Raw genomic sequence first — 71,478 nt, 5'->3', positions numbered from 1 at the left:
TGCTAGGCATAATCTTGAAATCTCACCATTTTTAATTTTTTTATTTAAGTGTAGTTGGTATATAATATTATATTGGTTGTTATGTTAGTTTCAGGTGTACAGCATAGCAATTTGGCATTTTTATACCTTACTATGTGATCACCCCACTAATTCTAGTAATCATCTGTCACCATGCAAACTAATCACAATATTATTGACTATACTCCCCTTCTCCTTTTTACCCATCTCCCACCTCTCCTTCTGACAACCATCCCTTTGGTCTCTGTTTCTATGAGTCTGTTTTTGCATGGGCAAATAATCTTGAGATTTTCAGAAATTCTCTTGTGATTGAAAAGTCCTACCCCTAGATGGCACATTCCTAGTATCTTACCCATGATCCTATCTCAAACTCTTCTAAAGATCTGGAGACTTCCCAGGATACCATTCCCCTTATAAGCAGGATTATCTCTGGAAAGATCTACAGCAATGAGCCTCATGTTAATGACTTTTTTCCTAAAACAAAGATCAGCAAATGTTTTCTGCCAAGGCTCAGATAGTAAACATTTCAGCCTACGGAGGCCATAAGGTCTCTATTTCAACTACTCAACTCAACCATTGTAGCAGAAAGCAGCCATAGATAATAGGTAAGTGAATGCGCTTGACTGGGTTCCAATAAAATGTTATTTATGGACACAAATTTGAATTGCAAATAATTTTGACAAGTCATGAAATATTCTTCTTTTGATTTTTCAACCATTTAAAAATGTAAAAACCATTCTTAGCTCATGGACTGTAGAAGAACAGGTGGCAGACCAAATTCAACCTGCCAACACCTTTCCTAGAATTTAAAATCTCATGAGGTTGATGAACATATGGTTATTGTGTCTTCCTATGTTTCTGGATCAAATGTGTGGTAGGGATTTCCAACAAATATGAAATTCCTTAACTACAAGGAGAGCAGCTTTCCTATTTCTCTAATATATGGGAATTCTAATGAGAAGCTCCAATGAGGGCAGGAATTTGACCCAATAACCCAACAGTCACATGGGAGTTCAAATAAATGGAGAAGGATGGAATATTTACAAAATCTTGAGCCAAAAGTCATCAAATGAAGCAAATACTAGAAATCCATGGGGGGAATAACTTCCCAAATATACACTGTATGAAGTCAGATACATAATTTGCAGGGCTCAATACTAAATGAAAATGTAGCATCCTTTGTTCAAAAATTAGGAAAAAGGTGTCATTGAAGACATTAAAATATAAAGTTTTTTTCTTCTGCAGTTATACTCTCAAATAGTTATGGTTCTAATAAAAATTAAAATTTTAAGTTATTAGCATACATTTTACCATTCAGTTTTATATTGCACAATGCCTGTTTTAAATCCAAATATAAGACCATTTAACTTGTATACAGAATCACCAAAATTACACAATTCATATTTTGTAGCTCAAACATGCATATGTAGTTTGTTCTTAGCAAAACAGTGAAAGCGCTGCACCAAACTGTTCTTCTTTTACTTCTTTACATCCTCACATTCTACCAACACTCTCCACTGTTGGTTTACTGGTAAGTAAGAAAAGACAAGAAAAGGAACCATGGGTTGCCCTATCTTTCTATATCATTTTCAGAAGTGGTTGGCTAATACAGGAATGTAACACAGGTAAGTATATGAAGGTGTGACAATTAAATTCACAAACTTGTTGCAGTGATGTTGCTAACTTTTTTTTATATCAGGGGGATTATGCATTATGAATTTGTAGCAACTGGACAAACAACCAAGTTTACTATTTGGAAGTGCTGAAAAGGCTGCATGAAAAAGCTAGACGAAAACGACCTGAACTTTTTGCCCACAATTCATGGCTCTCGCATCACAACAATGCACCAGCTCACACGGCACTGTCTGTGAGGGAGTTTTTAGCTAGTAAACAAATAACTGTATTGGAACACCCTCCCTACTCACCTGATCTGGCCCCCAATTCTTCACCCAAAGATAAAGAAAATATTGAAAGGAAGACATTTTGATGACATTCAGGACATCAAGGGTAATACGACGACAATTCTGATGGCCATTCCAGAAAAAAAATTCCAAAATTGCTTTGAAGGGTGGACTAGGCACTGGCATCGGTGCATAGCTTCCCAAGGGGAGTATTTCAAAGGTGACCATAGTGATATATTCAGCAATGAGGTATGTAGCACTGAGTTCATGAACTAATTGTCTGACCTTGTATGATAAGGTTTCTTAATCATTCATGTTTCTTAGAACACCATTGCCTTCTTTCTGCATTCAAAATAAGTTCTCACTGAACAGAAAGCCTGGCCCTCTTGGGGTTGTCAGAGACCTTGTCAGAGATCAGGTCAGAGACATATTTATTTACCATGTATTCGCTTTGAGGGTCACTGAATGCCTGCACATCACGGGTCCACCAGGATGCTGTGCATATGGGCATTGCATATGTTGCATACACTCAAGCAGTGAGACGACTGCAGACCAATATATTTCACACAGACTCCTCTGCTCACTCACATGCCCCGTTGTACCATTGGACTTCACTTATGAGACACAAGTTTAAAGATAAACTTAGTAAGAATATCAAAATGGCAATAGAAAAGCATTAAACCAAGTGTGAGGACCTTCTGAACATAAAAATTTGAAGGCATCCTTCACTGGGATCATGGCTTCCATGGCTGTTGAGAAATCCAAAGCCATTCTAATATTCCTGTCATTGGATATGTGCTGTTTTTTCTCCTGACACTTCAAGTGTTCTTTTTCTTCTTGTGTCTCTGACATATCCTGTATATGTGACTTGCTGTTTGGGGGGAGAAGGAGGTTCATTTATTGTGCCTGATTCTTGGTGATCTCTTTCGATTTAGAAGCTCAGTCCATCAGTTCTGATTGGCGCTATAGAATATGTTTATAAAATAATTTCATCATTTCTTCCTTTTCTCTTTTTGAAAAATGCACTAAAGGTTGCTCTTCCTGGATCAAATCTCTAATTTTCTAATCTTTTCTTTTATCCATCTTTTTATCCTCTGTTCTGCTGTTGGGGAGATTTTTAAAAGTTTATTTTCCAACCCATCTATTGAAGGTTTATTCTAGAAGTTGATTTTTAATTCTAAGAGGTTTCTTGTGTTCTTCTGTTCAATTTTAATGGTATTCTATTCATCGTTCAAGTATGCAGTACTTTGTTACTTCTAACAGTATTAATTATAGGTGGTTTCTTTTTTAAAGTTTTCTTGAGCTTTCTTTATTGTCTCTGTTTCCCCTGAGTGCTATTTTTTGCTTTTTTCTTTGAGTCTTTGTTTTTCAATATATGGTGATCTTTGAAATTCTGTTTAAGAATAAGGCTTTAGTAGTGCCCTCGGTGGTCCGCCACATCCATCTCTGCCTCACCAGTGTTTGGAGAGAACAGACCCAGGGACGCCCCTTCTTCCAGCCTCCAACCACTCTTCAACCTCTTTTCCATTTGCAACCTATGGAGCCATCTTAGCCATCCTCAGCCTCCGAGACCAGCCAACACCATTTTTTTTTAACTTAACTCCTTATTGCTAAGCAACCATGAGCTCCCAAGTTGGTCAGAATTATCCCACCAAGGTGGAGGCCTCTGTCAACCACCTGGTCAACCTGCACCTGTGGGCTTCCTACATTTACCTCTCTCTGGGCTTCTATTTTGACCATGACGACATGGCTCTGGAGGGTGTGGGCCACTTAGTGTGCGAGTTGGCCAAGGAGAAGCACGAGAGCGCTGAGCGTCTCTTGAAGATGCAAAACCAGCATGGTGGCCACACTCTCTTCCACGACCTGTGGAAGCCTTCCCAAGATGAGTGCGGCCATGGAAGCCACCGTGGTCATAAAGAAGAACCTGAACCAGACCCTTTTGGATCTGCATGTCCTGAGTTCTGCCCACACAGACACCCATCTCTGTGACTTCCTGGAGAGCCACTTCCTAGGCAAGGAGGTGCAGCTCATTAAGAAGATGAGCGACCACCTGACTAACCTCCGCAGGCTGGCCGGCCCCAGGCTGGGCTGGGAGAGTATCTCTTTGAAAGGCTCACCCTCAAGGGTGGAGGCCTTTGGGCTCCAAAGGCCTTTGAGGGGACCCTCTGCATCCCCCGGGTGTTGATCTTGTGCCGGAGCTTCTCCCTGCAACCACTAGGCAGCCTTCTAACCACCCTGGAGCTCTCTCCCATGCTATGGACGAAATTGAAACAATAAAGCTTTTTGCAGGAAAAAACAAAAGTGAGACATTAAATATTGGGTTGTCGGAAAAGTCATGACGTATTTTTTCTATGTTTTTCATTGCAAAATGCGTCATGACTTTTCTGACAACCCAATATTTTTGGAAGTTCTGTGTGTGCATGTATTTCACTCCAGGGTGGTTATGTAGTAAGCTTCCTTTTGTGGGAAACACTCAAATATCTGTATCTAAAGGTCTTTTTATTTTTTTAGGATTCTTCAGCTTCCCTAGAGAAGAACCCAACAACCAGAGCCGCCTACATAATTTGCAGGGCCTAATATATAATGAAAATGCTGGGCCCCTTGTTCAGTAGTAAGGAAAAAGTTCAGTTAGAGGTACTAAAACAAATATTTTTTCTTTAGAAATATTCTATTACTTAGAATATATAATAGTGGTAATATTGATACATATATAATGTTAAGCTTATTAACCTACAAATTGCAAAAAATAGCATTTTTGATGTCATTATTTTATACAATTCAACAAATTAGAACGCTTTACTAATGTGACCTCTTGAATAACCAACAGATTTTTCTGGCTCGATTTTCCTGCAAATTCACTTTTAGGTCACAAAAAATTATATTTTTAGCAACTTCATTTCAATTCATATAATTGAAAGGGATGTCAGTCATTCTTGGCAAAAATTTCAAATAATCTCTAATGGCAAGAACAACATGAACAAAGACCAAGAGGGAATGAAAGGAGACTAATCAAATAAAAGAATGGACAAGTATGTTAGGTAGAACCTACATCAAAAGAGTCTTAAGTGTCAAGAAAAGAGGATTCATCTAGCTTATAGTCGATGTATTTTGAACTAGAGGAGAGAAAGGGAAGAAATACTTACTACTTATTATTAACAATCATAATCACTTTACATATTCAACTACCCTTCAATAGCCTCACAACACAAGTACTAATGTCTCCATCTTGGAAATGAAAACCAAGCCTCAGGGAGAATGAACTTTTCATTGCTCCCACAGCTAGAAAGTGGCAGAACTGGGATATAAACGCTGATATAGCTGATTCAAGAGTCCACATTCTTTCATAAATGGTGTTGTACTTCAGGAATAATACTTTGATACCCACCTGTCTACTGACCATAATGGAAAGAAAAAGGCATGAAACCAGCAATCCAATTAAGGTTCTAATAATTGAGATGAAAGAAAATAATAGTGCCAAGGAAACTAGAAAAGAGAAAAATGCTTCAAGAGACACTGCAGACGTAGATTCAATAGGACCTACTGACTTATTCGATGTGGGCTAGTAGAAAAATGACAGCAGTAATCCTGAGCATGACTCAAGGTAATTCCACTAAGTAATGAAGAAAGATGCAAAAGATCAAATTTTGATGCAAAGGTAACTGCATGTTGAGTTGGAAGTCATGACAGAACATTCAAGTAGAAATGTCTGGAAGGCATAGTAAGGCGTGGGTCTAGAAAGGGGAAGAGGTCAGTGCTAACGATGTATATTTAGAAACCATTCCTATTGAGCCAAAGCCACAAGAAAGGATGAGATCACCAAGGGAAAGTGTGTAGAAAACAAGAGCACCAAGCTCAAAATTGTAAGGAATGGCAAATTCTAGAGCATAGAGGAAGAAAGGAAAGGAGCAGAGATGCAGAAGCATTCTCAGAGAGCAATTGTTTAAAACTCAGTAAAATTGGGCGGGGGGGTCAGTATCAAAAGTGTCCAAGAGGGTGTAGGAGAATAAATATGAGAAATAATGGCTGGATTAGAGATGTGTGGTAACTAGCAATCTTTGAGAGATTATTTGCATAAAGTGGTGGAACCAAAATTCAGGAGTGAGTAGGAAGTGAAAAGTGGAGGAAGTGAACGCAGCAAACTTTTCTAGAAATAATGAAAGGAAGAACTGTAAAAATACAAGAACTCTAGAAATAAAATGGGAACATATAGGCCATAGTTTAGTCCTTTCATTTTACAGGTGAGGAAACTGAGGCCTAGAAAGTTTAACCAATACCTTTACTTAGCCTCGTTAGCAGCAGAGCTTAGACAGTAAACTAGTACAGATAAAATGGTAACTCAGAAGGGATGAAGATCAAGGAAAGACTTCCTGTCTTCAAAGAAGAGCCTATTGAACGCCTCAATTTTCATATAGGGCCTGCTCCTTCTTCTCATACCACAAGCTCATTGTCTTGAAATTATTTTCAATATATCTGAAAGAAAGATCATATTATCCAAAGAAAACCATAACTATGCCTCACTTGCTGGGGGGGAAAAAATGATGGTGGTTTGATCAATGGAAAGAGAAATTTGTCTATCACACTTTTTTTTTCACACTTTTTTATTCTTATAGGAATTTTATAGTCCTGAAGCCTGGAAGACAGGAAGCCTTACTCATATTAAATTTGAAATGCATCACTATAATAATCTTGATAATACTCCTCCCTGTCCCATTTCCGAGATAACAAATAACCCCAAGGTAACTATCCACCTACAGAAATGGACACAGTAGGGTAAAGACATTCATTTAAAAAAAAAAAAGTCACCCAATTATGAATAATTCATGATGAGCTGGCAAACACCATTTTGCTATGGGTAGCAAAGTTCATCAAGAAACACCCTGATAATGAGTATATAAAGACAACCTGGACTGTTGGAGCAGGACATTCGCCATCGGAGCTTTACTCCAGGCACAAGCACTCCAGTCTGGACAGCATGTCTGTGCGCTTTTCTTCGGCATCCAGACGCCTTGGCTCTTGCCAGGGTGTGGGCTCTGTGCGGCTGTCTAGCACGGGAGCCAGTTTGGGGGCTGGAAACACGAGCGGTGTGCCAGGCTTTGGAAGCGGCTTCTCTTGTGCCTTTGGGGGCAGCTCATCTGCAGGAGGCTATGGCGCGGGGCTGGGCGGGGGAAGTGCTTCCTGTGCTGCCTTCATTGGGAGCGAACATGGCCTCCTCTCTGGCAACGAGAAGGTGACTATGCAGAACCTCAATGACCGCTTGGCCTCCTACCTGGAGAATGTGAGAGCACTGGAAGAGGCCAACGCAGACTTGGAGCAAAAGATTAAAGGGTGGTATGAGAAATTTGGGCCTGGTTCTTGCCGCGGTCTTGAGCATGATTACAGCAGATACCTCCCAATAATTGATGACCTTAGGAACCAGGTAAGAAACACAATGCCATAGGGTTACACCCATAAGAGTATTTAGCCACATGCGCGCACACACAAATGTATAAGCTATCACACCCAGCAGGGCTTTGCTCTAGCTTCTAATTTTCAGTAGTTCATTATTAATATTAAAATTCTAATCTTTGAACATGTCTCACCTAGCATCTGGTATGAGGTATGCATATTTATGCTTTTAATAATATTAAAATATCAAAAACTTCCCAATGTCTCCAGCTATATATTTATAAGCTCTTCCATAGAAAGAATTTTTTTATGCGTGGGGTGGGGAATAAAAGAGGCCATTCTTAAATTTCCCATTTTCAAAAGAATCATCTTATTATCCGAGACAGAATGCCAGAAATATTACTATCATTTCATAGGTGACTTTTTTCAAGGAAATTTGAAATTGTAAAATATATTTCCTCACTCTCAACTAACTCTCCGATTATCAGATAATTTCTGCAACTACAAGTAATGCCAGTGTTATCCTGCAAAACGATAATGCAAGACTGACAGCTGATGACTTCAAACTAAAGTAAGTAGAGCTGAAGAGAAACCCAAAAAGTTATCTGAATATTCCACTCCTTTATTTAGGCTATGTGAGGTTGGCTCAATTCTTTGTGTTTATTTGTTTGCTTTACACTAAGTGCATATTAGAACAACTAGCTGAATTATATATTTTACTTTGGAAATTTGGGGGCTGACACGAATGAATGCCAAGAACATATGAAAAGAATTTTGAGTATCCCCATTCTCTTCCTTCAAAGAAATTAATTTACTGCATTATAGGCAATTTAACCGAAGTTTTTCGTTTATTTTAACAGTTTGAGCCTCAAAACTTAGTTGGAGTTTTATGATGACCTTAAAACTGACATGACTAAAGTGATGACACTTTCAAATATTTTCTAAGGTTCGAAAATGAACAGGCCCTTCACCAGAGCGTGGACGCGGATGTCAGCGGTTTGCGCAGGGTCCTAGATGAGCTGACCCTGTGCAGAACCGACCTAGGGATTCAGCTGGAAACTCTGAGCGAGGAGCTGGCTTACCTCAAGAAGAATCACGAGGAGGTAGATGCTCGGTCTCCCCCAATTTCACAATCCGCCTTCCTCTCAAGTTTTGAAAATGAACTTCAGATGGCAACTGTAATGTTTTAAATTACTATTCAAGAAAGAGCTTGTCAGTATCTCCCCATGGCTTAGATTGCTTGAACATGTGTCTATTCATTCCCCCTAAAAGAAATGAACCCTTTTTTTAAAAAGCTTCTAACTATATGGATCATGTCTGTCTGGCTCCTTTAAAAATATTCAGGTCCTAACATAGTTAAACAAATGTCTTCCAGGAAATGAAGGCTCTGCAGTGCGCCGCTGGGGGCAACGTGAACGTGGAGATGAACGCGGCGCCCGGGGTGGACCTCACGGTTCTGCTGAACAACATGCGGACCGAATACGAAGCCCTCGCGGAGCAGAACCGCCAGGATGCCGAGGCCTGGTTCAACGAGAAGGTGAAACCACGCTAGGGCGAGCTTATGTGGCCCTGGTGCTGAAGTAAGTAAGCATCACGCTAACACAACTCCTAACGTTTCAGAGCGCCACGCTGCAGCAACAGATTTCTGACGATGCCGGCGCCACCACCTCAGCTCGGAATGAACTTACTGAGATGAAACGTACTCTTCAAACCCTGGAGATTGAACTTCAGTCTCTCTTAGCAATGGTAAGTAAAAATTACAAAGACAAACAAACAAAAAAACGATTTGCTTTAGGAGTTGAGAAAAAAGTTTAAAGAGCTTTCTTCCACATGATAGTACTTATTTTCATTTTTATCCATTAATTACTAACTATGCTTGAAATAAGACATTTGCATTCTGCACAGTCAAATCCTCTGTGCCTGAAAAGTATACCTAGCTGGTAATAATTGTGAAATATTAGAAATTGGCAAATACAATTTTTTGAGGTACTCGAAAAAGAAAATAGATTTTACCCCAATTCTTCTCTCCCAAGTCAAAAGATCAAAAACCACTGTCCGTGGAGTGCAAAATTATGTTTGCTCCCTCCTACTTTCTTCACCTAGCATTCCTTTTGACCACTTAATTAAGAGCACTTACAAGATCCTTTCAAGTGGCATAAACAAAAAGCAAAGTAGAGGCATGAAGGTTGCCTACAAAGCTAAACATGAATGATAATAATAACCTTTTTTATTAAGGGTTTGCCCAGCACTTTCACCCACATGAGTCCACAATAACCCTGGGGCTTGGGCAGGGCAGACTTTATAATTCATATCATTATTTCCAAAAGAAGAATCTGAGATTCAAAGAAGTGAAGCAGTTGGATATGAAGGAAACAGAACGTCTCTAAATTTTCTAACTCCCAAGTCTATACTTTTTCCACTATTGCTAGTAAACCTCCAGAGTTTATTTACAAAAGAGGCTATGAATATACATAAAATTATAACTTCCTATAAAAATTCTTACAGATGAAAGAGTAAGACACTCCCATCTTTATTCCATGTAAAATTACAGCCAGCATCCCTCTGTGGGATAAACCCTGTATAAACCCACATGGATTCACAAGCCAATGAATCAAACTATTTAATGCCGAAAAAGGTCACTCTTTTCTTTGGGTCATTCTAATTCTGGAAAGTATATGCAGTTTACTACAGGGTTATTTTTTAAAGAAGAGCTATGATCCTCATGAGAAAAGGATGTCACATGATTAGAAATGAGATCACAAAGTGTAGGGGGATTTTTATTCCTGGGGAAAGTGGCAAATTGTGTTAGACTCTGCAAGCACAGGCTATGTAGGTGGGCGGAAGGGAGGAGGGTCTTTTGACTGTGCCCTGTAAGGAAACAACCTCATCTTTGCTAACACTCGTGGGTATACGAGTAACATTCACCACCAACTGTGTTATTCTCAAATAGAAAATTAATATGACATCTAACAAAGGCAATAATTAATATCGAACAAGTGGAATCTTTCAGGTAAGTATGGTTATTTGTATTATGTAAGGATAACTTTCCTAAGTATCTCTTAAGTGCTTTCCCTTATCTTGAGACACTCCTGTGACATTATTTTATACTAAACTATGTGTTACTGATCCACAGAAACAATCCCTGGAGTGCTCCTTGACAGAGACCGAAGGCAACTACTGCGTGCAGCTGGCCCAGATCCAGGCTCAGATCGGGGCCCTGGAGGAGCAGCTGCACCAGGTCAGAACCGAGACCGAGGGCCAGAAACTGGAGTACGAGCAGCTCCTGGACATCAAGGTCCACCTGGAAAAAGAAATCGAGACCTACTGCCACCTGATAGATGGAGAGGATGGGTAAGTACTGCTTCCATTGAGAAAACAATTTATTTTAAGGTTATTGAAGATTTTTTTGAAATTAAATACAAAGTATCTATGATCTACATCATGTATACATAAACCCTTCTAGTGTTATTTAAGAATCCAATGATCCTCTGTCTTAAATCATTATGTTTAGTATCCTCAGCAAAACACAGAATGAAATCATGAATACAAGCTCTCTATATTTTTACAGCTCTTGTGTGAAAGCAAAAGGCTACAAAGGACCAGGAAATCAGATTAAAGGTAAACAAAAGCTGTGTTGAGCATTCAGTGTTTATTTGTATATGTTTCAAATGATGAGTTACTTAGTTCCCCTTTATGAATTTAATAAATCCTAACAATTCATATGTGTCATTTTAGATTCATCGAAAACCACCATGGTTAAAACAGTTGTTGAAGAACTAGATCCTCATGGTAAAGTTCTCTCATCCAGAGTTCACACCATGGAAGAGAAATCCACCAAAGTCAACAACATGAAGAGTGAACAGAGGGTGCCTTCCTGAACCCCAAAAAAGGGTCCCGAAATTAAAATACCAAGTTGAAGCTAGATTTCTAAATAAGGGACCTCTTATTTTGCTGCTTTTCTTCCAATAAATTAAGACACACTATTTTTAGAGTAGTAACATTTCTTTGGCTTTCTCTGTGGTGGTGTTTCAATAAAAGTTCTTCCTGTTGCAAATCGTCTTCACTAGTTCTGGTCAGTCTTTGCATTTTAAACATAACCCCCAATTGGAGCTGAATGTTGTTTTTAATTTCTTCTGTTTAATTCAATGGTCTTCGTAAGTTAGGAGTAAGTTTAACAGGCAAACTAGTTGGAGTCTTTTTCACATTTTTGTAAAATTTTAAATTTTCCTTTCTTCCTCCTATAAATACTTATTAAGCGCACATTAAGTGCTAGTAATGAGAATAAAATAGTAAAAACAAAAAAATCTAATCCCTGAGTCCAATATGCTCAGAGAAGTGGAAATAAGGAATTGAAGAATCAGAAACATCCTAAAAATAAAGGAAAAAACTATAGATGTGCTATTTGAAGGGAAAAGAGAGATGTGGGGAATTCCACAATGTTAGGCCACAAAACAAATCTTAATAAATGTAAGAAGGTTGATATCATATCAAGTATCTTTTTTAACTACAACAGTATGAAACTAGAAATCAATAACAGGATGAAAATTGAAAAATTCAAAAATATGTAGAATTAAATAATACACTCCTGAGCAAACCAATAAGTCAAAGAAGAAATAAAAATGAAAATAAAAAAATATTTTGAGACAAATGAAAATACAATATATTACAACTTACAGGATGCAGCAAGAGCAGTTCTAAGAGGGAACATTATAGTGATAACCGCCTACATTAAGAAAGAAGAAAGACTGCAAATTAACGTCACACATCAAGGAACTAAAAGAAGAACAAACTTAGCCCAAGGTTAGCAGAAGGAAGGAAATAATAAAGACTAGAGCAGAAATAAATGAAATAAAGACTAGAAAAATGATAGAAAAGATCAACAAAACTGAGTTGGTTTTCTGAAAAGATAAAATTGACAAATCTTTAAACTACCAAGAAAAAAAGAGAAGACTCAAATAAATAAAACTATAAATGAAAGAGGAGACATTAAAACTGATGTCAAAAATACAAAGGATCGGGCCGAGTGGCTCAGTTGGTTAAGAGCTCGCTCAAGAGTTTGAGCTCTGAGCAACAGCTGTTCGATTCCCGGCCCGAGCTGAGCTGCCAACAGGTGGCAGGATGGCTCAGCTTAAAAAAAAAAAATACAAAGGATCATAAGAGAGGACTAGAACATTTATATGCCAACGAATTGCAAAATCTAGAAGAAATAAAAATTCCTAGAAACATGCAACTTACCAAGACTAAATCAGGAAGAAATAGAAAATCTGAACAGACCAATAATAAGTGATGAGATTAAATAAGATAAAAAATCTCTTAACGTGCAAAAGGCCAGGACCAGGTGGTCTCACTGGTTAATTCTACCACTCAAATAAGAATTAGTATCAATTCTTCTTGAATTCTTCCAAAAAATTGAAGACAAGGGATCATTTCCAAACTCATTGTACAAGGCCAGTATTACTCTGATACCGAAGCCAGGCCAAGACACTATAAGAAAAAGAAAATTACAGCCAAATATTCTTTATGAACATAGATGCAAAAATCCTCAACAAAATTCTAGCAAACCAACTTAAATAGCATATTAAAAGGATCATACACCATGATCAAGTGAGATTTATCTCTGGGATGCCAGAGTAGTTCAACATGTATAAATAAAAAATGTGATATACCATATAAACAAAAGGAAAGATAAAAATCATATGAACATTTCAACAGATCCAGAAAAAGTATTTGACAAAATTCAACACCGTTTCATGATAAAAATGATTAACAAATTAGGTATAAAAGAAATGTACCTCAACATAATAAAGGCCATATATTACAATCCCACAGCTAATATCACACTAAATGATAAAAAACTGAAAGCTTTTCCTCTATATCAGGAACAAGACAAGGATATCCGCTCCTGTCACTTTCATTCAATACAGCCCTGGATGAAAAGAGCTATTAGGCAAGAAAAAGAAAGAAAAAGCACCTAAATTAGAAAGGAAGATGTAAAATTATCTCTGTTTGCAAATGAGATGCTCTTATATACAGAAAACCCTAAAGACTTCACCAAGAAAACTGTTAGAACTAATAAACAAATTCAGCAAAGTTCAGGACACAAAATCAACATTAAAATATCAGTTACATTTCTATACACTTACAACAAATTACCCAAAAAGAAAATTAAGAAAGAAAGCCCATTTACAATAGCATCAAAAAAATAAAATGCTTAAGAATAAATTTAACCAAGGAGGTGAGAGGCTTGTACACTGAAAACTATAAAACATTGATGAAAGAAATTAAAGCAGACACAAAGAAATGGAAAGATATCTCATGTTCATGGATTGAAAGAATTAATATTGTTAAAATGTCCATACCACCAAAGCAATCTATAGATTCAATGCAACCCTTATCAAAATCCCAATGGCACTTGGAAATAGAGAAAAACATTTCTAAACTTCAAATGGAAAAACAAAAGACCCTGGATAGCCAAAGCAATTTTGAGAAAGAACAAATCACACTTCCTGGTTTCAAAATATATTATAAAGCTATAGTAATTAAAACAATATGGAAGATATACAAATGGCCAATAAGCACATGAAAAAATGCTCAACACCACTAATCACTATGGAAATGCAAATCAAAACCACAATGAGATACCATCTTATGCTCATTAGGATGGCCACAATGAAAACAATAGAAAATAACAAGTGTTGGTGAGGATGTGGAGAAACTAGAACCCTTGTGCACTGTTCATGGGAATGTAAAATGGTATTGCTGCTGCAGAAAACAGTATGGCAGTTCCTCAACAAAGAGAGAGAAAGTAGAATGGTGGTTGCCAGGGCCTGCGGGGAGGAAGGAATGGGGAGTTAGTGTTTAATGGGTTTAGAGCTTCAGTTTTGCAAGATGAAAAGAGTCATGGAGATGGACAGTGGTTGCACATTATTAATGCATTTAATACAACTGAATTGTACACTTAAAAATGGTTTAAGGGCCGGCTGAGTGGCTCAGTTGGTTAAGAGCTCGCTCAAGAGTTTGAGCTCTGAGCAACAATGGTTCAATTCCTGGTCCAAGCTGAGCAGCCACTGAGCTGCCAACTGCTGGCAGGATGGCTCAGCTTAAAAAAAAATAAATTAATAATAATAATAATAATGGTTTAAGGTGGTAATTTTATGTTCTGTGTATTTTACCACAATAAAAAAAATTAGGGGGGAAAAAATCCAGCATGGTACTGGCATAAAGACATAGTCCAATGGAACAGAATAGAGAGCCCAGAAATAAACCCATGCATATAATGGTCAACTGATCTTCAGCAAAGGGGCCAAGAACACATAATGGGGATAGGGTAGTCTCTTCAACAAATAGTCTTGGGAAAACGATATCAACATGTAAAAAGAATGAAATTGGATTCTTATCATATACTATATACAAAAATCGACTCAAAATGAATTAAAAACCTAAACATAAAACCTGAAACTGTAAAACTCCTCAAAGAAAACCTAGGGGAACACTTCTTGATATTGATCTTGGCAATGGTTTCTTAGATTTGACACTAAAAGCAACAGGCAAGAAAACCAAAAAATATATTAAGGACTTTTTAATATAGTTTCCAGGAAAGAATCAATAATAATGATACCCAGCATTTTCCATGTGTTAGCTTCTATTCTAAGCTAATTGAATCCTCACAACAACACTCTGAGGTAGGTACTATTATCATCCTTTTTTTACAGATAAGGAAACGGAGGCACAGAGTGGTTGAGTAATTTGCCCAAGGTCACACAGCTAATAGCTGGAGCTGCTCAAATGCTAATCCAGGTAGTCTGGTTCAGAGCCTGTGCACAAAACCACAATGTAATATTAATACCATGCCAGTGAGACCCTCATTCCACCTTCCTTCTAGCAAGAGAAGGGATAAAAACAACTAAGTACATTCTAACTCCAATCAGTCTGAAATTAAGCTAAATCATCACAGTCTCCTTCCCAAACAAACCAGGGGTGCCATTTTGTGGGAGGAATTAGCATACCAGAATCTGAGTCTCAGAAAAAAAGAAAAACTAGGAATCTAGTGACAAACAGACTTCATTCATGTTCAAAAACAATGCATTTCTAAACCTGGCTAACAGAAATGTAGAATGTGAATTTTAAGCAATGGCAAAAGATATTGCAGCATGTTTGAAACAAAACAACAAATTTATCAGGGGAGAATTAGTGTATGATCATTAGAATAAGATAATATAATGAAAAACTTCATCCTGAGATAAGCAGACCTTAACACTATATACCTTAAAATTTTAATTCAATTGTTTTTGAGTACCTAAATATGCACATTATATAGTAAATATTCTAATACCTAATTGATTCCAAAGAAATGATAGTTATGTGGCTGAATACCTGTTTCTTACCATGAATAGAATAATCATTCTCAGGGGAGAAATATATAGATAGAAATGGCCTAGAGAATGTAAGTCTATTCCTCACTTCCAGAAAAGACTACAGCAGACCTAAACTTTTGTAGTAACCATTAACTTACAGGAAATCTATGATTAAGAATATTCTAGAGGGCCGGCCGAGTGGCACGATGGTTAAGAACTGGCTTGGGATGCCAGAGGGCCCCGGTTCGGATCCCACATATGAGGGCCAGTGACACTGCCCTCCACAGCTAAGATGCTGAACAACAGCTCAACCTGGAGCTGGGCTACCATAAGGCGCTGGCAACGGCGTAGGCTGCAGCCCCTGTGGCAGTGGGTTGCCATGGGCTACTGTATGTAGCCAGCAGCCAGCGTGCTGGCGACTGATCTGCCTCGCCCGGGAAGAGTGCAATGATAGCGCCAACTTGGGCCAGTGAAGCAACATCCTCCACAACTAGACTGAAGAACAAAAAAAAGACAGCAACTTGTCTGTTCTCCTTCCCCCAATTCCCCAGCTCTGTTCCCATCCCCCCAATTTCCCAATAAAAAAAATAAAAAATAAAAAATAATTCTAGAGATTTACCCTTATGAGCAAACAGATGACAACATTTTGAGGAGTTCAGCATTATATATTCCAGCCCTGCTTTTGACATAAACATGATTTGTGATCTGTGTTGCCACTTAGCTTCAGAGCCACCTCATCTCCAAAATGCTTCTAATAATATATGCTTAACTTATTTTACAAAAGATTACAAGTTAATTACTATTTATGAAATATCTAGAGATCAGTAGATTTATGTTAATAATACTTTGTAGTCTCATAATACCTCTTATCCAAGAAACTCAAGACTTATAAACTATTATACTGACAATATACTCTGTTTTTCTTGTTCTGTTCTTGGGAAACATGGGCAAATGATTAAAATTTTGACCAGGTCACAACAAAATCAGTAACAAGTCTCTGAATACGAGCTGCATCTCTTAACTTCTCACACGTTGTTCTAAACATGTGCCAATGGTCTGAATGACAGTTTTATATTAATTATCTGAAAATATTTTGGTCAAAAAAATCCATGCATCCTGATCCACCAAATATTCCATATCTTTTAGGGACAATAATGTTGCATGTTTTTCCATGTATTCAACAGCCATAACACTGAAAAACCTCACACAGAAAAAAATGACTGTTTCAAAACTGTCCAAACCCATAATCAGTTAACCAATCAATTTGTACCTTTATAAGTGATAGAGACCTGACCCTGTCTGACATAGCCACTTTATTATAATAATTTAAGTAATTAACACTTACACAATGTTTGTGCCCTTCAGACTGTTTTATAGTCATTTATTATTGGAACTGCTCAACATTCATTTCAGACTGTTCAATGTTATTATTTTCATTTGTCCATTAAGGAAAGGAAGCACAACTAGACAGGACAACTTCCCACGGGCATCAAGGCAAGAGAAGGAAAAGCCTGCTTGCTTACGACAACAAATCTTCTATCTAGATTACCAAATAATTGGCTTTTTAGGTAGTAATAAAAAAAACCCTCTCCATACATTTTACTCCCCACTCATCAATATGAAGGTCACTTCTCAAAATAATTCATAATGCTTGAAATACATAAATTTAAACTAAAAGGCAGTGAACAATATTTTTGAAGTAGAGAAATTAACAATTTGGAGACTCAGAAATTACATGAAGGGACATTCTATTCCTGGACTTAGCCAAGAAATCACAATACAAATAATTTTGTCAAGGGTACATGTTCATTCATTTTAGTTAAATGGATAAGCAAAGTACTGCATGCAGTACTTCTATTATTCCAGCTTTCAATTTTCAAAAAATCAATTCAAGAACTCCCACCACCTAAGGATCATTATATATTGAGAGTCTCTGATTTAAACAAGAAAACACTCAATAAAGCAGGATTAATAGAGATACTCCACAAGCATCTGCAGGACAAAAGCAGTAGACATTTCTCACTTGACTGATTAAGTCTTTGTTATATAGGGGGCAAAAAACTGGCATCTCTTCCAGAGGTCAAAAAGGTGTACAATTACTCATATTTAATTTTGACCTTTGAAAACTATGATTCAATGTTACTCCACCTGGCATCTTTTCATATACAAAGATATCCTTGGGCACCTTTCCACCTACAGACTGGACAGTATTGAAAATTATGAAACGTAACAATTAGGGTGCAGGTAATATTTTATTATAAATCGGCATGCTTAAGACTGACATGACCTACTGAATCTTATAAAAAGCCAGTGGAACTACTGTGGATGGTGTACTTTGACTTTGCTCCTCTCTTAGAAAGGGTCCCTCAGCTGTGCTGTCGCCATGTCCTTTCGGCTTTCTAGTGGATCCAGGCAGGTCTGCTCACGAGCTGGCTCTGGTCGGCTGCCTGGTGGAGGAGCAGGCTTTGGGGCTGGGAATGTGTGTGGGGGGTTGGGGGCAGGAAGCAGCTTTTCTTGTCCTCTTGGGAGCGTTTCTTCTGCAGGGGGTTTCTATAATGGTGGTGGAGGGTTGGGAAGTGGCATCTGTGCTGGTTTTCCTGGAAATGAGCATGGCCTCCTCTCTGGGAATGAGAAGTTGACCATGCAGAACCTCAATGACCGCCTGGCATCCTACCTGGACCATGTGCATGCCCTGGAGGAGGCCAACGCAGACCTTGAGCAGAAAATCAAGGTCTGGTATGAGAAATATGGGCCTGGTTCTTGCCGGGGACTCAATCATGACTATAATAGCTATTTCTCAGTCATTGAAGATCTTAAAAGGGAGGTAAGAAATACGAATTTGCATACTTTTACTACTTTGCATGTGCATGACCTAAAAAGGACAAAATATTAAATGTGTTTAGCAAATGTATGTGTTGCAGAATTTGCCCACTCTATATTCCTAGTGCTTAGGGCACTGCCTGGCGATAAAAATTTGTGGAATTAATTAATGAAAGAGAAAGTTTCCAAATAGATATAGTCACAACAACATGGATGGACCTAAAGAATATTATGCTCAGTGAAATAAGTCAGACCGAGAAAGACAAATACCATATGATCTCACTTATATGTGGAATCTAAGGAACAGAATAAACAAGCAAACAAAATGGAAGCAGGCTCAAAGATATAAAAAAAAAACTGATAGTTGATAGATAGGAGGGGGGTGGGGATGGGCGAGAAGGTGAAGGGATTAGACGGTACAAATTGGTTGTCACAATGTAGTCATGGGGATGTGAAATACAGTAGGGGGAATATAATCAACAATGTTGTAAAATGTAGCATGTCAGACAGGCATTGGACTTATAAGGGGAATCACTTCATAGACTGTGTAGATGCCTGACCACTGTGCTACACACCTGAAGCTGAAGTAGAATAATATTGAATGTCAACTATAATTAAATATATATAGTATATGCGTATATGGTCACAGGATGTAAAGTACAGCATAGGGAATATAATCAATAATCAACAGCTATATACGATGCTGAGGGTTAGTAGATTGGGAGGGTTATCACTTTGTGAGGGGTGTAAATGTCTAACTATTACGCTTTGTATACCTGAAACTAATAAACAAATGGATATAATCACTTTGTTGATCTTATATTTAGTTTATCTTTTTTAATCAAAAGTAATAAAACTATCCATTATTGCAAAAGCTTATACTTTGTCTCTTAAGCTCTGGACATTGGTTATCTGAAGAAAATTCAGATTCCCTTACTGGTAGCAAAAATGATACTAAAATAGATGCTTGATAGGTTAAGAAGAATCACACTTAACTCTGGAGTCTCCCTTGACTTTTGGAATTTAACATTTTGCACAATCTACCTTATTTAGATTACTTCTGTGACCACCTGTAATGCCAGCATTGTTCTACAAAATGACAATGCCAAACTGACTGCAGATGACTTCAGGCTGAAGTAAGTAAAAGCAATTAATTATAATACTACATAATAGGTAAAAATACTACATTTGGAGTAAAGAACATATCTTTTGCTTTGAAAACCAGTATGTTTTTATAAAGTCAGCCTAGATCACTGAAGAAATTAAATTAAATTTGTCCTTATAAAAAGAGCTATCATAAATTTCAAACAATATTTTTATCCACCTGTTAAGCACATTGAATGACAAAATTCAACTCTGAAGAAACAGCTCCTCCAAAATAATATTCATAAATCAGGAGGTATTATAGAGTGTTTCACCACTATGCCATCGCAATGAGCTTCAGAAGTGCGAACAGACATATCTTTCAGTCTATGAAATGTCTGGAAAAGTTACTCTCTGCACCTGCCTACGATTACAGTTCTCAAGCTTTTTAATCACCTTTCAGGTATGAAAATGAGTTTGCCCTATACCAGAATGCTGAGGCAGACATCAATAGTCTGCACAGAGTGATGGATGAGCTGACCCTTTGTACAACCGACCTGGAGATACAGCGTGAAACACTCAGTGAGGAACTGGCATACCTCAAAAAAAATCACAAGGAGGTAAGGAACCTGTAGGGTGGCTTCGTATAGTATAAGGTTTCCTTCCTCGGGTCCACTGATCATTTCACCACAGAGCGCGACTCTCAATCAAAACTCTACCTTGAGTTTTAATACTGATCCCTTTGTCTAGGAAATGGCGGTCCTACAGTGTACAGCAGGGGGGAATGTGAACGTGGAGATGAATGCAGCCCCGGGAGTGGACCTAACTGTGCTGTTGAACAATATGAGGGCCGAATACGAGGACTTGGCCGAGCAGAACCGCAAAGACGCTGAGACCTGGTTTCACCAGAAGGTATATATGGGGCAAATCCCACACCCAGGGCTCGCGTGTTCAGTGGGCCACCAAGTCGGTCACTAACCTTTCTGACAATTATGCTTCAGAGCGCTTCGCTGCAACAACAGATTTCTGATGATGAGGGAGCAGCCTCAGTAGCCAGAAATGAGCTGATGGAACTGAAGCGCAATCTGCAAATCCTGGAAATAGAGCTTCAGTCCCTCGTGGCCACGGTTCGTAGGAATCACCACTGATGTGAATGAGTGAGTGTGTGTGTGTGTGTGTGTGTGTGTGTGTGTGTAAGTACTAAATATATAACTAAGTGTATATAACTAAAAATATAAAATATATTAAATATCAAGAATTTTGTCCATAAACATTACTTCTGACTCACCGATCCCAAAAGAGTTTTTTAAAAGACAAACTCTTTTCAATGGAAGGAAAAACTTTTTTTTAACTTTGCTCATACTGATCTTCATGGGAAAGATTTAGACCTCGTACAAATATTTCTTTCTACCTTGAGAATGTTTACAATAGGAACATGTCATTTATCAGTTCCACAGGCGAGCCTAGCTTTGTTCTCCTTTCAGAAACATTCCTACGAATGCTCCTTGGCCGAGACCGAGGGCTACTACCTCCTTCAGCTCCAGCAAATCCAGGATCACATCGGGGCAATGGAGGAAGAACTGCAACAGATCCGAACGGAAACAGAAGGCCAGAAGCTGGAGTACGACCAGCTTCTAGATATCAAAATATTCTTAGAAAAAGAAATTGAAACTTATTGCATATTAATAGACGGAGGAGAAGGGTAAATATTAACAAGTGAAACAAATTAATCTGATAATTAAAAAGTTAACCTCACATCAACTAGGTTTTCTCAGTATACGTGTATACCAATATTGTATCCTAGAATGTCCTACTCTAAAGATCATACTCATATATGGCCTCAGGCATTTATTATTGCATCCAAGTGACATGAAAACAGGCAGCAAAATCAAATTTCTCAGTATGTAAAGTATTTGTAGCTATAATAATATAGAGAACATCTAAACATAGAATGTTCAACAATTCCTGTACTCCCATCCAGGGCGGAAAGTTGCTTTCTGTGACTTAGCGTTGGCTCACATTTCTTATAATAACACACTCTATGTTATTATTACTTCACTAGTTATCATACGTGCACCCTGTATTAAGTGGGTTATTACATTTTCATTTGAAAGATGAGCAATGAAGATACAAGAAGATTTCATTGGAGAAGGCCCCAGTAGCTTGATAGCCAAGAACAACAGCTCTAAAAAATGGCACACCTGGGTGCAGATGACACCATCGGGTGAATCTGAGCACACTGCTTAAGCTCTTTAAACCCCCGTTTCCTTATTGGTAAAACAGTGATCACACCAAAATCATACTTTTAATGACTTTTAACAATTGTGACTCACTATGTAGGTAAATGCTCATGACAGTGGCTTGCACACAAAAGGCACTCGGTAATCAGTGGCTATGACTAAATGTTTGCCCATGGTCACACCATGAGTCAGTAACATCTTAGGCATCTCCCAAGGCCAGTGTCAGCCCTCTACAGCATATTGTCATAAGAACCCAGTGGTGATTTCTCCTTCCTTCAAACAAAGTGCTCTTCACACAATTAATTGTTCACTGTTCTTACAGCACCTTCCATGCCATGTTATAGATAACTTTTTACATGGCATACATGTATTTCCTTTCATTTTCAACAGTGTAAACTGCTTGTATCTTGGCTCTATATTTTCTTCACGCTTAGCCTAGCACCTTCTGTATAGCAGGCACACCAAACATGTTCATTGGCCAGGTGATTGAAAAGTCAGAATGAGAACTTGGGAGTCCCTATATGACTAGAAAGAAAGAGATAATACCTGGATACAAGAAAATTTCTGATCATCAACATCCATTTAATCTCTTCTTTCAATATATTGAAGTCATGAAAAACTACTATCTCTTAAACATAAAAAGAATTTGAATCTTATTGAAACTATAACTCCAAAACTTTTATTCCCAATTCATAGTTATTTATGAGCTCCCTAAAAAAGAAAAAAAAATGCAATAATTTACTCTTCTCTTCACAGAAAAAGCAAGTCCACATGTTGCAAATCAAAATGGCGTGGGCCTGTAAATTCCGAAAATCAAGTCAAAGGTATAAAAGGTTTTTTACTTGCTAAAACTTTTTTAAACTCCAGCAATTGTATTAAGTAAGTCAATTATTTTTTAACTAAATAAGATTGTTTCTAAGTTTACTTCTAAAGAATGAAGGGATAAAGGTAAGTCATTATGACAGCGCTTAATATTTGTATTTCATATTCCTGTAGAACAGATGTGGTCAAATTATGAAATCACTGAAATGGGGAACCAATCTCCCAATATCTTTCTTACTTAGAACCTATTATTTTCAATGCTTTGATAGAAGAGCAACTTTATTTTAAACCACAAAAAAGAGGGCAAATTAATCTTTAAAAGAAAACATTACTTGTTCCGGGCCTGTACTTACTGGGCACTTATGTGTTTTAATCCATGTTTCATTTATGCTTGCAAACACCCACTGCTCTAAAAACAGTGGTAAATGCAAGGGAGAGAGTCTGAGCCTTGCTGAGCACAGGCTTCAAACACAAATGGAGACTTATATCTCCATTTACTGCAAATTTGCAAACTCCAGTTTTAAAAAATGTACTAGTCATGACTAAATGCCTTTCAACCCATTAAGAATGAGCACTAAACTTTCATTTGTTTCATTTTAGACTCAGAAGAAGAAACTGTTGTCGAAACAGTGGGTGAGGAGCTAGATCAACTGGACAATGTCTTTTCACTGAGTGTCTACTCGGTTGAAGAAAAATCCTCTAAAATAAGCAATATTACAATGGAGCAATGTCTACCTTCTAAAGTACCATAATGAAGGAAAAAGGGGTTATTATTATTTTTTTCAATCTGCCTTTGCAAAATGGCATTGGTTAGATAACCCAAGGAAATCATTCCTTTCGGTTCTTAAAAATAAAAAGGCTGGAATTTGTTTTTCTTCTCTTCTTTTTCTCATGTTATTTGCATGTAACCCTTCTCAGGGGGTACATACTGTATGATTTCATTTATACAATATTCTGGAATAGGCAAAATTATAGACAGAAAACTGATTAGGGTTTGTCTGGAGCTGGGGGTGTGGGGAGAGGTTGACTGCAAAGGGAAACGGAATTTGGGGGGAGGAAATAACAGAACTGTTGCATACCTTGACTATGTGGTGGGGGTTACATGACTATGCATTTATCAAAACTCATAGAACTGTATGTTTAAGATGAATTTTACTATACATATATTAAAATCTCAATAAATCCAACTAAAAAGAACTGAAAAAAATTGAAGGAATCTATCCTTTAAAAAAGCATTATTAATAATAGCAAAAAGTTGGAAATAATTGAAAGTCCCTTAATAAAACAGGGGTTAAACAAATTACTTAATATTAGGTTTGGCCCTGAGTAAAATAACAAAATAACAGGACTTTACACAGATAGAAGTTTATTTCTCTCACACACAAAAATCCAGAGGTAGGCTATTCAAGGCTGGGATGGTCGCTTTGCAGCAGGGCAGCCTCAGAGACCCAGGTTCCTTTCCACTTTCAATTCTGCCATTCCCCAGATGTGGCCCCGGCTCATAGTCCACTATGAAGCTCCAGCCATCCCACCCATTTCAGCAGAGTGGAGGGAAAAGGGAGGAGATGGGACAAAGACTTGTGTCAGCTCCTCATAGATAAAGTTTCTAGAACACACCACATATACTTCTGCTTACACCATATTGACTAGCTTAATCACCCAACCACTTAGCTGCAAAGAACGCTGGAAAAAGTAGTCTTTATGGTGGGCAGCTATTGCCTAGTGATAAATTGGGGATCAACCAACAATTTCTACCACAGTAGGGACCTATTCATGTTCTAAGGCACATGATATAAAGTGAACAAAACAAGTTACAGAACAATGCATACAACACAGATGATTCACATGTGGCAGATGTGTGTTTACCTGCTATGTATATATGCAAATGCATAACAAACCACCTGGAAGTGTGCAAACATCTAGAAGGGTAAATTATAGTAACTTGACAAAGTAAGGAGGATAGAAGAGAGAGAAAGGTGAGGAAGGACTTTAACGCTTTATTCTATGCTCTTAGATATTGCTTGATTTGTTTACATCAAGAATGTTTTCGTTCAGAGCATAGAATGGTGGCTGTCACGTTTATATCAACGTTATTCACAATAACCAAAAGGTGGCTGCAACCCAAGTGTCCACCTACTGATGAATGGATAAACAAAATATGGTACATACATGCAATGGAACATTATTCTGCCTTTTAAAAAAAGGACATTCTAGGGCTGGCCGAGTGGCACGATGGTTAAGAACTGGCTTGGGACACCAGAGGGCCCCGGTTCGGATCCCACATATGAGGGCCAGTGACACTGCCCTCCACAGCTAAGATGCTGAACAACAGCTCAACCTGGAGCTGGGCTGCCGTCAGTCGCTGGTGACAGCGTAGGCTGCAGCCCCTGCTACAGTGGGTTGCCATGGGCTACCGTGTGTAGCCAGCAGCCGCAGTGAGCAGCCGTCCAGAAGCCGGCGATTGATCTGCCTCGCCTGGGAAGAGCGCAATGATGGTGCCAACTTGGGCCAGTGAAGCAACGTCCTCCACAACTAGACTGAAGAACAAAACAACAGCAACTTGTCTGTTCCCCTTCCCCCAATTCCCCAGCGCTGTTCCCATCCCCCCAATTCCCCAATAAAAATCTTTTAAAAAAGTACATTCTAACACATGCTACAACACAGATAAATTTTGATGACATTATACTAAGTGAAATAAGCCAGACACAAAAAGAGAAATCATGTATGATTCCGCTTATCCCAAGTGCCCAGAACAGTGACTGGCACATAGTAGGTGTTTTGTAAATATTTGTTAAATAAATATGAATGATTGAATCCATATGTTCACAACAGCCTCACATAATAAATATTCATGGAAATTTTGTCCATAAGCCAATTTCCAGATTTTCCAAAAATTTCCGTTAACAGTTAGGGTTTTCAATAAATATATGGGAATCCACAACCAGTAAATAATTAGCTTCCTGGTGACTTTCACCTAAGCTAAACCACAATGAAGGAAAAACAGATGAAATATTTCCTTCTGGGTTTGCTTCAAATTTTGCTGGGTCAGGAAACACGTTAATGTCCTTCTAAACTCCCACAACCCAGAATAGCAATTAGGGGTGTGTTCTTAATTACCAAAATGGGTAAGAGAAGGCAGCTATCCCTAGACATAAGTGAGTGTCAACAAAATATGATGCATGTCAGCCAAAATGGAAGTTACTTCCCATCAGAAACAGTGGCAAGAGGGGTGGGAGTGGGAGATGGAGGTGGGTGGACTCGGGACTCAAGGACCAGATGGGGGAAGATAATGATTCCAGTTCTGTTCTCTACTTATGTGGAAAGAATTGTGAAAAATAAAAGCAGGAAAAGCCTCAAAAGCATCAAAATCTGCCTTGGCATAATAGCCCAAAACCATGACGCCAGATTTTTATGGTGTGGTGGACTGATGGGTTTTATCTTCTAAGGAGGGAAGTGAAGAATGACTCACTCCCAATTTTAAAATGTAATAAGGAACCTGAAATTGCTCCACCCAGACCCATTTCTCAGATAACCACCAACCTGAGGGCAACTGCCCTCCTACAGAAATCAGCCCAGCAAAGTTAGTTACTAATTAGGAAAAATCATCCAATTATGCGAACTTGCTGAGGCTGGCAAGCCACGTTTTACTCTGTGTAGGCAGAATTTCATCCAGAGCACACTTGAGAATTGTCTATAAATAGGCAAAGCAAACAGTGAGCTGAGAAGGCACCCCATGCTGGCTCTCACAAGTACAGTCCTGCGACCCGCTTGTCCTGACACCATGTCTCTACGACTTTCCAGTGGATCCAGGAGGGCCTGTCCCCGTCCCACCACAGGATCGCTCCGGCTCTCAGGTGGAGGCGCCAGCTTTGGGGCTGGAAATGCCAGCAGCATGCCTGGAATTGGAAGTGGCTTCTCATGCGCCTTTGGGGGCAGCGCGTCGGGAGGAAGTGCAGGCGGAAGCAATTCCTGTGCTGGCTTTACTGTAAACGAGGGGGGCCTCCTTTCTGGCAACGAGAAGGTGACCATGCAGAACCTCAACGACCGCCTGGCGTCCTACCTGGACAATGTGCGTGCCCTGGAGGAGGCCAACGCAGACCTAGAGCAGAAGATTAAGGGCTGGTATGAGAAATACGGGCCTGGCTCCTGCCGGGGTCTTGATCACGACTACAGTAGATATTTCCCTATCATCAGTGATCTCAAAAATCAGGTAAGAAATTACGCTTTGCAATCAGTGTTTTGTACTTTTATATCTAAGTGTTCTTTTTCTTTCTTCCCTGAGTACTGAAAACATTTATCGTCTCCACGTTTAAAGTCTTAAGGGGAGTTTCAATTTAGCGTTGGAAATAAGCACTAAGCAGATTCGGTTGGTTAATCTCATGATTTAAAATGTCACTGACTAGCTAGTAACTATATTAATTTTGATTATTTCCATTTCCTAATCTAAAAAAAAAACTACTTTTTTGCTTTTTCAATTAGTTGTGATAAATTGCCTTTAAAAAGCCAAATTTCCCATTTCTAGGTCATTGCTTCCACCACTAGCAATGCTAATGCTGTTCTACAGATTGATAATGCCAGGCTGACAGCTGATGATTTCAGACTCAAGTAAGTAGACTCACAGAGTGAAAAAATTCATGGAGAGTAATGCGAAGCATTAAATTGAATTTATTTTTTGATCCCTCCATTAACTATCACCAACTGTTATTATTCCAACACCATAAAACACTTGGCTTTAAAATAAACATAACATTATTACTTTCTTTATACTTTGGCTATGAAATATATAGTACAAACTGCTATAAAAGTCCTATTTGATACCCTAGTTCTCTGTGTGCCAAAGACATGCTTTAAAATAAAGAAAAATAATGATTATTATACACTGAACTTTGAAAATGTCTCATGTGGCCAAATCTGCCACTTCAAAATTCCAGGACTACTGATTGGTGACTAGGTCTCCAACCATGGAACAAATTGTAAAATCATTAATGCTCTTTCAGGTATGAAAACGAGCTGGCTCTTCACCAGAGCGTAGAGACTGATGTCAACGGGTTACGCAGGGTTCTGGATGAAATAACCCTGTGCAGAACAGACCTCGAGATTCAGTACGAAACCCTGAGTGAGGAGATGACTTACCTCAAAAAGAACCATAAGGAGGTAAGAGTTGAGTGTCTACATTTTGCCATCCCTCTGCAGACACCATCCATCTGACAGGAGATAATGCACTCGGCTTCTTAAAAAAGAAACTGGTTCTAACGATCCATGGTCAGACAGACATGAGGCCAGAGCTGTTTTTAGAAGTCGAGAAGTATTTGTACAGATTCACCCTTGCTCTCTCATCATTTCCCACGGGAAAAAAAAAAAAAGAAAAAAAAAATCATGTTTTCCAGACCCATCAGGGTTACAAGAGCAGTGTTTGCCTAGGTAATTATAGCTAAGTTAAAATGACATACTTCGAAGATTGCATCTAATTAGATAAAATACGTATCTTGAAAGGTAACCTAAATGTAAATATAACAGTGGCAGATGAAAAGCACATAAACATTAACTCCATACACACATTAAGTATATATACTTAATAGTAATACATATTCTTGAAAGGTATGGCTCTAAAAATAATGAGGCTGAAATGAAATTGTTATATCAAAATTTACACTTCCAAATAAATAGTGTTCGTCTAAAGTGGTCACCGTGGGAAACTAGATTCAAAATCAAATCATACAGCCACGACTGCAGGCACATCTTAGGGGCTACTTTCAGAACCACTGTTTCCTGAGAAAAATCTTTATTCTTTGAAAATGAATTTAATATTTTAAACAGCCAGAAGACTTCTACAGTCAAGTCAAATGCTTAAAGCAGAAAATCAAGCTAAGAATGCTGCTTGATTAGTCATGAGACTGTCTTATAAAGACAGCTACTTGAAGAACAACATTTATATGGATATATGGGTTCAAGTGTGGCTCTAGCCCCTGGTAGTTACTCAACAAAGTTTTGATGAATTGAATGCAATTGATTTTTTTTAATGACTCACTGACAAACCCACGTGCATCTTTTTATCTTTTTTTTTTATCTGCTTGAACTGGGAGAGTTTTCCCTAAATCCTCAGAAGTAAAAACCCCACCTGGAGATAGAGAAGGTATAGGGACCACCAGGGAGGAAAGAAAGCCTCATTATTGTCATTAGGGCCAATCCCGGGCCTGAGGTGTGGGTGGGGAGGAGGGTTCCTGCAGCAGAGATAGAAGCTAATCGGTGTGATTTCAGTGTACACAGACTTAGCAGTGATGTCTGCCATCTTAGAACTGACACACTGCATCCCAACAGCACATACCTTAGATGGGATAATATGTAGATTTTGACCGCAAAAATGATTCCTGCCTCTATGATGATGATCATGATCATAATAATTAGCATCTTTTTAGCATGTATATGCCAGGTAGTACTGTTGGTCCTACTACAAATAGTTCTTTCACACCTTTCAACAACCCAGAGAGAAGAATATTTTTTTATCCTCAATTTTCAGATAAGAAAACTGAGACTTAAAGGAGTTAAGCAATGTTCCCAAGTTCACCTTGTCACTCAGGGCAGAACCCAAATTCACAAAGAGATTTGCATGACACCAAAGTCCATCATGACACCATAATTTCCTGTATAAGCTTAATAGCTTAATAGACATCTTTAAACGATGATGTTCTTCCTTTACTAATTATAAATAAATATGTTTATAATTATAAATGAATATAAATATATAAACATTGTTATTTATTTATAATTATTCCAATTGTTCGGAATTATTCAGACTTAGCCCTTTAACCAAGTTCATGCTATATTCAGGGTATAGCTAGCGAAGAATATATCAAAGCTGGTCTCTAAGTGAAATAATGATTGGTCCACAAAGGTGGAGACATTTAAGCTATAAATAAATAGAATAAGAGGTGATGGATAACTCATTTTTTAAATGTTAAGGAATTAAGACTTTTTCTGTGCAGAACTAGAACCAATGAATTGGAGTTATAGGAACTGGAACTGCGTTCACTATAGGAAGTCCTTGAGACAATTAAAACTGTTCAGCAATGAAACAGTCTATTTCCTGAGATAGTGAGCTTACCACCGTTGAAAGTTATGTCAACTGGACAGGAAATATGAAATGCAGAGGGGGCTCATTGCACAGCCTGAGAGATGGGAACCAGATGACTGCTAAGAACCCTTCCAAAGCTAAGCTTCCAGACTTTCTATAAGATCCCTGCATAGCGGAGCTAAACGCTATTCTGCCTCCAGGAAATGCAAGTCCTGCAGTGCGCCGCTGGGGGCAACGTGAACGTGGAGATGAACGCGGCACCCGGGGTGGACCTCACGGTTCTGCTGAACAACATGCGGTCCGAGTACGAAGCCCTCGCGGAGCAGAACCGCCGGGACGCCGAGGCCTGGTTCAATGAGAAGGTGAGCCTTGTCCAGAATTCAAGCTGTCAGCATTTTGGTGATGTTCACACAACTAAGATTTGCTCTGTCTCTTCCACCTTTCAGAGCGCTTCACTGCAGCAGCAGATCTCTGAGGATGTGGGAGCCACGACCTCCGCCCGGAATGAACTGACGGAGATGAAGCGCAATCTCCAAACACTGGAAATTGAACTTCAGTCTCTCTTAGCAACGGTAGGAAAGGACAATTTCTTACCATCTCTCAGGTTATCATTTTAAATATGTGTCAGTTGGTTTTAAAACCCTTAACTGTGTTGAGAATATATCCATATTATTTTATGTAATTAACTTAAACATGAGGAAAGAGTAGGGTTTGGATATACAGATCAGCTAAACCATCAACATCTGTGTCTTCAGGTTTGTCCTACCAAAATGAAAGACTTGCTCATGTTAGGAGTGTCACAGAGCCTCCTTAACTGTGTGTGTGTCAACGTGAAATCTAAAACAATCAGAGGCAAAGTTAACAAGAGGAGTAAGTCATAGGTCAAAGCGAGTTTGTATAGCTGCATATCTGTCTCAGCTTCTTCATTGTTTCCTTCAGAAACAATCCCTGGAGTGCTCCTTGACGGAGACCGAAGGCAACTACTGTGCGCAGCTGGCCCAGATCCAGGCTCAGATCGGGGCCCTGGAGGAGCAGCTGCACCAGGTCAGAACCGAGACCGAGGGTCAGAAACTGGAGTATGAGCAGCTCCTGGACATCAAGGTCCATCTGGAAAAAGAAATCGAGACCTACTGCCTCCTCATAGGCGGCGATGATGGGTAGGTAAAATAGTGTACAGAGAAGATGTAATATACTGAAGTCTGCATAAAACTTAGATCTCTGGAAAGTGAACATAAACTGATATGACCGCATTTATAATCATAGACACTAAATATTAAACACAGTACTCTACTGCCAAGACACAAATTAGTAACATCGTACAAAACCAAAGTGCGACAAGCCCTGTATTTAAAGTATGAAAATTTAAAAATCACTTATTGATGCGAAAGCAGATGTAACCCACTGAAATGTTCTCACCAAACAGCTACAGAAAACCTAATGGTGAATCTAGAATTGGAGGGTTTCTCTCTAAATCGCTCTCTTTTGTGATGTTTTCAACAATATGTGTTCACAGGGCTTGTAAGGCTGGAGGTTACAAGTCTAAAGACTATGGATCTGGAAACATGGGAAATCAACTCAAAGGTAATTAAAATGAAGTTCTGTTTTTATGCTCTACTACTTCAATTTCAATACACAGCTTCGTGTTTTTATATTCCCAGGATATATACAGAGGGTGCCAAAAAATGTATACACATTTTAAGAAAGGAAAACAGTATTAAAATTGTAATACTCAATATATACCAATAACAAAAGATGAATACAAATCATGTTTGACTTCTGCAATCACAAGAGGTGCTCAAAGTGGTTACCATCAGCGTCCAGACACTTCTGATTACGGCAACTACTGCTTGAGCAACGTTGACCAAAGTGTCCACTTGTATACATTTGGGTTTTTTTGCACCCCCAGTGTGTGTGTGTGCCCATTCCCTACTCCTCCCAGCCCCTGGCAATCACGATTCTGCTTTCTGTATGAATTTCCCCACTCTAGGTACCTCATATAAATGGAATCAGAAAGTATTTGTCTTTTTGTGAGTGACTTATTTCACTTAGCATAATACGCTCAAGATTCTTTTATGTTAGAAGAATTCATGTGTTAGAATTTCCTTCCATTTTAAAACTGATTAATATTCCATTGTGTGGATATACCATATTTTGTTTGTCTATGCATCCATTGATGGACATTTGGGTTGTTTCCACATTTTAGCTATGATTATCTTATTTGTCTTTTTTTCAACTCTTAGATCCGGCCAAAGCCATAGTGGTTAAGAAAGTTCTTGAGGAGGTAGACCAACGCAGCAAAATACTTACTACCAGGCTCCACTCCCTGGAAGAGAAATCTCAAAGCAATTAATTTGAAACACAAGAGCCAGCATATGCCAAATACTCTTTGAGAAGAGAAGGCATTATATATCTGTCCTGAAAAATGAGCAAGTTCAAGAAAAATGTCTGTCCTATTGTCTTTCTGTTACTGAAATATAGTCTCTATCTGGCAATGCATAGTTGTATCTCCCCATTCATCTGGAAGAATGCCACATACAAATATGATGACTCATTTGATCATATAGAAAATGCTGCCAATTCTTTGCATTCAATAAACCTACTTCCTTTAGCAAGTTATCACTGGTGGTATTGTCTTACATTTAAAATGTGGGATATAAAACTGAAAGCAACAAAGGAACGAGACAAAGAAACAAAAACTCACAGACACAGACAACAGTTTAGTGGTTACCAGAGGGTTAGTGGGGAGGGGGGTGGTAGATGAGGGTAAATAGGGCCAAATATATGGTGATGGAAGGAGAACTGACTCTGGTGGTGAACACACAATGTGATATATAGATGATGTATTACAGAAGTGTACACTTGAAACCCATGTAACTTCACTAACCATTCTCACCCCAATAAACTTTAATTAAAAAAAAGTCTGTGATACAGATATAGGAACACCTAACAGTTTTTAATTTGTATGATGTTTTAAAAATTAACAGATTTCCCTGTAAATTTTCATGAGGATTCCCCAATAATTCAAAATGAGACAAATTCAGAATGAATAAACATGCTTTCATTTAAATCCCCAATCTTTCATACTTAGACATAATAACAAGCCTATTCCCTTTCATGAGAGCTAAAATGTATACATATCAGGTTCATATGTAAAAATGGGGATAATAATAGTACCTCTCTAATGGTTAAAGATTAAACAAATTCTTATACAGTACACTTACAGAGTAAACACTCAATAAATGCTTATTTTTTAATTCTCAATATAATGATTAATTTTCAAATATCATTTTCCTTTTGAATATATATTTATAAAATATTCCAAATATAAGGGAGGTCAATGCAAAAGCTCTGGTTTAGAATTCAAGCTCTATTAATGGAGCCATTCACTTGTATTACAAAGTACACCCGATGTTTATCACTCTCTTGACTAATGGATCCATCCCTAATAAAGAAGAAAAAAATTAAACGAGCTGAAAACATAATTTCCTCAAATTAAATATTACCCCTAGAGACTCAGTTGACTTTCAATCATCTATGGAGGGATTGTCCATATTGTAATCCATCCATGAAATTTTGATTTCAGGCTCCATCTGAAAATATTAAGCTGAAAAGATGATCGAGTTCTTTAAGGGCATTTTAATTATCCTTGAATTGTTTTTATTGTCTTTTTCTAATGCAATCTAGGCCAGAGGCCACTAGAGTCAAAATGCCTAATTATGTCCACCCCCCCCCATCAGATTATGTAAAACAAAAACATTACCATCTTAGAGGAAATTCATGAGTTCTCAGAAATGCAGCTTTCTCAATAAATGTGAGCATAAAGGACACTTCCCTGCCAAATAGAAAATACTTCCTGATTTTATGCCACTTGGGTTCTGTGCCACTGTTCCCATTCATTTAATAATAATAATAATTTTCTCAGTAATAAGACTCTTATTTAGTAATAATACTACTTCATTTCAAAAGCATTTTTGAAATTGAATGATAATTATGTTACAGAAAGAAGGTAACTTTTGGGGGGACATTTTCAGCTTCGGTTCATATACTGTAGCCAGCGTGTCAACTCTGCTCCCTAATGAAATGCTCGTCTTCCTCTGGCACTGTTGCTGCCATCACCACCTCATTCCTGGTTCACTAGAGAGTTTACTCACAGCAACAATGAGGATTTTCAGGTATTTACATGGATGTCTTACCAAATGAGGTCTTACTTCATGAGGAAACCAAATCTTATCAAATATATCTGTCCTTCCTTAGGCTTAAAGTTATATTCACACAGACCTGCATAAGCAATAAAAATACCCAACAGTGGATCTATATTGTCAACTGAAATACAATATCAACTAGGTGTTTCGTCACCAAAAAGGATTTATTTGGGCAAAGGGTTACAACCCGGTGCATGCAGACATGTCAAGCCACATACACACACTGACTGCCAATATGAAGAAGGAAAAAGGAAGTTAAAGGGAGGGGTAGTTATAACCACAGAGCTTTATCGTAAGCATAGAGCTCTTCCTGTAGGGGTCTTGTGATGACATACAGCGTGAGAACGCCTCCCATAAGCCCTAGCTTCTCCCAGAGACCCACCTGACTGATTATGTTCGTTTAAAGTTCCAGTCCATCTTTATCAATATTCAGTTATAGGAATAATCTAAGAAGAAGGAGGGAGACAGTGTTGAAACTGATATTTGATGGTCTTAACCTTATCTCTGCAAACATCTCTTGATTTGTTCTTTTAAAACACATATCACCATGCCACTGATAGAGTGCTCACTAATATTAACTGAACATTTATAACTGGTGCTTCCATATTTTGTGTGTGAAATAATTCCAATCCAGTCCCATTTTTCTTCTAATTTTTGTAAGGAATGTAGATAGGTTTGTGTGATCAAAGGCAATACTAGTGTCAATTATTCACTAATATGATTTGGTAAATATATATATATATATATATATATATATATATATATATATATATATATATATATATAAATTAAATGCCCACTATAATCCTAGGGACTGAGGATCTATAGGAATCCAGATAAATCTCACTCCTGCTTTCAGGAGCTTATGTGCTAATGGAGGCAGACAAGACATAGGCAAGTGAACAAACAAGAAGACATCAGATGCTGCTAAGTGCTTTAAAGACAATACACAGAGTGGTAGTTTAGGGGCTGTATTAAAAATTATACTCAGGATTTAATTTAGAGGTACGGCTGAGTGATGGCATGGAAAGACCAATGCCATTGAAAGATGATTTTTATTACCTATATTTCTCAAAAGGAGGGGCCATGTCATGACATAACATGGAGAACACCCATGTTGGTCAAGGCAGAAAGGACCAAGGTGAAAGCTGAGGCCAAAGCCTTTATTGGGAGTTCTGTGGGAAAGGAAGGGCAGGGAGAATAAACTGTTTACAACTGGCTAATCTGAATAATTCCTTTGGGCTTTGGGCTGTAGGAGCAGTCTCTCTTTGTTCAGTATGTGGCCCTGGGATGGTTTCGGGCAGGGGGAAATATTGTCTTGATATGTGAGAGTTAGATGAGAAGATGGTTGAGGCTATAGATTCAGTATTGGGTGGTTTGCATATAAAAGATGTGCTTCCGGCAGAGCCCTTTGCTATCTCCAAGAATTGGTTAGCCCTGGGCCAGCAAGCTGTTTAAGATATCAAAACATCATAAAATAAAAAGCATGATTACTACAGGGGCCAGGTGGCTCCCTTAGATGGGCAGTCATTGGAGACTTTTCAAAGGGGATGACATTTGAACTAAAGCCCAAATGAATGAGAAGGAGCCAGTCATGAGAAGCTCTGCAGGCAGCTAATGCAAAGGCCCTAAGGCGGGTAGGAAAAAGGGCTGGCACGTTCCAGAAAGAGATAGGTGCTGTTGCTGGAGCAGAGTAAGCAAAGCAGCGGGGAGGTTCAAAAGAGGCCATGGAGGAAGCTGGACTTTTTTCAAAGTTCAGTTGGAAGCCATGGGCAGCTCCAACCAGAGTGCCATGAATCTAGAGAAATCGCTCTGGTTGCTGTGTGGAGAATGGGTGGTAGGAAGGCAGGAGTGGAAGCAGGGAGCCTCTTGCAGCAACTTATGTGAGACATGGTGGAGGTGTGTCCTGGCCCTGAAAACTCCTACTTACTCTCCTATGGGAAGTCCTCCCATATCGCCCACTCCATAGCACGTAGGTCCATGTCCTCGCTCTGTGCTGTAATTGCCTATTTCCCATCTAGCGCGTGATTTGGTCAACTGTAAGCTCTTCAGAGCAAAGGCTCGTTCTATCATCTCTAAATGTTTAACACCTAGGACAGGACCAGACTCAGCACTGAACCAATGAACGGTGTGACTCAAGCTTGTACCAAACAATTTAAAGCTGTACCTAAGGCCTAAAAGGAATTTTAAAAATTAGTCATTGAAACTTCCAAAAGGCATCTATTAAAATGAATGCAAGAAAATCAGATCATCAGTTTTCGGGGGGAAATTACACAACAGTTTTCCTGCGATGATTTAGGCAAAAATGTTGTCCATAACAATCGTAACAAGACACGATTCTCTAGTAACAAAGCCACACTGCAAAAAACAACGAATGCCTTGGCTATGTCATAAAGCAGTAATCTTCGGCTCTGTCCAATAGATGTTCCTTTTGGGATAAACATCATGCCAGTCCCACCAGAAATGGTGATATGTACTCTCCTCCCCACATCCAGTTGAGAGTTTTATTACAAAAAGTTGCCTGTAAGATATTTGGCAAGTTATGCTCTGCACTAGGGTACCAAGCCCATGCTCCACTCCCCAAGCTGAGTGTCCAAGAGAGAGAATATCTGTGCAAATTTACAGAAAGGACTACAGCACTGCTGGTACATGTCATTAAAATACTACTGCCCAGATTACCCCAGAATGCCCTCAACTATGGCCCCAGGGTTGTGTCCTTGACCCCTTCCTCACCACCAAGTAACGAAATGCACAAAGCACAGCAGGGGCCTCTAGAACCCAACTCCAGACTAGCCAGAATGCTGGTTGTTTGCTCTGATTCATCAGTTCCCATACCATATGGTTTTAAATATTTTGAATATCACACCTAGTTCTATCCATTTTCCTTCTTTTGTTCCATATCTAATTCCTCAGAAAAGCCTTTAGGAACCATTTATATGCTCAGGAATGGTCTAATGTACAGAACTATGTTCCACAATTCTAGATGGTCAGTTTCAAGGTCATGAGAAAGTGACCAGAGCAGGAGCCCACTGACAATTCAGACTGGAGCTGAGTGTTCCTGGCCTCAGCTGGCAGGCCCCGGCACCATGGCTTAGACCTTCTCCTCTAAATCATCTCATTAATGAATCAAACTAACAAAGAGAAGTATATTCTCTGATTCACTTGTTAGAGAAGATAGCATTGAAGTGTGGTTCAGGGATCAGGCTCTGAACTGCCTGAGTTCAAAATAAATTCTCCCTCTTTCTAGCTATAGGTTCTTGGGCAAGTTATGTTCTGTGTCTTGATTTCCTTACTAGTAAAATAGGCATAATAATGATAATATCTACTTCAGGGAGTTGTTAAGAGGATTAAATATCCAATCTATGTACTTGGAAAAGTGCCTGGTTCATATTGAGCCCTCAATAAATGCAGCTAGTATGATGAAGAAATAAAAATGTAAAAATTAAGTTCATGATAACGGAGAACTTTAAAGACATATGAGATCTTAGAGATTGTCAAGTCCAGGCCAAGTTTCCCCACCAGGGGACCGAGGCCCCAGGGATGACGTGATGGACCCAGAGTCATCCTTGGTACTCAGAATGAGAGATATAATCTTATCGGTCCTTTGAAAGTTGAATGATAATTCTCCCTAATTTACCATAAGGCTCAGGCAACAAATTGAATAAATCAGTCACCTAAAGCTTTCAGGAGAGAAATGACCTAATTCCAATGAATGTGTTGCCAAAATGGCAAGTCTACAAAGAAAACGGAGAGCGTCCAGCTCCTGATCCTATTCTTTGTGAGGCTTAGGCCTGCAGGAACTCGGTTGGGAGTATAGCCAAGGTGTTCCTGCTCATGTGAGAGGTATGACCTGGCAAGTGGTTAACGTGCTTCCATTAGTGTCTGAAGCAGGAAGTAGCTTAAAGCTTTCCAGAAAGGGAAGCAGAACAGAACTGCCTTGGTTCAGGATGGCCTTTACCTGCTTGATTTTTAAAAAAGGGGGTATATTTATTCACAGTAGTACTGAGAGAACATGGCTATCATTTTTAAATTATTTAGAGGATTCAGTAACTTTGAAATGTAACCAAAAATACATAGGCATCAGTGAAGTCTTAACGTTTATACACTCATTTAATTTTTATAATTCCTTAATCCCAGCTATAAAGCTGCATACAGAACCTAAAGCAACTGGCCTTTTCCGCTATAATTTGATGCTCTGTGCTAAGCCACTGACACCCATCAGTCTTGTGATGCGACAATGTCTTGGAAGTTGTCACCTGAAAGTGAGAAAGGAAACACACTTCCCTCTCTTCTCTTAGCTCTGCTCTGCAGAAGTGTGTTGGAGAGTCTCAGGCCATCCTCAGATGCCATGACTTACTAGAAGGACTCACAGAACTGAGAAAAGCTGCTATACTCATGGTTATGGTTTATTACAGTGAAAGGATGAAGACTAAAATCACCAAAGGCAAAAGGAGCATAGGGCCAGGTACAGGAACCACCAGGCATAAGCTTCCAGCTCTCCTCTCACATTGGAATCATACAAAATGGCATGCATTTACCCCAGAAATGATGTGATGACACATATGTAGTATTACCAACCAGGGAAGCAAACCATGCCATCTGTGACCCACCTTAGTTTCTCAGTCTCTAGTCCCTTCAGAGGCCAAACCAATACAGTGTAGCCAAGAACCCCTCCATAAATCATATTGTTAGCATAAACTATCTGCATCCACAAAGACACTCTTATCAGGCAGGATGTTCCAAGGCTTAGAGGTTACCTCCCAGAAGCTGGGTAAGGGCCAAGGCTTTCTTTGGAATATGCAGGGTCTGTGCCTGATGAATTAACCATTCACTACACAACGGATCTCACAGCAGGGCCCCAAGACCATGCAGAGTTCCGCTTCAGCACATTCGTCCCCTAAAGCTTACCCCTAAACTACCAGGATGGATGAGCACTCCACACTCAAGACCTCCACAACCCTTGGATGCCCAGGCTCTGTGGTCAAGTGTAGCTTATGGTGGATTCCACCTTTCTTTACAGTGAGTTCTCTCTTAGAGACCTTCTTTAATATTTAGCACCTGTCAGGTCCCTAACTCTCTGCACATGCCAACACCAAAACATGGAGAAGACTTGAGAGCCATTCACAGAATGGCCCCTACATAAAGCAGAAGATGAGAACATAATCCCTGGGTATACCTAAATCTTCACCACTCAGAATCAGGGGGGTTAATAGTATTTGGAAGCTTTGACTATATGAGTGTGTGTGTGTGTGTGTGTGTGTGTGTGTGTGTGTGTGTGTGTGTAGAATAATTGAATCAAGGCAAGCTTAAGAAAAATGTATATTCATTGAAACCATTTTCCAGGTAATTAAAGCAAAGGTGGAAAATTCAATCAATACAAACAGGCATGCTTCAGACGAATTAGAAAATAGTATTTTCAACCTGTTGCTACAACTAAAGTTTCTAGACCTAGCAATGCAAAAAAAAAGAAAATACAAATGGGTACTTTCTTAAGTCTGACATAAAAATTCATCTTCCAGATGTAAAACTCACGCCTCCCTTCCTCCCCACCTTCGATTTTTCTTAATCTGGGAAAGAACTCAAGGAAACAAACATTGGCATCATGATTAATTGAATAGTGATTATACTTTATGTTTATTGGCCACTTTATAATTGTAACATACAGATACATAAACATGTGATCTTCACAAAACCCTGAGAGATAAGTATGATGACCATTTACAGATCAAGATCCAGATTCAGCGATATTATCTGTCCTGTCCTGTTCACCAAGCAATTAAATGACAGTACAGGACTTGGACCCAGTCTCCAAACTGCCAATCCAATATCTTCCCACAACACACTACCCTATAAAATATATTTTCCTACACAATACAGTTATAGAATTCCATAACAGCCTATTTTAACTACCTATAGCTGAGCTGAAATTCTATAGCTCTACCTGTCACAGAGTAAGTGCTCAATAAATGTTTGTTGAATATAACATAGAACGGACACCCCACCTATGACAGTAGCACTCTAGAATGGCTTGGAGTGCCTAGCAGCAGGAATACGGATGCTCTCCTGCATTGGTCCCAACAGCTTGGTGGTGGAAAGGAATTGGGGCAGTTGGCCCTTAAGGAGGTGGCACAAGCCTTTGGAAGCAGATGACAGATGGGGTCTGGGTTTTAGCAGCAGGGCAGCAGCACAAAACTGGGGAGGAAATCTGAGTTCCTATTGCTGGGCAGCAGGACCTGGTTGCAAACCTGTGACAGAAGGTGGTGTGAAGTTCGCAGTGGGATGATGGCAAGGTGAGCCTCTAGGACCAAGCTACATGGAAACTGGGTCTCTAACTAGGGCAGCTAAGTGAGGGAAGGTGATAAACCAGCCCTCGGCAACCAAGAGTCTACAACTAGGTCAAGCATTGGGATAGTAAATAATCTCTATTGGTTCTCATTAGAAAAAAAAAAAGTAAATTATTTTTCAGACACTTTCTCAACATCGTGAAAATTATATAAGAGAAGACTTGCTGTGATCATATAAAATACAACAAAAATTATATGTAAGTTTTTTAACACCAAGGACTGTGACTTGTCAATTTTATTCCCAAAATCTAGCAGAATGTTTTTGTAAGATGCTCAATTAATACTTAATAAAAGTTTACTTAATACTGGTGTGTAAAATATAAACTAATTTCATCATAATAGATGATAAATGTATGATAAACTAGAATAATAAAATAAGATAAAAATAGAATAGTAAATTATAGAATTGTAAGTAGAAAATAGGTAATAGAATAAATTAGTACAATAATTGAGATAAGAATATAATAAATTGAATAACAAATCATAGAATTATAAATGAATAGAATCATAACTGAACAGAGTAATAGGTGAATGGCAAATGAATGAAACAATAGCACCAACTATTAACTACTATGCCCATCATAATGCAGTTAATTAGAAATAATCATATTACCTTGTTATACTCTATATAATACAAGCAATAAAAAATAGGCATCAAATTTATCCTTCCCCCAAATAAATTACTCTACAGCTATTGAAATTCCTATCGCTAATTTTTAAAATCCTATGGTATAGCAGGGAGATGTGATTCAAGTTTATTCAAACAGATATTTGTTCCAACTTCTTTGGATACAACACCAAAATCTACAAAGTAATGTAAGGGAGAATATTCTTTATCTTATCAATGAATAAACCAATAAAAATGCAGGTGTCTTGGAACTTTGCTTAAACAATACCATTAACTACTTTGCGATCTTAAAGAAATCATCACCCTGAGTCTTAAATTTTTAATTTTAAAAGAAATGAATTGGTCTAAATTATTTTAATTTCTTCATCCTTTCTAAGTGGTGGAGAATTAGTCAAAATTTGCCTAGACTTTGGAATAGCAGAAAAATACATAGAATTTAATAGCAAATATTTTAGAAATATCCTTATTTGAACCAATTTTTAACCACTTTCCAAAAGCATTGGTATCAAAATGGGGTTTATCTACAGGAAAAAATGGAGATCAATTGCACAGTTGACGTCTTGAAAACTTTTTTTTTTTTTAAAGATTTTTATTGGGAAATCGGGGGGATGGGAACAGTGCTGGGGAATTGGGGAAAGGGGAACAGACAAGTTGCTGTCGTTTTTTGTTCTTCAATCTAGTTGTGGAGGATGTTGCTTCACTGGCCCAAGTTGGCACCATCATTGCGCTCTTCTCTGGCGAGGCAGATCAGTCGCCGGCTTCTGGACGGCCGCTCACTGCGGCTGCTGGCCGCTCACGCTGGCTGCTGGCCACACACGGTAGCCCATGGCAATCCACTGCCACAGGGACTGCAGCCCACGCCGTCGCCGGCGACTCATGGCAGCCCAGCTCCAGGTTGAGCTGTTGTTCAGCATCTTAGCTGTGGAGGGCAGTGTCACTGGCCCTCATATGTGGGATCTGAACCGGGGCCCTCTGGCATCCCAAGCGAGTTCTTAACCATCGCGCCACTCGGCCGGCCCGACGTCTTGAAAACTTTGACAATGCTGACCTATAAATGAATATGAAAACCAAATTGAAGCAAAAGACTTATCACCAAATAAAATCATGCCCCAATGCTTTTCTACCTCACCTTCAAAATAATCATCTCCTTCAAGGTTCATTTTAACAAAAATAATCAGAGAAGACAGAGGTATAGATTTTTTTTCTGTTTTAATTTAGTTTAATTTTTTTCTATTCCTTGTAAATTAGGCAATGACATGGAGCAATATTCTAGTAGTAGTATAATTAATTACTAAAAGAAATGCTGTCCCAGCTATAGCTCTGTCTCGACATTTGAATGCTGATAAATTTAACATGAAGTTATTGTCAAGTAAAACTATAAGGAAGCCAAAGAACAGTTCAATTATTACAATGGCTAGTGAAATATATACATATATAAATATATACAAATATGCATATATATGTAAATAAAGTGGGAGTATATTTCAGAGCTCTATTATTATTATAGCAATCCTAGTGGATAGTGTTATCTCATTATAGTCCCACACTGACTTAAAATCTATTGTTTTATAGTCTAAAACTGTGCCCAAAAAATGATTATGACATAAAATATTGGATAGGTCTGCAGTTTTCCAGCGTTCTTATGGTGTCAAAAATGCATACATGTTAGTTAAGATGACACTTGCTCTTTAGGAACTTATTCTCTACCTGAAAAGATAACACTAATACGAATGAAAATAAGGAAATCAAGTGTTCTTTAAAAGGAACTATGAGAAATTACTTAAACTTCCATATATCAAAACACTGGTATAGCGGCCACGGCCTAGGGCTCACGCATCCAACCTCTAGCTGCTGGGAGCATGGGCTGCTGGCAGCTTACAGCTGTGCCCCTCACTGGGCATTGCCCTTGGCAGCAGGGACCTCCCTTGCTCAAGACTATGCCCCCTCCCAGGAGAATGCCCATGGGCCAGTAAACTGGCCGATGGGCAGAATACCAAGGCTCAGCCCCTTTGCCTCAAGTTGGGCAATTCTGAAGGTCCAGTCTACCTACTTCAGATTTCAGCCGCACAGTCTCAATCTAGTCCTAGCTGCAGTTTGGCGCCACCTGCTGGCAGCTGTCTTCTCTGCCTAAAATCAAGAGAGGATTCCTGGATCCTGGGACCAGCGACTAAGAAGAAAGAAGCAGTTGCAAGGACCTGCAGCCGGTTTAGTTGGTTTGACTCATCCTCAGCCTCCCGTTTCCCGAACTCCCCTTCCCTATCCACCACCTCCCCACCCTGCCTGTCCACCTGCTATATGTCCCCTTCTCACCCCAGAAAATAGGAACATTAGCCCACCTTCATGGGGACTAGATGCAGAATGAGAGCCAAGAGCCAATCTCTTTAAGTCTAAATTTTCAGCAATGCCACATGGTACCAGGGGTTTTCACTGTGCTTGTCATATATGGCTGTCCATGTTTGACTGGCTTTGGATTGGACAACATTGCCTTGAAAGAATTCCTAGGCAAGCATCCTCTTCCTCAACCCCCTAACTTTATTAGGCTTTTCCTCTGAGTAAACACCTAGAATCCAATTAAGGAGGACCACTAACTCCTAACCTCTATTTTGGCACAATTTCTACCCAATAAGCAGTACTCTCTACCCAGTCCTCAAGCACAAGTGTGAATTTCTGCAGCTTACACTCTAGTCAAGTTCCTTCTACCTCGGCTCAGAAATTTCTAAGTTTCATCAGATTGCCTTCATTTAGCTGTTGTTCCTTTCTTTAAACATTCTTTTAGACAACTACCAGCCTTTATGAAAGTGGAAGGAATCCATTTCGTAATTTTAAAAGGGAAGGAAATCCCAATGATGGTTCCTTCCATCTCCAGCAATCACATATCATTAAATCATTGGCATTTAGAATTCTTTGGTTTCATAGCTTTGGGGAGGAGTGAAGCAAGATGACCAATGGACTGTGATGGTTGGTGCATTTTGTACCTACCTGAGAAGGGTGTAATGAGAATTACACCCAGATTAGTCACTTAAACTTTATAAGACACCTTGTACCCCTTGGAAAGATGGCACTCTGAATGTAAGACTGGTAACACACCATTACTGCAAAAACAACACAGGTAGAACAGGAAAGCTAATACCCTAAAGAGCTGCACAGCAAAGGGAATTATCACCTACTTAATGAGTCCCAATCAAAGGCAACCGAAGGGAAAATTAAAAGAAGGCAAGATGTTGGGGGGAAAAAATGATCGAATATAAAGATTAAAACATGCACATAGTACAGGGATTACCCAGATAAAGAAGAAAGTTTAAAAAAATTTAAAAAGTCAGCTACTTGTGCATAAAGCTAAGAAGGCCAAAAAATATTTTTGAAAGCATCTACGCTTTTTTTTTTTAAGATTTTTATTAGGGAATTGGGGGGATGGGAACAGCAGTGGGGATTTGGGGGAAGAGGAACAGACAAGTTGCTGTCGTTTTGTTCTTCAGTCTAGTTGTGGAGGACGTTGCTTCACTGGCCCAAGTTGGCACCATCATTGCGCTCTTCCCGGGCAAGGCAGATTAGTCGCTGGTTTCTGGATGGCCGCTCACTGCGGCTGCTGGCCGCTCACGCTGGCTGCTTGCTACACACGGTAGCCCATGGCAACCCACTGCCACAGGGGCTGCAGCCTACACCGTTGCCGCTCATGGCAGCCCAGCTCCAGGTTGAGCTGTTGTTCAGCATCTTAGCTGTAGAGGGCAGTGTCACTGGCCCTCATATGTGGGATCCGAACCAGGACCCTGTGGCATCCCAAGCCAGTTCTTAACCATCGCGCCACTCGGCCGGCCCTATGCTTTTCTTAAAAGATGCTTTTTTTGGTAATTGTGGTAAAATGCACATAACATAAAATTTACGATCTTAACCACTTTTAAGTTCAGTAGTGTTAAGTACATTCACGTGGATGTGCAACCAACCTCCAGAACTCTTTTCATCCTGTCAAAACTAAAACTCCGTACCTGTTACACAACTCCCCATTTACTCTTCCCTCAGCCCCGGGCAATCACCATTCTATTTTTTGTCTCTGAATTTGACTACACGAGGTACTTCATATAAGTGGAATCATAGAGTATTTGTCTTAAAAAAAAGCAAACTTAAACTACTAGCGGAGGCGAATGGAAATAATGTCAGGTACAAAGGGAAACAAAAACAGGAAGCAAAAAGTGAACTGGAGACGATTCTAGATTTCGGTATCTATACAATAACCTCAGTCATAATATTAGTTATCAGAGGTGGATACAAATTCTCTTTTCTAAAATCTTTTAAACGAAAACAGAAAAACAAAACATGAGCAGAGAGTAGACTGGGGAAACTCCAGATTTCAGTGTCTGCAAAACAACTCTCCCACTGGTTATCAGAAGCGGATTCAGATCCTCTTCTCCAGATATCTTTAAAACACAGAAGAAATCAACATCTTCTCTTCCGTTCCTTAAGATTTGATTCTAAAGAAGGAATCATTGTATCAGATTCAAATTCAATTAGAAAGATAACAATCTTTGTAGCATCACACCAGTCACAATTCACTCTGATCTGATGGTAAAACAATCTGCCTAAAACCTTTTCCAGTCTTCCTCAGGCATTCTTTGCTTGAATAAACGTGTTGCTGAGATCTAATCATATGTACATGGAATATTATTATTTATTTACGGTTTCCTTATTAACAGTAAAAATATCTAAAATGATCTCAAAATACTAAGAAGGAATAAACTAAAAATCACAAACTTCAACAACCTTAGAAATACGCAGATTGAAATCATCATAGAGAAGGACAATTAAGAAAATCTAAAACTAATGCTTATGCTAAAACTGTCAACTTTAAGAGAACAATACGAACAGAAAGCAACAAGTTTGATGGGAAATTTCCACTCATATCATATTAAGTATTTTCATGATACTTGTTAACTTGGAGATATGCCCTGCAATTGAGAAATCATGAAGCAAATTTCATAGAATTACTCCTTCAGAAAAGAATTATCAGTCGTCCAAACCTCTGAAAGATTAAAACTGTAATTCTGGAGAAAAAAAAAAAAACACTATTTTTGCTTTGCGCCACTTTTTTTTTTTTTTCCTTGATATAGGAAATGCCCCCAAGGCTCTGACCCAGCTTCGGAAAAAGAGCCAGTAGAGTGGGTTCATGGAAAAGAAATTATCCAATTGCGGATTAGCAAAACTGTAACAGGGATTAAGAAGTGACACAGAAAAGAAACACCCTAAAAGTGTGTATATAAGGGCCAGAAAGGCAGCCTGCAAATACGCTCTTCACGGTCACCTCTCCTATTCACTTGGACAAGCTAAACATTTGCAGGAGCGTCATGTCTTGCTCATCTCGGATCTCCTCCTCCCGGCCTGGCGGCAGCAGCTCAGTCAGAGTGTCTGCTGGCAGCAGCAGCTTCAATCATGGAAGCCGATGCCGTCTAGGGGGCAGCTCTGCCCAGGGTTTCCGAGGAGGAGCTGGCAGCGGTGGCCTAAGAGGGGGTGGCTTTGGAGGCAGCTTTGGAGGGGGTTTTGGTAGCTGCTCAGTAGCGGGCAGTTTGGGAGCTTCGGGCTCCTGGTCTGGCTTCGGTGGGGGCTCTGGCTTTGGCGGAGGTTCTGGATTCTGCAGGGGGTCTGGATTCGGTGGCACTGCTAGTGGAGGTGTCTCCAGCTATGGTGGCGGTGTTGGCAATGTGGGGCTTTTGTCTGGAGGTGAAAAGCAAACCATGCAGAACCTCAATGACCGCCTGGCCGATTACCTAGACAAGGTCAGAGCCCTGGAGGAGGCCAATGCTGGTCTGGAGAACAAAATCAAGGAGTGGTATGACAGATATGGGGCTGGGTCAGGAAAGGGTGGACCCGGACGAGATTACAGCCAATACTATCCAATAATTGAAGATCTCAAGAATCAGGTTAGAGGCTACCCATTGCTGAGTTTCTGTTATTTCTGTGTCTTTCACTTTTATTCAAATCATGTATTGTAATGAAGATTTTAAGTCAAAGAATTATTTGGAAACATGTTTGCTTGTTGTATATGTAAAATGGGACGTGGTATATTTTAACTGTGACAGTACTGCATATGACATCCAACCACATTAATTTCCTCTTTGCATTTCAAATTTGAGTATTTCTACAGAAGGCAGGCAGTTAATTAACATGTATGTATAACAGCGATGGCCATGAGTCAATCCTAGCTTAATCTGTTTTCATGATTAATTCTGGCAGGATGACATATTTTAGTGTCTTCTAGATTTCTAGATTTAAATAGTCTTTGCAACTATTTCTATTCCTAGAAGATCTGGTGCAAAGTTATATAAGAATGTGGTGGAATCTAAAATGTCTAGCCACTGTTGTATGGGAAATACATTTTTAAAGACTTTGTGAAATTCATTTTTCACACTATTTTCTGAAAGAGCTCATAGAATAACTGATCTCCCAAAGCAGCAGAAATATGCAGAGGGTTGTATTCTGTCAATCAGGGTTCTGTGCCTATCCCAGTAACTGTGCAAACTGTTACCTTTTTGCTGAAAGACGTAGTTTAAATACACCAGGATTATCAATACAGGTGTCATTCCTAAGCAAGTTTTCAGAGCAATTCAACTTTAAAAGCTAACTCAGGGGACATCTAACCTCACAGGTGGGCATGCAGACACAGGTAAAAAGCACCTATGATTCATTCACTATTTTTGTTTGTCCAGATCATTACTGCCACTGTAGAAAATGCTGGGATTGTGTTGCAGATTGACAATGCCAGACTGGCTGCTGATGACTTCAGACTGAAGTAAGAAAATAAAGACCTGGAAACAAATGTCGTAGGAAAAGTAAAATTCAATCTGCTTGCTTAATTTATTCTAAATTACAAAAAAAAAATCTTTTAGGGGATCAAGACCTAAATTCACAAACGTAATCCCAAGAGTAAACTTTAAAAACCATCATTCTACCAACAGAAAAAGAGGCAAATTAAGAATGAATTGTTATAAAAGAATATTAGCCATCTACAGAATTAACATTAGGCTCATATTTTTCTTTACAGAGAAAACATTCCTAAGAGAAAACTTAATAGTCTTAAGTGTTTATCGAGTAGCTCGGAGGAGAACACTTGTTCTTGAATATGTAAGAATCGATGTACTCTTCTAAGTGTACTGTACTGTCTTACTGCTGCCCCTTCCAGGTATGAGAATGGGCTGCATCTCCGGCATTCCGTAGAGGCCGACATCAATGGCCTGCGGAAAGTCCTGGATGAGCTGACCATGTCTCGCTCCGACCTGGAGATGCAGATCGAGAGCCTTACCCAGGAATTAATATACCTGAAGAAGAACCACGAGGAGGTAGGAGCATGCTCCACATTTTTAAACAACTCTGACCTATTTCCCCCTATGTCCATTCTATAAAAATAAAATAAAATAAATTCTATCTGAATAGATTTCCAACTCTTATGACCAGGAATAAAAGGAATAATGAGCACATTATATCTGAATGTGGTAGCTTCCCCCCTCCCCCTTCGGTGATCTATTTCAATTTTTTGTTGGCTGTGCATTTTAGGAAGTCATTGTTTTTCTGTTTTCATCACTGGTCTTTTTCTGGTTTTTTTCCTTCATGCTAGGAAATGAAGAGTATGCAAGGAAGCTCTGGAGGGGGCGTGACGGTAGAAATGAATGCCGCTCCAGGAACCGACCTGACCAAGTTACTGAATGACATGCGGGCACAGTATGAGTCGCTGGCTGAGCAAAACCGCAGGGAGGCTGAGGAGCAGTTCAACAAGCAGGTAAGTTTATCACCGTTGAGCGGCGAAGCCTGTGGCCACACACAAACCACTGCTGCTCATTTCAGCAGCCCACAATGACTGCATTTTATTTTTATTTAGAGTGCATCACTGCAAGCACAGATCTCCACGGATGCTGGGGCAGCTAGTTCCGCCAAGAATGAGATAACAGAACTGAAACGTACTCTGCAGGCCCTGGAAATTGAGCTGCAGTCCCAATTGGCCATGGTATGTGCAAAGCGCTTTCCAAAATCTCCCACGGGGGAGCTAAGCGAGTCAGTGTTCTTTCTTTGCCAAGATGCTCCACTTGGCACACAATAAAAGCAGTACTAAGGAGGACTGTATTGTGGTTGGAGAAAGCACGAGACATTCCAGTTAAAGATAATACATTCTATTTCCATAAAAGGTTGTGTTTAAAAAAGTAATGCCAACAAAAATTAAGAAAGCAATGACAGAACAATATAGCTTGTAACTTGGTGAAGGTGTACCTCTCCTACTACTTTATAAAATGCTGTCATTTTTAACAATCATCAATGACTTATTTCCAGCATGAATGTTTTGGGGTTTTTTGTTTTGTGTTGTGTTGTTTCCTCTTAGAAAAGCTCCCTGGAAGGAACCCTGGCTGACACGGAAGCTGGCTACATGGCTCAGCTGTCAGAAATTCAGGTGCAGATCAGCAAGCTGGAGGAGCAGATCTGCCAGATCCGGGGTGAGACTGAATGCCAGAATGCAGAATATGAGCAACTGCTGGACATCAAGACCCGCCTGGAGATGGAGATCGAGACCTACCGCCGCCTGCTCAATGGAGAGGGAGGGTAAGGACGTGTAAAAGCCATGAACGCGCTAGAAGGCATGCCTTGGTATATTTATGTTGTGAAAACAAAAGGGGGTTTGGGGGTTGGACTTGGATTTATAAGGTTACAGTGACCCTGTCCAATCCAAGGACATCTACCTTCATCATGCACAGCCCCCTGCATGGAGGGTTTCTCCTGCCTTTGCAAAATGCAAGGAAATACAATTCTCTTTTCCTCCAGTGGTTCTGGTTTTGGAGGATCAGATTTTAGAAACTCAGGATCCAGAAATATAGGATCCAAGGATTCCATCCCTGGTGACTCAAGATCTGGAAGCTGTTCTGGCCAAGGAAAAGGTAGACTTTTTTTTTTAATGTGCATAAATTTATAATTTAAAAATAAAAGCAGGTTTTGCTTGTCATTTTTAAAATATATACTGTCGTTCACCTCATCTTACCCAGAGAGAACATAATTTAATGAACGCACCAGAATTTCTCTTGATCTGTGTTCCTGTGATCGTTTCCAGACTGACATTGTGATTCCATGATTTTCAGACCCGAGCAAGACTAGAGTGACTAAGACCATTGTAGAGGAAGTGGTGGATGGCAAAGTCGTCTCATCTCACGTCAGCAATGTTTCTGAGGTGAAAGTCAAATGAGTGATTTCCAGATCAACAAGAGTGTCTTTTGGAGAAAACAATCGAAAGGACATCACACCCATCTAGCCATCTTTCTGCATAATTTCAGAGAAAAGTTTCCATCCAGAAATAGATGACTAACCAATTTTTTCTGTATCCTTTTTCTCTTATTGAAATGCTCTTTAAAAAGTGGCTGGAATAAACTTACTTTTTCAAAAGTTAACTAAAGTATTCCTAATTTTTTTAAAGAAAGTCAATATTTTACCTAGAAATGAAGTCATCAATTATGATCTAGCTGCAGTGTTAGGTTACTAATATTAATTAATTATTTATAGAGCACTTTCTTCATAAAAATCAAGATTATAGCCGTTTCGTATGTGGGCATTTTTTTTTTAAGATTTTTTTTTTATTGGGGAATTGGGGGGATGGGAACAGTGCTGGGGAACTGAGGGAAGGGGAACAGACAAGTTGCTGTCATTTTTGTTCTTCAATCTCGTTGTGGAGGATGTTGCTTCACTGGCCCAAGTTGGCACCGTCATTGCGCTCTTCCCTGGTGAGGCAGATCAGGCGCCGGCTTCTGGACGGCCGCTCACTGCGGCTGCTGGCCGCTCACGCTGGCTGCTGGCTACACACGGTAGCCCATGGCAACCCACGGTACCCCATGGCAACCCACTGCCACAGGGGCTGCAGCCTACGCCGTCGCCGGCAACTCAAGGCAGCCCAGCTCCAGGTTGAGCTGTTGTTCAGCATCTTAGCTGTGGAGGGCAGGTGTCACTGGCCCTCATATGTGGGATCCGAACCGGGGCCCTCTGGCATCCCAAGCGAGTTCTTAACCATCGCGCCACTCGGCCGGCCCTGTGGGCATTTTTAACAACATCCCATTTGAACTCAGTGATCGCTGAAATTAAACCTCAGCGTCCCTCAAACTATAGCCAACAGCTGAGCCCACACAGAAGGTTGCCGTTATTAGAATTATCAATCTATAATTAATTAACGCCTAGTTTCTTTCTGTCTGTCACTGAACTGGGTATTTCCTAAGATAAAAAGAAACATATGATATTCCTCCTACTTCAAGAAGGTTATACATTTTTAGATAGAGAGGAAACCTGAAACATAAAGAGCACAGCAAACACTAAAGGGTATCAATAGTGAAGGGCTTGATGCCACAATAGTCACCAGAAGTGCCACAGGAATCTGCCATTGCGTGTTTGCGGGACATTTACGAAACTGGTCATAATAAAAGTCTTGGGAAGTAAGGTGGGATATGTGATATGGTGCCAGATTTCTAAAAACTTTGAAAGCCCCGAAGAGAAGAGATGCTCAGATACTTATTCCTGTGCCAAATCTAGCCACATCTCTAGCCACAAATTATCACTTAGCCTAGTTGGTGTTTCCTGTCCCCACCCTCCCTTGCTGAGGCCTTTTAGCCCATGCGTGGTCCACAGGACATTTCAAAAACAGGTACTGTCTTCCAACCGACCAACGTATCCAAAGTTCCGAAAACTGTTTTCAAGAAACTACAACAGCCAAAGAGACTAAGCTATAAAGTTATGATATAGAGTTACAATATGGAGTATTCTAAGAAGTTAAAAGAACAAGGCCACATTGTTTGGGAAGTAAGTAAATATTCATCACAATCATGGGGAGAGGAATTATCTCTGACTGACCATTTCTCATAATTTGACAACTAAGACCTATTAGATCCTTTGTACCCTTAGACAGTCTGGTATGCACAAGGCATTTGTTGCAGTGTTTTCTAAAACAGCAAAGCTTGGAAGGAGCTTGAATGTTCATCCATAAAGAAATGATTGAATAAACCATGTGTATCCAGACAACAGAAGACAATGCAACCATAAAAAAGAATGTATTCAATCTTTGTATATAACCTGGTAAGATACCTAGGATATGCTGTTAAGTGAAAAATACATATATATATGCCAAGTGAGTACATATAATATAATTCATTTGCTTTATAATAAAAATACTGACGGGAGAGAGAAAAAAACTCATATATAACTGTACATGTTTATACGAACACAGAAATATATGCCCACACCAAAAGATTAGCCGTGATAACCTGGTGGGGCCTAGTGAGGACCCGGTATGCTGGGAAAAAATGTGCGCTTTTTCTTAATACATCTGTCAAGTGCTTGACTTGGTCTATGGAGTTAAATATTGCTTTGTATTTTATTTTTTAAAGGTTTTATTGGGGAACTGGGGAAGGGGAACAGCATTGGAGAATCGGGGAAGGGAAACAGACAAGTTGTTGTCCTTTTGTTCTTCAGTCGAGTTGTGGAGGACGTCGCTTCACTGGCCTATGTTGGTATTATCGTTGTGCTTTTCCCGGGTGAGGCAGTCACTCACTGGCCATTGGAAGGCCACTCACTACGGCTCACGGCAGCTCACGGTGGCTCACAAAAGCTCAAGCCCACTGCCGGCCAGCCCCACTGCAGCCTACACCATCACCAGCGACTCACGGCAGCCTAGCTCCAGGTCGAGCTGTTGTTCACCATCTTAGCTGTAGAGGGCGTAGCGTCACTAGCCCTCATATGGGATCTGAACTGGAGCCCTGCTGCCCAGAACCGGCGTCCCAAGTCAACTCCTAACCAATGCGCCACTCAGCCAGCCCATGTATTGCTTTGTATTTAAAAATATCTTAGAAAAAGTGTAGCTGTATGTGGTTCCACTTGTGATGTAAAAGCATTACAATAAATTAATGTCTATAATTAATCTAAATAGGTGATTTTATAAATGATGTTAAGCATAACAATTTTTTGAGCCAACCAAAAAAGAGGGGAAAGAGATGAGTTAGGAAGAGAAAAGAAATTTATATCTCATAAGCATTTATTATGTGTATGCTTTATTTCACTCAATTCTCAAATCCTATGATGGTAGATATTACTGTTCCTGTTTTACAGATAAGAAACCTTGACCTTGGAGAATTTGCCCTTGAAGAGATCAAATCATTTATTCAAAGTCACAGGGCAAGTAAGGGAAAGAATTCGTAGTTGAAGGCCTGTCCACTCTACCAACATAAATGAAGGTCTACAGTTTCATATATTAAACTCACAAGGTAACCTTGTTCTGTAAAAGTTACCAAAAAAAGTACTGCATATATTTCCATTTTTCCAAAACTGCTTCTCCCCGACCTAAAGAAAAGTAGCAGGCTTTAAAATTCCTTGAACAATTCTCTATTTACATAAAGAGGAGAAAGTTGTTGAAGTTGGAGGCCAAAAAAGCTAACGGAGACCTCCTTGGCCTGAGTTCAGAATAGAAAGCAGGATACTAAATGCCCCGTAGGCATTCAAACTGAAGCTGGAAGAGAACAAAATCAGGGAAAGACCAGCTTTCCAAGTAGGGCAGAAGCTGTGCTCTGGCAAAGTCAAATGCGGCACCTTGAAGTGAGTCTCATCATCTCACAGTGGCAGCAAAGGTGAGGAGTGAGATAGGCGAGGCAAATATTTCATTGAAAACTAAATTTTTATGCACAAAAAGTATATATGATATGTAATCTAAGTCAGAGCCCTTCTAAAATTTTTATAATAAGATGATGAGGAGATTCTCTGCAAAGGATTTTGTAAAAAAAAATAAAATAAAATAAAAAACAAAAAAAGACTGAGATACATATATTTCAAGAAATGTAATCATGATTTCCAAGCATCCTCACCTATCCTTGAAAAACCTCAATGGTGCAATTCATAACTGAGATTATTAATGCCGGGAATTTATTGACCTTGTGAAAAGAGCCTTTCATACTATCACACCTCTGTCAATTAATTCTAACACCTTGATCTGTAGAAACTCAGTCCAACACTGATCTGGAAATGCCGATTGAAACCCTAGCAAAGGAGTTAGCTTATCTCAAGAGAACCATGAAGATATGTGTGCCCATACACAGATGTATAACTTGCCTCTATCTTACTTAATTCTGGTCTTCAATTCCAATCTAATGATGAGGTTAGGGAAATTCTAATAAATGAAGCAAATTCTACTGCTGTTATGGTTGACTTCCTTGATGGCTGTTTCCAGTTCAGGAAATTAAAAGCCTACCAGCGGTGGCAGGCTCTGACGAGCATGCAGAGGTGGACACTGCACTTGGATCTGATCTAACTGAGCTCCTCAAGGCCAGGAGACATCACTGTGAAGCTATGGCAGGGCAGAATGACCAGCATGCTAAAATGAGGTTCAACGACAAGGTGAACTAAAAGCACAGTCAAGGTCGGGAAATCTAGGACAATGTCCCTTCACTGAGAAATGACTGTTTTGTAATAGTATTTCAGAGCAGAGTGCTACAACAGCAGATTGCCACTGCTGCTGACGCACCTGATTCTTCTAAGACTGAAATGAACCAAAATGGACTTGCCAAGCCTTAAAGATGTAAAAATCGTCCCACTGGTGAATACACCAAAAACCAATTTGTACAGAGATAATTTCATGATTTCACCTCAGCAATGTTTCCAAAATATTATATTCCCTAATGAAGTTTATTTTTTAAAGCACTTAAGAAAAATCCAAGGTCCTGGGCTTCTTCAATAAATAACTTGGACAGGACACTTTCCAATTAATGAATGAAAGAGATCTGGAAACAAAATTATTAACTGCACGTATCAAGCCCTATTTTACAAATACTACAGACCCCAAAATAGTTGAGACACTGCAAGTGTCAACATAAGGTTGCTGTTGGGGGATTGCTGGGCTGGCTTGGATTCAGAATGAGATCCCTTCTCTCTTTCTCCTTCTTTCTCCAGGTAGGTGGTAAAGCAGAGCTTCTGTCTGAAGGCTTAAAAGAATTGATGCAGATAAAATGCCTGCCTTAGGTCAGTTAGGATTTCGTTCAGTATCAAGGAGTATATATGCTGTTTTAATTAAGGGGATTTAATACATTAAACTTGAATATCAATGTTTCACTTTTTGAATCAATTTTTACTTGTCCTCCAAAAGATGAGCTTGTTCGTGATAAGCCTTTCTTAAGTGTCCAACATTTCAGAAGCAGTGAGATAGGAACCAGGATAGCAGTGGCATTTCTGTCTTCTGGGAAGCACACTTTAACCACAGGGAAGGTTCTATTAAACTAATAAAGCATTAGCAAGTTGTTGTATTTTGCATTGACCTGGTAGACCTGAGCCCCAGTCCCAGGCTGCCTCTAAACTCAGTGTGTAACCTTGGTTAAGTCACTCTTCTAAAAGTACCCATCTTCAGGCCTCATTTTTCATTTATCTGTGAAACAAGGGAGTTGGTGATACCTAAGGTACCTTCTTGTTCTAAAATCTATGACTCTATGCAACTAAAATTTTTTAACTCAGAAAAATATCAAGGTGGCAAAATGAATGTTATAGTGAATTAAAATGAGATCAGATTTACCCTAATTCAAAGACTTTCCTCAAAATTTTGAAATGCATTACATCCAATGTCACGTTCTAAGGTAGGGTGTACCAACCTTGGCACTATAGATATTTGGAGCTGGATAATTCTTTGGGGAGGAGGAGGCTGTCATGTGGGTTATAGAACATTTAAGCATGCATGGTCTTTACCCACTAGATGCTAGTAGAATGCGCCCTACCAGTTGTGACAACCAAAATGTCTCCAAACATTGCTATATGGAGGGATGGGGAACAAAATCACCCCTGTACTATATTTTCCGACTCTATGAAAACAAATGCTGACACAAGGTCCAAGTTGGCGAAGTAGACAAACACTGTGCCTGTGTCCTTCCTTTAAAATTACACATTAAAATTACAACTAAATTATAGAACAATCAACCTGGAGAACCACCTGAAGTCTAGCCAAACAGAAGTCCTATTAACTAAAAATATAAAGAAGAAACCATGTTGAGACTGGTATGAGGGGTGGAGACATGGAACAGGCCCCAAACCTTCGTGTGGTGGTTAAGAATCAGGAGCGATAATCGCTCAGCCATGGGGATTCGCCCTGGAGGAGCAAGCTATCAGGCTCCCTAGCCCAGAGTACTGGTGCCAGGAAGAGGAGCCCATCTGGCTGTGAAAAACAGTGGTATTCTAACCATCCAGGTGACACAGAAGGCTACAGGAAACCCAGACATCCTCTTAAACAGACTCACTCACTCGCAGACACTCTTAGGTTCCAGCAGAGGGACGGTGACTAGAGGGGTGTTGGAAGCATACAGGATGCAGACTGAGATGTGTGGTTTCCAGGATAGGGCTGAAGGACAGTAGTCATTTTCCCTGTGAAAGGTCTTCCTCCCATGCAGCCAGCAGGCTGGTGCCATGATCCCTGTGTTGGGCACTCCCCCTCACAGACAAATCTGAATCTAATTGGTCTGGTGAGTCTGTTGGGGCCCCACCCCACCCAACTCCCCCAACACTGGAGGAACTTTTTTGGTGAGTAGCCAGTCTCGCCCACATTGCACTCTTTCTTGGAAAACTACTGGAGTCCAGCAGGCCCCAGGTTGGTGGGCAACTGGCCTCCGCATGCTCTGAGACTTTTGCTGAGTAGCTCCAGGCTCAGCACTGGCACCAAACCAGAATTTACATTAACCTGGTGGCCACTACTCTTCCCACTCTAGTGACTCCCTGAGACATTAGCTCACCCAACTTGCATACCACACTAGGCTCTATCAGTGGCTGAACCTTAAGGGAGCTGGCAGGTGGCAGCAGGCCTCAGGGTGTCCTGGCTTTTTGTGGAGCTACCCCAGCCCTGGTACTGGTAGCAGACATCCTTGGTTCACAATGTGGCCTCTTCCATGCACCTCCAGGTTTAGCATAGGTAGCAAACAACTATGGATCACTTTGTAGCTCCTACCAGGTAGCCCCTGCTGGTCACGGGCAGTGGGTGACCTGGGCCTGACCTGGAGCCCCTCCCAAAGGCCCCAGAACTTGGAAGTCGGCCTCAGATCACAGCAAAGCACCATCCAATTAGCCCCACAAGTGGCACACACAAAGGGTGATCTCAACAGACACCAGACCCTGCTGGGGAAAATCCCACTCAGTTGGGTAAACCCCCACACAGCAGCCCATAAGCTGTGGACATGGCCAAACTCCACAGCCAATCAGCCTGAGGGTCAACCACACCCATTGATGTGCCAATAGCAATCAAGGTTCAACTATAGCAGAAGGGCACACACAATCCACACAAGGGACACTCCTGGGGCACCCATAGCAAGTGACCTGGGAGACTGTGCCAGGGCCCCATAGGGCACCTACTACATAAGGCCACCTGGCCAAGACTGAGAGACATAGCAGATCTACCTCATACACAGAAACAAACACAAAGAGGCAGCCAAATGAGGAAACAAATAAATATGTCCCAAATGAATAAACAGGAGAAAAAACTCCAGAAAAAGAACTAAACAAAATGGAGGCAAGCAACCTACCAGAGACAGAGTTCAAAACAATATTTATAAGAATGCTCAAGGAACTCAGTGAGAACTTCGACAAAGAAATATCAAGCACAAAAAAGGACACAGAAACCATAAAAAAGAACCAGTGAGACGTGAAGAATACAATAGCTGAAACGAAGAATGCACTAGAAGGAACCACCAGCAGACTAGATGAAGCAGAGGATCGAATCAGCAACTTGGAAGACAAAGTAGCAGAAAACACCCAATTGGAACAGCAAAAAGCAAAAAGAATCCAAAAAAATGAGGATAGTTTAAGAGATCTCTGGGACAGCATCAAGCATAACAACATTCACATCACTGCTGGTGCTTTCACATCATATCAGTCTTTCTTCTTGGCTCCCTTCTTGCCGCATTTTGTAAGGAGCTTCTTCTTGTGGACAGCCATGATGCTGCTCAGAGAGCCAAAAGGGCTGCTTTGTATCTTCTTTCTTTTGAACTGAATAGGAACACCTTCTGATTCTAACAATAGAGAAGTCCTTTCCAGAAGTGAATCACAGATAAAAACACACATGTCATATTCAGAAATGAATCAAGCAAAGTCTGTCTTATAGGTACTTGACTCAACTCAAAATAAAAATTTTTTAAAAAGCTAAAGATTGCTTATAATATGCAATACCGTAATAAGGTAACAGTAACAGCTAAACTATCAAAGGTATTATATAGAATCGTGTGGTTGAAAAATTATCAAAGTTGATTGTAAAAGATTTACAGTTAGAATTTGTCAAAGAGAACTGAAAATGTTTCCCTAATTTGCAAGAAGTGCTGACTTCAATGACCATTTCTTTCAAGGCATGAGTCACTAGTTTTCAGGCTAATTGGAGAAGTTTCAAAGATAATGATTTTTGAGGGTAATTGAACTTGTGGTACCTGTATGTCAACATATCACCAAATTTCATTTCTGGAGTCAGCAAGGATAGATTGACTGAGCCGTTGATGAGATGAGACATTTGAAAAAAGTGATTAAGGAGTTGAAGCTTAATGGATTAGTATAATGAATTTTTCTGAAGGCAACAGTGTGAAAATATTTGTAAAGGGTGTGACACTAAAGGGCAACTATGCTTGCCCTTCCAATAGTTTTGTTTTTTGTATAAACCGGACTAAATTTTAGAAAGTTTATTAATTTCTGAACATAATTGTTTGTAATTTCGGCCAAAGTGCATTTTTTAATGTATTAAGCTTAAAAAAATTTTTTTTAACTGAATAGACCAGAGGTGTAAGAAGCCAAAAAAAGACACAAAAGTCAAATTGAGGGTGCCAAAAAAATTAAAAGATAATAAAAAATATTCACAAATTTCAGAACACTTTGTACCACAATGAGCATAGTATTGCAGGCTACAGCCTTAAAGAAATCAGCAACTGTGGTAAGCACTAAATCAGAAAATGAGTCATGCACACTTTTATCTTAATGCCAGATTATTTTTCATACATAGCTCAAAACTTATTAATTGCTAACTATATACAGTTATAGTTAAAATTTAAAAGGTAATGTGTAGCTAAACTATCAAAGATATCATATAGTGGAAAAAAGGATGGGTTCTGTTTTACTCAATCTTGACTATTAACACTCAAAATTTATCCAAGAGAATAGAAAATGTTTCCCTAATTCTCAAACAGTGCTGACTTCAGTGAACATCTCTTTTAAAGCATGAATAGCTTTAAAAGCAGCTCTTGTAGCTACCTGGAGAGGTTTCAAAGATAATGATTTTTAAGGGTAAAAACTACAGACCCCCAAGTGCTCAAAATTATTCACAGAAGTGTTTACATTATTCATGTAAAATGATATGATCTATAGATGTAATTAAGTTGCATTAAACTTAATAATTGCCGGTTTGCCATATTAGTGTCTTTAATCCGAACACAGCCCACGCCCAAGAGGCAAAGATTATCATTCTGTCCTAAATATACAACAATAATCCCTAAGAGAGCAACTCCTCTCCAGGTTATACAATGAAAAAGTCAAAACAAGCCTGAGCCTTGCCACAAACATTTCCAGAACTCAAAATATATTTTTTTAGAGAAGTTTAACAATAATCGGTTTATTTTCAAGACAAGATATAAAGTCAATAAAAGATTGTCTACTCTGATATTCATTCATTTGTTCAAAAACATTAAAAAAACATTAAGTCTAAGGGATTAGTGGGAGTTGGGGCAGGTTCCAAAGAAACATAAGACATGCACTCTTTGCCCCTGATACATTCACATTCTAGTTAAGAAAACAATTACCAAGCATTATGAGCCTCACTTAAATGTCATGTAGAAATAGAATTTTTGTTAATCTATATATTTTACATGTCATTCATTTAATAGCCCAGATCAATACCACCTCTTCCAAGTCTGTGGGGAAATACAATTAAAAACAACAACAACAAAACTGTACAGTTAAAATTTATCTTGTAAAATGCAAAATGTCTCTTTGTGAAAGCCTAACTATACCACTTCTGAGATTCCAGGTTTTATACACCAAGCTTACATAGAAAGGGACCCACGTGTGTATACAAGGGAACTATCAGCTATGCACATTGTGTCCTCTGAAGCTATCCAACAATACTGAGCAGCTGGAAGGTGCTCAGACACTTAGACTGACTGGGAAGTTGAAAGTAAGGGAAGAAGAGAAGGATGGGGGAGACAGAAGCAGCTGATAGCACCTGTCAGGGAGCAGAGTCCAGCCCAGAGGAAGCTCTGCACTGGCAGCGGAAAAGTAAGGAGGCAGTGGGCATCATGGAGAAGTAAGAAGGCAGAAAGGGGCATCAGATGTAAGAGTTTGCTTCTAGAATAGGCATATTCATCTAGCCAGTGTGGGCCGTGGGAGAGCATTTAAGCCTGAAAATAGAACTCAATGATGCAAGCCATTATGTGAAGACCAATAAGCAAAAATGATATCAAAAGATATATGAGCTTTGGTTACAGATAAGACATCATATGTGATCTACACAGGTATCCTTAGGGGGAAGCTACTGGAAAGGACAAAAGAGGAAAACCAAAGTTGGCTCCTGAATCCAAGGCATCTGAAACACAAAAATGCTCGATTCTGAGGACTGGCTAAACTATTGCTGCTACAGTAGTTGTTCAGGATCAGGAAGAGACCAGCCCTATTGTCAGGGAGGGATCATACCAAGACACAAGCTTGCCTTGGCAGGCGGAATTGGAGGATGGGGATGGTCATTGAAACCCAAGCAGAAAAATTTCTGTATACTCTTGCTTCCTCCATCATTGGTCACCCTTTCCACCTCTCCCTCCACCTCTTCCACTTTACTATTTCTCTTTACCAGAAAACACTCCACATGATGACCATACCATCTCTGATAAGGGCTCAAAATCTGGTACATAATGTCTTCCCATATGTGCTAAAATGTTCCCTAAAAAAAAAAAAATTGTACCCCATCTATAGAAGCATGCAATATGTGTCCTTTTGTGTTTTGCTTTTTCCACTAAGTGTAATGTTTTCAAAGATCATCCATGTTGTAGCACATATCAGTACTTTATTCCTTATTACAGCTGAGTAATATTGTATTAAGTGGATGTGCCACAAATTATTCATTCATCTGTTGAAACTTGCATTAGTTCCACCTTTCGGCTATTTTGATTAATGCTGCTATCTATAAAGACAGAAAGCTAATTGGTGGTTACATAGGCTGGGGGGGACAGGGAAATGGGGAGTGACTGCTTAATGGGTACGGGCTTTTTTTTGAGGTGATGAAAATAGTTTTGAACTAAGAGATGTGTTGGTTATAAAACATTGTGAATGTACATTTTTAAAAGATAAACTTTATGTTATATAAATCTCACCTCCTTTAAAATTCAAGGCAAAGCTCTCACCTGCCTAAAATGTGGGTTAAACTACAAATAGAAAAATGTTACATATTTTTAAATAGATTGACTATAACGTGTAGGCTATTCTTCATAGCCAAGGTCAGATACTACCTCCTCTGTGAAGTCTGTTGAGGAAATATGATTAAAAACAAAATCTTCTCCCCATCAGGAAATCCTCTCCACAAAGGTAGGAGAGAAAGAAAACACCTGAATAAACATTAAACCAGAATGTGATGCACATCACAGGCGACCCACTAAGGGATTGCAAAGACAGATAAGAGTCTAGCTCCCTTTTATAGCCAAACAGATAGAACCCATTACACACATGTTCTCAAGATAAATGACAACTAGTCTCAAGTAAGTGGACCTGACAGCACCATTTATCACTCGTAGCTCATCCTAACTTTACCTGGTAATTGGAGCCACCATCTGTGTTTGTTAATAGGTTTTACATAAAGGAAAAACAAGTTCTTCATATCTTTCCAACAGGAGGTAGTTTTGGAACAAGGCACCCACTAAAGTTAGGATCCTACCTCCCTACAGAAACCGGGAGTTGGGGTGCCATTTTTCTTGGATGTTTACATTCCTGAGATATGAGTCCCAGGTTTTTGAGAAAGACATTGCTGGGTCATAATGCTGTCCAGAGGCTTATTTAGCTTTTTTTTAAAAAATCACTTAAGTTTCAAAGTAACAGAGAAAGAATTTACCATTGCAAAGTTTCTAAAGTAAATGCTCTAAAGAAAAGGAAGCAGGGTGTGGGGAGGGGGAGAATTAAGCCTGTTATTTTGCATTTGTATTTGCCCTTACAAGCCTTCTCTGACCCCCTCAGCAAAAGTAATTACAACCCCCTCCCCTCGAAGGTGCTTTTCTTGTGACACTTCCCATTTTATACCTTGAACTGAAGCAATTTTGATAGGATCAGTATCTGGTTCCTTTCTTCATCTTTCATGGTGCCCAGAACATCACCCAGAGCCAATGCTTAGAAAAGGCCTTAGACAACAGGTGACATCTTTGTGGAGATGGAAACGTTCTGTATCTGGACTATAGAAATGTTAGTGTCCTGGTTTAATATTGTCCTATAGTTTTATAAGATGTTACTGTTGAGGGAATTCAGTAAAGGGTATGTGGAATTTCTCTGTACTATTTCTTACAACTAAATCTACAATTGCCTCAAAACAAAAAGTTTAATTAAAAATAAAAGAGGCTCTTGAATGAATAAACACAGGTGTATCATTAACCATCCAATAGTAGTTATAGAAAAACACAGACAAAGCTGAAGAGAAGAAAATTCATTGCTGCATTCAGGGGGAAAATGGAGCAGAATTAAGGGAATGCCATTAGGAATACATGTCAGGATGCTAAAAACTGCTGTGAGGGAAAAAACCTGACAATGGCCTAAGGAAATAAAATTAAACAAAAATTTTTTTTTAATTTAAAGAGAGAAAAAGAAGATAACAGAGGCAAAATCCAAGAAAGGATGAATGCAAGTGCAAGGGTTAAATTGTCTAAAATAAACTAACAGAGAGAAAATGACTAACATTAGGCTATCTAGGATACTTAATACAAGACAGCAGAGCCAATGTCATCAGTTAGAGAAAGGAAGTTTAAAAAATCAGTATTTTAAAGACTGAAAAGAAAGCTAAAGACACACCTGTCAATTTGGTGAGAGAGATGCACTTTCCAGGTATCAGAAAAGAAAGGCAAGGATCCAAGATGACAGAGTAGATAAACACTGTGTCTACATCCTTCCTTAAACACATTAAAATTACAACTAAATTATAGAACAATCAACCTGGAGAACCATCTGAACTCTGGCTAAACAGAAGTCCTATAACTAAAAATGTGAAAAAGAAGCCACCTCGAGACTGGTAGGAGGCATGGAAATGCAGAACAGGCCTCAAACATCCCTATGGTGGTTGAGAATCAGGAGGGATATCTCAGCTGTGGAGGTTCCCCCCAGAGGAGCGAGAGCCCCAGTCCCCTACACCAGGCTCCCCAGCCTGGAGTACTGGTGCCAGGAAGAGGAACCCCCACATCTGGCTGTGAAAAACAGTGGAGATTCCAACCGTTCCAGTAGGACAGAAGGCTACAGGAAACACAGAAGTCCTCTTAAATGGCCTGCGCACAGATTCACTCGTTCGCAGGCACTCACCTTGAGCTCCAGCGCAGGGACAGTGACTCTGGGGGACTCGGAGACATATGGGTGGCAGACTGAGGCATGTGGCTGCAGGAGGAGGACTGGAGGACAGTCAACATTTTCCCAGTGAGGGATCCTTCTCCTGTGCAGCCAGCCGGTAGGTGGGAGCCATCTTTTTTATGTTGAGCCCGCCCCCACAGACCAAATCTGAATCTGATTGGCCTGCTGAGCTCCACTGCTACACCTTGCTGACTCAGCTGGGACCACACCGCACCCAGCTTTCGAACAGCTGGAGGCACTTTCTCCACTGATTTCATGCATGCTCCCGCTACTTTATGCCCATTACTCAAATTCAGTTTCCTAGATGGCTCACCCTGAACTTCAAAAATAGATTTATGTTTCTGTTCACGAACACTGGCCGCCTAAATGGTGTCCTTTCTCTGAAATCTTTTTCACTACTCCCAAATTAATATGACCATGTGACTCCCCATTTCAGAAACCAGCAAGGACTCTCCATTACCTACCAAATAAAATCCAGCCTTCGTAGCTTACCTTTCCATGATCTGACCCTGAACCACGTTTTCCCCTGATGTTTCCTCTATAATGCCTTCTCCATGCCCCAAGAGCTCACCTCTCCCCTTCGGAATTCCTCTAGCACTTTATCTGCACCCAGCACACTTCTGTGCAAACAGTAGCCATCCGGTAACCAAATGAATGAATGAATGAATATGCCTTCGGTCTTGAATTCTAACTCGCAAGGGTCTGGGGCTCACTCTCTTAATGTCTGTCCATAGAACGAGTCCTCAAACACAACATTTTGGCAGTTGTGAAGTGTGTCATAACTAATTTGTCCCTGTTAACAAAAAGTATAACATTTTCAAGTGATTTCCTTTTCTAATAACTAGATTCGAGATAATCCTTATAAGAATGACACCCTTGCTTATTTGCATTCTGCTAGGATTTCTGAAGCATAAGAGAACGGGGAGTAACTATAATTAAGGCACTGAGAATTACATGGACCCCACAATTTTACGTATGTCGTGGCATTTAATGAGCTATTGTTACTAATTTTTTTTAATAAAAAGTGGTATTTTTGAAAAGCACATTGGCACTATTTTTTCCTTGAAAACTGACGCTTGAGGTCTTGAAATAGTTAACTTCATTACACATATGCTTGTAGAATACCTTTGTAAATACTACTCCTCCCCCCGCCCATAAAATAATCTAGCACTACTTCCTTTTATCTAATATGCATGTGGGGTGTTCCAGGCATGGAGCTCTCATTTGTGTGAGCCAGGAGGGCCCAAATATTAGAGCTGCACTGTTCAACACAGTAGCCACTAGCCATATGGCTAGTGAACACTTTAAATGTGGCTTGTCCAAATTGAGATGAGCTATAAAAATACACATTGGATTTCAAAGACAGCATCAAAAGTGAAGAATGTAAAATATCTTATTAATATTTTATATCGACTACATGTTGAAATAATTATATCTTGGGTATATCAGGTTAAACAAAACATGAAAATTCATGTCACTTGTCTCTGTTTATATCTCTTGATATGGTTACTAGCAAGTTTAAAGCTACATAGGTGGTTTGCATTTGTGGCTTGCATTATATTTCTATTGGAAATTGCTACTTTAGGGTGCTTAGAACTACTTGGGGTGCCTGTTTAAAATGCAGATTGCCAGGACCAGCCCGCTGTGGAATCTAGTTCTCTTCTCTGTATTTTAGGCAGAGATTAGCAGGAGCTATATACATAAAGTAACAAGAGCGTAATTATTTACTTTCCTCCTTTTCCTCCCACTACCAAGTGGCTGATTCTCTTTATATCTCTCCATTGCAATTATCAAGAAACAGAATCAGTTTGGCCTAGATAGTCATAAGTGATCCTCTCAAGTCAGAGCTCTTGTATCAGGCTACCTCATAGGTCTCTGGCCTATTGGTTAACTGTCCTTTAGTCAAGTGTCCATCCTTGGACCAATCCATCATGACTGATGAGGGGGTTGGAGGAGGCGTGGGTCAGCTTAACCAGAGTACAGGAATGACCAGGAACCTCTGTCTGCAGGGGCTTTGTTTGGAGGACACTGTGGGAACACCCAGCACAGACTGGGTGGGCCAGCAGTACGTTCATTCAGAAATTAAGAAAGCGTGATGCACATTCAAAGGTCCTACGAGCGCTGGAGCCAGCGACTAATTATTTCCTGAACTATGCTCTAGATACTATTTCAACCAAGCCACTCTACAAATAACAGTAATGACAGATCTTTTCTCAAAAATATTTCGGTCACATCTAGCAACTAGCTGGCCAGATTAAACAAGGAATTTAGGTGGGGAGAGGGAGAATGCAGAGACAGAAGAAGCAATATATGAAACACAACTGAGCAAAGTTCCAGTCTCAATGATGGCATTACATCACCATATGACCTTGGCCTACGCACCTGAACCCCTCCTGTCTCAGGCTTGTCATCTTTACCGGTTACACAATGATAGGGATGTGAAGATTGGATGGAATGATAGATGTAAAGGTGCTTTTTAAAGTCAGAAGCACTGCACACGTTATATATTTACAAGTATGTGTTGTCATTAACTGTATGTTGACTAATGAAGAAGCGACCCCACCATAAATCTTACCTCAGTGAATACACCCTGCACAAAACCATCTGGTTTTGTTTTTTTCTCAATCTTGTTAAAATGTTGGAAATGTTAACTCTCAGCTCTCATACTCAGTTAGCATTTATCTCTAGCTATAGCTTCATCTGTAATATGCCCTCAGGAATTCACCTCAATACATCAAACCCTGCCTGCTGTGAGGCATGCAGCCTGCCGTGAGCCACACAGTATGCATTTGAGAGAAATATAATCCATCAGTCCTGTGGCTAATGACAATTGTCAACTTAATCTGATGGCAGCTTTTTCCAATAACTGTCAGAATATCCAAGATTTACAACATATCCTAATGCCCTACCACATAGCATTTCTGTTTCAATAATCCACATTGGGGTGGGGGGCAGGCGGGGACTGTCAAAGAAAAGTTCAGCTATCATGTTTTGGGCTCAGATTTAATTTATTTCCATGAAATATCTTGGGAAAACAAAATATAACTGTCTTGATGTATGCCCCATTTCCTTCCCACAAGACAAATTACCTTCCCGGCCGCCCCTCCCCCACCCCACCCCCAAGCGTTCATTTTTACGGAGAACCAATTCAGGAATACGGAGGATGTTTTCATTTTTCTGTTCCTTTATGGAGAGCCTGACACTTCTACTAAACGAACAACAACAGGAGAAGAGCGTTTACCAAGTATTTGCGTAATTGATTAGAAACGGCGTGGCTTCTGAAAAGGGAGCTCTGCGTCTTTAAGACTACACAGGGGCTCTCCGCTCAGAAGCAGACAGAGCGGCTCTGCAGCAGCGACTCATCCTATCGATAAGGTCCAGTTAGCCAAGGTGGAGGATGGGAAAAGAATGGAGCTGTCCCAGCTACTCAATGAGATCAGGGCAAACTATGAAAAGCTCCTCACCAGAAATCAGATAGAGACCGTGCTCTCAACAAGGATCCAGGTAATGATTTCATACAGACAGGCACCTTCCAGGAGAAGGAGGCAATCCATGTCTATCCAATTCCTCTCCCGGCCTCTCTGAGGTACAGTATTTCCTTTTCAATGCAGCATATACTGGGGAAGGAATTTAGGTTTTACTGCACTGTGACGGGGACTACAGGGGCAAATGCTGTGATTATACTGTTAAATGACCATTAAATAAATGTTGATTAATGCATTTGATTTTTATATAAATTATGAGGTTACTATCATTAAAACATGGGGTCAACATACAATAAAATGGTGCACTCTAACTTCCTTTAGACATTCTCCAAAGGAGGAAGCATTTCAAATACCCTTCAAAGATATTAAGGATTATTTATAGAGATGATTTCAATAACATCTTTTAAATGACAAGCTTTATAGTAAGATGTATTAGCTTGCACACTTTGTGGAGAAGAACTAAGTAAAATATTTCTAAACCTTTTTAATGAGTTCAGTTTTATACCAGATTGTTATAAATAGAAATCATCCGAGTATGTGAACATGGCATTCAGAACAAATCAGATATAAATTGGGGCAGTCAGAATTTCCCAAATTGACTCTCCACATACATTATAGATTTTTGCTTTTGTGGTATAAGGAGAAATGTTTATTTCCAATACTAGGCATGCAATATTTAAGTATTAAAGAAAAAGAGAGAGCCAAGTTAAATAAGGGCTAAATCTTAATTTCATAGATGCACTTTGACAATTATCTTTAGCAATTAATTATGGTATAAAATATTTAAACAAATGTACAAACAAATATTTTAGAAACAAAGATTCAGAATTCAGGGATTTAGTTAGTTAATTCATTAGTTAGTTCACCTACCATGTCTGAGTTCAAGTTCTATTCCAAGCACTCAAATACAGCAAAGAGTTTACCTAAGAACATCACCAAAGGGAAAAATCATAGGATTTTATTTCATGAATAATTCCAATTCATTTTTAGTAACATTATAAATTTCACCTCTGGGTAACATTTTCAGTCTTCATAAAGAATGATGAGTATCCTAGATTGAGCAAAGTCACTGGGATACTTGATTTAATTGTTGGAATAGTTCATTCACCTTTTCCAAAGAGAAGGAGGAATATTAATAGATGACAAGTTCTGAAAATTATAAGCCAAATGAACATTTTATTTTTGCAATAGCAAAAATACAAGTTATTTAGTTTACAAGTCACAATGCTGAAATGCATAATGTGAAAAAGCAAAACTACCCTAAAGCAAATTTTGTTTTGAGTCTTTTTAACATAAATATACGTTAGAAGATTATTTTCAAAGAATTCAGAAAGTCATCTGGAATAAATTCAAGAAAGCCTGATCAAGTATTGCAAAATAAGGCAACATAAGCTATTTTAGTTACCTACTGCTGTATGACAAACCACCCCAAAACTTTGTGGATGAAAACGGCCACTGTATTCTCTGTCATGACTCTCTGGGTTGACTGGGTTTCATGGGGGTGAGTCCTTTGCTGCACATGACATTGGCTGGGACTGCAGTCATCTTGGGGCACAACTGGGCTGGGACATCCAAGGTGGCTCATTCATGTGTCTGGCACCTTGACGGGATTTTTGGAAGGCTAGCTCAGCAGAGACACTGGACCTGTGTGTCTCTCTCCATGCAGCCCCATGGTCTCCCTCCTTCTGGCTTCCATACACAATTTCTCCAACAGAGCATCCAGACTTCTTACATGTTGGGCCAGGGCTCTCAAAAGCACAGAAGTAGAAGTTGTCAGGACTTCTTATGGCTTAGGCCTAGAATTGACACTTCTGCCACATTCTACTGGATAAAGCAAGACAGAGATCAGCCCAGATTCAGTGTGGAAAGCCACCACACAAGGATATGAATTTTGGGAAGTGTGGCTCATTGGAAGCCATTTTCAAAATCTAGCTACCACGCAAGCCTAGCTGCGAGTTCCATGCTCAAAATCCAAAACACCAGTAAATGCCAGCATTTTTATGTCCTCCTATTTCCTAAATTCTCAACATTCTCTTTTGTAGTTCCTCTGATATGTGTTGCTGCTTGCTTTTGTCAACTTAACACTAAGAACAAGTGATACAACAAACCAAAAGAAATATACGAATTTTGTTCTCTAATACTTTGCTCTAAACTTTATTCATAGACTTCATTTACTCCAATGTTTCCTTTAAAAAAAATCTGTTGTACCATCATATTAAATTTTTAAAATTTTAAAAAGCATTTTTATAAGAACATAAAAAGTGATTTTTGCTTCAAAATGTTACAATTCCATACATTGCTCCTACTGCTCTTGGATCTAGATGTTAAGAATTCTGTCAAAGGATACTTTTATTAAATTTCAATATCAGCATAAGAACATTTAAAGCTGACTATAAAATAATCCATGTATTTAATATGAGGACATTTAGAAAACAATCTTTACAGAAGTCATTTTTGCTATTACCTGATATACCCAAAATTAACATGCCTTCTAAAAAATTCATATTGAAAAAGATAAATCAACAGGGGTTCTCTTGATACAGAAGTCTATTTTAGAATCTCTAATGCCTATGATAACTTAATTCTCTAAATTATTCATAACATACTTTCCAACAGTATTTTCTCACTGTATATGTACCCAGTCCAATAATTGATTGGTTTAGGATACATAGCTGTTTTTCTGCTTTTACAAAGCAGCCTACAAGAAAATACAGGGGGGGAATAAACACAAAAAAAAGAAAAAGAAAATATGAGGGGAAATAATAGCTAATTGTCAATCTTCTTTATTAATGCCATAAATAATGGAAAATTAAGAATCAGAGGTCTTAAACTTAGGTCTTGCAAACTGTTACTTTTCATTAAAATAGGTGTATTTTTTGCATTTCATAGGCTGTCACAGTAGGAAGGAACTTTTAAGGTTCATTGTACATCTGAGAAAACTGAGGCTGAGAGTGCAGTGGACTTCCTCACATATAGGGTTGTTGGAAAAGTCATAATGTATTTTTTCTGTTTTTCGTTGCAAAAATGCGTCATGACTTTTCCGACAACCCAATAATTAATTAGTCACTAAGCACTAGAATATAGGTTTGTAATCTAACAACTTTAAAAAAATGATTCAATTCTTATGCTATTTTTCTATAATTGCCTTTAAATGTCTCCTTTTCAAGAGTGCTCTGTCTTTTTTCTGTTACCGTTATTATTGGCTTTCTTCTAGCTAGAAGAAGATATAAGCAAAAAAATGGACAAAGATGAAGAGGCTTTAAAGGCAGCTCAAGCAGAACTCAAGGAAGCCCGACGCCAGTGGCACCACCTGCAAGTGGAAATTGAATCTCTCCATGCTGTGGTGAGAACCATCTCCAAAGCTGCTGGTCCATTGAGTCCCCAGATGTCACCTGATTAAGAGAGGGAGAGGAATAATCCCATTACCTTACAGTGAGAAACTCCCTGTAAGGGAAAAGTCACGGCCACTGAATTCTATCCTTGGTCCTAGTTCAACTACCCGCCTTCTTCCTTCATGGCAATGGCTGTTATAAATTCACTCAACGTTTAGTTCCCACCTATAAAAATGAAGTGACCCTTGCTTATGACCCTGGGGTTCTCTAATTGTTGGAGTGGGGAACTAGAGCCTTTGTCATTATTCAGTCCTAACATGGGAAGTCTCTTGTCCATACCACTGAGACATCTAATAGGAAAATATTTAAACATTGTCCTAAAATGACTTTCTATAAATGGTCTGCTCTCGCTTTGTTATTCAATATTACATATTTTCAATATTTAAAAAATCAAATGCACCAGTGATAAGTTAATCACACTGCAGACTTTTTTTCCTGTAACAATGATCATAGGATTCCTTTGAAATACTAACCTCTCTAGCTATATGTGGAAAATATAAATTTTTTAAAAATTGGGTCATACAAAAAGCTGTAAGGAAACACCTCTTGCATAAGTGATAAACAATTATTGCAACCTTTCTAAGAAAGAACACAATTGAATGAAGACATTACAAATCAGATTTCCGAAACACATTTTGTTTCACTGATTCACTGATGAAGGTCTGTGTGACACAGGAAAGGGGCCTTGAAAACTCGCTGCACGCCAGTGAGCAGCATTACCAGATGCAGCTCCAAGGCCTGGAGGCCGTGATTGAAGGACTAGAAAAGGAGCTCCAAGAAGTAAGGCGCGGCATTGAAAAGCAGCTTCAAGAGCATGAGCTACTTCTCAACACGAAGATGAGGCTAGAACAAGAAATAGCAACTTACCGCCGCCTCCTAGAAAAGGAAGAAATCAGGTACCCAAACCCATTTGGTTAATGACAAGTGGCCAGAAATACGGAACCATTTACGTCATTGTTGATGCAATCAGAGAAATGAAATCTAAAAAAACCATCACTAACGCTTGCTCACCCAGTTCTTACACTAAGATAGGATTAGTACGCACTACAAAGACTATGAGGAAGAATGATTTCCGGCCTCCCAAAATTAGGAAAAACATAGCCAAAGCTGGGGACTTTAGCTACAACAAAGAGCACATCAAACCTAGAGCGAAATGTGAACAA

General features: G+C 39.3%; 5 protein-coding genes and 1 pseudogene across 6 annotated transcripts in view; all 6 read left to right on the top strand.

Annotated features, from left to right (window-relative positions):
- Positions 1 to 3,539: 3,539 nt before the first annotated feature.
- LOC109380701 (ferritin light chain pseudogene) lies at positions 3,540 to 4,196 on the top strand (annotated as a pseudogene).
- Positions 4,197 to 6,858: 2,662 nt separating this feature from the next.
- Positions 6,859 to 11,360, top strand: LOC109380711 (keratin, type I cytoskeletal 27). The gene is made up of 8 exons (XM_019638567.1): positions 6,859 to 7,335; positions 7,793 to 7,875; positions 8,251 to 8,407; positions 8,680 to 8,841; positions 8,925 to 9,050; positions 10,438 to 10,655; positions 10,873 to 10,922; positions 11,040 to 11,360. The coding sequence occupies exons 1-8, from the start codon at positions 6,892 to 6,894 to the stop codon at positions 11,180 to 11,182; spliced, it is 1,383 nt and encodes a 460-aa protein (XP_019494112.1). The 5' UTR covers positions 6,859 to 6,891; the 3' UTR covers positions 11,183 to 11,360.
- Positions 11,361 to 18,041: 6,681 nt separating this feature from the next.
- KRT26 (keratin 26) lies at positions 18,042 to 23,375 on the top strand. The gene is made up of 8 exons (XM_019638569.1): positions 18,042 to 18,482; positions 19,532 to 19,614; positions 20,025 to 20,181; positions 20,312 to 20,473; positions 20,563 to 20,688; positions 21,046 to 21,263; positions 22,558 to 22,625; positions 23,224 to 23,375. The coding sequence occupies exons 1-8, from the start codon at positions 18,042 to 18,044 to the stop codon at positions 23,373 to 23,375; spliced, it is 1,407 nt and encodes a 468-aa protein (XP_019494114.1).
- Positions 23,376 to 26,350: 2,975 nt separating this feature from the next.
- KRT25 (keratin 25) lies at positions 26,351 to 32,311 on the top strand. The gene is made up of 8 exons (XM_019638568.1): positions 26,351 to 26,833; positions 27,146 to 27,228; positions 27,621 to 27,777; positions 29,896 to 30,057; positions 30,142 to 30,267; positions 30,635 to 30,852; positions 31,209 to 31,276; positions 31,936 to 32,311. The coding sequence occupies exons 1-8, from the start codon at positions 26,357 to 26,359 to the stop codon at positions 32,043 to 32,045; spliced, it is 1,401 nt and encodes a 466-aa protein (XP_019494113.1). The 5' UTR covers positions 26,351 to 26,356; the 3' UTR covers positions 32,046 to 32,311.
- Positions 32,312 to 46,168: 13,857 nt separating this feature from the next.
- On the top strand, positions 46,169 to 50,254 carry KRT24 (keratin 24). The gene is made up of 8 exons (XM_019638771.1): positions 46,169 to 46,778; positions 47,565 to 47,647; positions 48,038 to 48,194; positions 48,470 to 48,631; positions 48,731 to 48,856; positions 49,226 to 49,443; positions 49,663 to 49,775; positions 49,974 to 50,254. The coding sequence occupies exons 1-8, from the start codon at positions 46,206 to 46,208 to the stop codon at positions 50,075 to 50,077; spliced, it is 1,536 nt and encodes a 511-aa protein (XP_019494316.1). The 5' UTR covers positions 46,169 to 46,205; the 3' UTR covers positions 50,078 to 50,254.
- Positions 50,255 to 66,587: 16,333 nt separating this feature from the next.
- The window catches only part of KRT222 (keratin 222), a 9,237-nt gene continuing 4,346 nt past the window's right edge, over positions 66,588 to 71,478 (top strand). The window contains exons 1-3 of one of the 2 annotated variants that reach the window (XM_019638776.1): positions 66,588 to 66,942; positions 70,138 to 70,266; positions 70,991 to 71,211. In XM_019638776.1, coding sequence (XP_019494321.1) covers positions 66,847 to 66,942; positions 70,138 to 70,266; positions 70,991 to 71,211 — 446 coding nt within the window. In that variant the 5' untranslated portion in view covers positions 66,588 to 66,846. Of the gene's footprint in view, positions 67,025 to 70,137; positions 70,267 to 70,990; positions 71,212 to 71,478 lie in introns of both variants that reach the window. The other variant, XM_019638777.1, reaches the window with a different exon arrangement.

This window comes from Hipposideros armiger, unplaced genomic scaffold (genome assembly GCF_001890085.2).
Source record: "Hipposideros armiger isolate ML-2016 unplaced genomic scaffold, ASM189008v1 scaffold_40, whole genome shotgun sequence".
Lineage (NCBI taxonomy): Eukaryota > Metazoa > Chordata > Mammalia > Chiroptera > Hipposideridae > Hipposideros > Hipposideros armiger.
This window is presented reverse-complemented; position numbering and strand designations above follow the sequence as displayed.

Coding starts and splice junctions, on each gene's coding strand:
- LOC109380711 (XM_019638567.1), top strand. CDS start 6,892: ATGTCTGTGCGCTTTTCTTCGGCATCCAGACGCCTTGGCTCTTGCCAG. Junction 7,876..8,250: donor GCTGATGACTTCAAACTAAA/GTAAGTAGAGCT, acceptor ATATTTTCTAAG/GTTCGAAAATGAACAGGCCC. Junction 9,051..10,437: donor TTCAGTCTCTCTTAGCAATG/GTAAGTAAAAAT, acceptor ACTGATCCACAG/AAACAATCCCTGGAGTGCTC.
- KRT26 (XM_019638569.1), top strand. CDS start 18,042: ATGTCCTTTCGGCTTTCTAGTGGATCCAGGCAGGTCTGCTCACGAGCT. Junction 20,182..20,311: donor TCAAAAAAAATCACAAGGAG/GTAAGGAACCTG, acceptor CCCTTTGTCTAG/GAAATGGCGGTCCTACAGTG. Junction 20,474..20,562: donor AGACCTGGTTTCACCAGAAG/GTATATATGGGG, acceptor ATTATGCTTCAG/AGCGCTTCGCTGCAACAACA.
- KRT25 (XM_019638568.1), top strand. CDS start 26,357: ATGCTGGCTCTCACAAGTACAGTCCTGCGACCCGCTTGTCCTGACACC. Junction 27,778..29,895: donor TCAAAAAGAACCATAAGGAG/GTAAGAGTTGAG, acceptor TTCTGCCTCCAG/GAAATGCAAGTCCTGCAGTG. Junction 30,268..30,634: donor TTCAGTCTCTCTTAGCAACG/GTAGGAAAGGAC, acceptor TGTTTCCTTCAG/AAACAATCCCTGGAGTGCTC.
- KRT24 (XM_019638771.1), top strand. CDS start 46,206: ATGTCTTGCTCATCTCGGATCTCCTCCTCCCGGCCTGGCGGCAGCAGC. Junction 47,648..48,037: donor GCTGATGACTTCAGACTGAA/GTAAGAAAATAA, acceptor TGCCCCTTCCAG/GTATGAGAATGGGCTGCATC. Junction 48,195..48,469: donor TGAAGAAGAACCACGAGGAG/GTAGGAGCATGC, acceptor CCTTCATGCTAG/GAAATGAAGAGTATGCAAGG.